Consider the following 72089-nt stretch of genomic DNA (forward strand, 5'->3'; position numbering starts at 1 on the left):
TGAAAGTTTGGATTTAAATTTATTTATAGCAGGAGAATTAGAAATAATTTCTGACTCTAAAACCAAATCAACAGAACGAAACGGTAGATTAGAATTGCTGAAACGCATAATGTATCTTAGTATGACATATGAATTCGAAGGACTGAAATGCTATTATGCGGCTGTGCTTAGAGAAATTGAACTCGGGAAGAAAAAATGGAATGATGAATTCCAGTACTTAGAAATTGCTATCTTAAACAAATTTCAAATGAAACAGTCAAGCAATATCAAAAAATCAATTTCGCCAACATTTAAAAGCAAGAAACCAGATTCTGCCACTGTCGGTAAAGAAGAGTCAAATGTGTGGTTATGTTCGCTTTACCAGAGAAACAAATGTCAACACAAAAACGATCACACAGCTGTGGTGAAAGGGAAAATGCGGTACGCCCTACATATTTGTGCCACATGTTGGCAAAAAGAGGACAAAAAGATTCAGCATCCTGAATGTTCACAGGAGTGTCCAAGTCGACTGATGTGACTAAACAATATTTCAAACAAATTTGAAAAAGACGATGTAATAATAGACAAATTTCTACCAACATATTGTTTTAAATCAGAATTAGATAATTTAAACTCCAATTTAAATAAACATCTGTGTTCACATTCAAAATCATGCAAAATATGTTCATGTACAAATAATTCTTATCATGATATGCAGGAGATGATAAGAATTCATGAACAAGTTAAAGCTTCGGCACAATATAATTTTATTGGTTGTAAAATTCCAGTAAATAATAGAATCAATACAGAATTTATGAAGACAATGCTACATGATTATAATGATAAGACAGTGTGTGAATTGTTAAAGTATGGTTTTCCTATTGGTGTAGTAGAATATAATGATAAATTAGAAAACATACTTCCAGTGTGGAAGTATTATAATCATAGAGGAGCTAATGAATATCCAGAAGCTATGTTAAATTATTTGTTGAAAGAAAAGAGTTACAATGCTGTGTTAGGTCCTTTTAAATCTAATCCTTTTAGTAGTAAGTTAAAAATCTCACCGTTAAACTCAGTGCCAAAAAAGGATGTCTCAGATAGGAGAATAATTTTAGACTTAAGTTTTCCAAAAGGTTCTGCCTTAAATGACTTTATTAACAAGTCAGAATATCTAGGGGATTCTATAAATTTAGTGTTTCCAAAAATAGATGACATGTGTGAATTGATAAAAGCAAAGGGGAATGGTTGTTTGTTGTTTAAAAAAGATCTTAAACGGGCTTATAGACAGATAAACATTTGTCCCGGTGATTATAATTTAGTGTCATTCATATACAAAAAGCACATATTTTGTGATACTGTTTTATCCATGTGATTAAGGTCAGCAGCTTACATTTGTCAAAGAGTAACAAATGCTGTAGCATATATATTACTTACACTTGGTGTAATTGTTTTAAATTATTTAGATGAGTTTGCAGGTGCTGAAAAAGTACAGTATGCTGAGTTTGCTTATTTATGTTTAGAAAATATTTTACAAAAATGTGGTTTGGAAGAATCTACAGATAAATCGGTAAAACCAACTACAAGAATGATTTTCTTAGGTGTTATGTTTGATACTATAAAAATGACTATGGAAATATCACCAGATAGGTTGATTGAAATATTGTTATTAGTGGAGAATTGGTTAAGTAAGGAAGTCGCTTCGTTGAAAGAGATTCAACAATTACTAGGCAAGCTGAACTTTGTTGGAGCATGTGTTAAAGCCAGCCGTATATTTATCAACAGACTATTGAACTGGCTTAGGTAGGTATATGCATTGAACTGTGAACATGATAGTCATGCAATACCAGATGAAGTGAAGTTGGATTTAAAGTGGTGGAAAACTTTTTTGCCATTATACAATGGTATTTCAGTGATTTCGGTAGAAGAATGGTCTTCTCCAGATGAAATCTTCTCGTGTGATTCTTGTTTAAGTGGTTGTGGGGGGTTCTTTCAAGGACATTATTTTCATGCAACTTTCCCCACATTCATACAAGAATTAGACTTACATATAAGTGCACTAGAATTGTTGACCATTGTAGTGTGTGTACATCTATGGCATATGACATTTAAAAGTAAAAAAATTGTAGTGCAATGTGATAACATGGCTGTGTGTATTGCTTTAAATTCAGGAAAAGCAAAGTGTAAATTTATGCAAAAATGTTTGAGAGAGATAATATTTTTTGCAGCTTTAAATGAATTTGAAATTAAGGCAGTACACATATCTGGTGTTGATAACAGGATAGCGGATCATTTGTCTAGGTGGCATTTAAATGAAAGTCATAGAAAGACATTTGAAAACATTACAAAAGAAGTTACTTTGTATAATAGTGTTGTACAAGAAAAGGATTTTACATTTATTAATCCTTGGTAGTGTATCATGTTGTTTCAGACAGACAGATGGGTCAACTTGGTGAGGAATTGAGAGCTTCAAATAGACGAGCTTATGCTGAGGGATCCAGGAAAAGTTTGAAGATCCAGTGGGAATCATTTCTGTTGTTTTGCTTACATTTTGGGTTAGTTTTTCTTCCTGCTTCAACCCTTACTTTACAATTATATGTACAGTTTCTTAGTAGATCATTTAAATCAGTTGATTCAATTCGTAATTATGTAAGTGGAGTTCGAACCATGCATCAAATCCTTGGGTTTTCTTAAGATAAAGTAAATAATTTCATACTGAATCTAACCTTTAAAGGCGTTTCTAGAATGCTATGTCATCGAGTTAAACAAGCTTTGCCCATATCTCCAGAACTTTTGCTAAAAATGTATGCGGTACTAGATAATTCTGACATAAACTCGTCAGTTTTCTGGTGTTTATTTCTTTTCGCATTTTTTTTATTAGCTAGAAAATCTAATTTAGTCCCAACAACATTACAAGACCTAAAAGATCCTAAATTCTTATTGAGGGGTGATGTGTCTATTGAGAAGCATAAGTTATTGGTTAAAATGAAATGGACTAAAACTATACAATTTGGACAACGTGTATTAAGCAGTCCATTAGTAGTTGTTAAAAATTCAACATTATGTCCCGTGGCAGCATTTAATGATATGATAAGTAAAATTCCTGCTGGACCTGGATCTCCTCTATTTGTATTGAAGTCAGGAAAACCAGTCACATATAACATTTATTTAAAAAAGCTTCGTGAAATTTTATCAAAATGTGAAGTAGATCCAAATTCTTATTCTACTCACTCTTTTAGAAGGGGCATGGCTTCCTTTGCATTCAGATTAAACGTATCCGCTGATAAAATTCAGCTTTTAGGTGACTGGTCTTCAGACGCTTATTAGAAATATCTGCATATGTATTTAGAAGATAAAGTTGAAATTGCTGAATTCATATCTGGACATATATAATAACATGTGTTGAATAGTGTATATATGTAAATAATTTTAATTTTTTTCCACAGAAATCAGAATAGACTGATTCATTGTGCAGTCATGTAAAGGCAGTAGGTAAGAAACTGCATGTTGTCGTTAGATGTTTATATATGATCAGTTCTATAGGTTGTCTGTCATTGCTGCTTTAGTTTGCACGCTTTATATTATTTCAGTAATTGAATGGACACGCTTATTATGTGCTATTGTTTGATTGTGTTGCTTTTATTGTATTGTTTGTTTGTGTGTGTTTGGCATTATGTTGGCTTTTGCATGAATATTCTATGAATTATTACATGTGACTTATAATTGTCTTAAATGAAATTGTATGTATGATCAAATTATCTATTTGATTTACATTACTTCTTTTTCGAATTGGAAATTCGATAATGATAATATTTGAATTAATTTCGCTGTGTTACAAGGACAATAAACATTTAACTATTATTGAATTTGTCATTCATTGTAGTTATAACTTTATATAAATTCTCACTGAGGAAAACTTAATTGGCTAATTGTAATCTTGAATTAAAATGTTTAATTTATGACGCAAGTTAATTCTGTTTACAAGTTCTCACTATACCTTTCTAAAAATAATGTTGAGCGATGTTCACTTTCAACTTTTTTATGATTGGTCGAATTGCTAACTCGAGCGCACGGGTTTTCGAAAAATAGTTCATACTTGTTTTTGTAAGCGTGGAACACACAGCGTTAAAAAATTTGAATTTCCCAGTCCCACCCTCCCAAATTAAGTAGTTTAATGAAAATCATTTTATATGCATGTAATAGGTCATTGTGAGATAAGATAATTGATAATTTGTTAATGCTTATTAACTTGCTTTGTGTCTATGTTTGTATAGTGCTTTGCAATTATAAAATTAATTGTTTATTTACATATTTAATATTTGTTTTCAGCTTGAATTGTTATTAACATATTGTATAATGCTTGTATTATGCTTTGAATGCTTTTGCATGAATATTCTATGAATTATTACATGTGACTTATAATTGTCTTAAATGAAATTGTATGTATGATCAAATTATCTATTTGATTTACATTACTTCTTGTTCGAATTGGAAATTCGATAATGATAATATTTGAATTAATTTCGCTGTGTTACAAGGACAATAAACATTTAACTATTATTGAATTTGTCATTCATTGTAGTTATAACTTTATATAAATTCTCACTGAGGAAAACTTAAGGAAAGAAATTCGGCATGTAAACAATAGATTCTTTTAATTGTAGAGACATTTGATTAATGCTATACTGCTTCGTAAACTAAGGAGAAACGTTTCGATGTAAAATTTAGAGGATGTTTTGTATCATGACAGTTTTTAATTTATTGTAATTTACATGTAATTACAATATATTCACATTTCAGTTAAAATGATATGCATCCAATGTTTTAGTCTGGGAACCAGACTACCAATGTTTACCAGGGCTCGACACTAACGGTGGTCCGTTGGGGTGCTAGAGGTTTCGGTAAATGACAAGTTCGGTAAATTGATTTATATAGTAAATGGCGTGGAGGGTTCGGTAAATTGGTTTTTATAGAGGTGGTATACCTACATCGATGTGTTAATGACACCTATTATTGGCTTACAATAACATCAGGGGCATTTATTTGCAAACTGTGGATTAATTTTGAGTTGAGTAATTAATGCTATGCCTACGGTAAAGAATTAAGGGGAATTAATGAGCTACCTCTGAAAAACGAATTCTGTTAGGAAATTGTAGGTAAATTTACGATTTAAATAACGCAATACTGTTTTGTTTTTTTAATAATTGGTGCTTTTATTAAAATAACCTAATAGTAATAATAAATAATGATTTATGGCGGAATCAATGTAAGATCTTCAATAAAGTTTAATGCTTTTTAAAAAAGTTTTTGTAAAATATTGTAGACATGATTTAATAAAAATAATTTCAGTTTAAATATAAAGCGCAATAGTATTATAAACCACCGATAAACACTCAATTTCTCAATATATAAACATGAGGTAGTTTGCCAACATAATGAATATGTTGCCCAGCTCTTGCCACGTGGAGGCCGCCTCTTGTAAGAGCCAAATGTTGAATTTTATATTACATGTTTTATTATTTCTTTCTGGTTGAGAAAAACAAGAAAAAAACAACATATAAAATCTAATACGTGTACGTTATAAATAAAAAGTAATATAATGATACGCGTTATGTTTTATAATTTTGTTAAGTGCGCGTGCCATTGAACGTTGAGTTAAGCGAAGAGATACACATAATTGAAAACTGATAAAAATGTCACCTAACACAACGCCAGCAGAATGAATACACTGTGTAATAGCAAGCTGCTGTGATGGTCACTATCTTATCAGCTTAATACACAGGCACCTGGCTTCTGTACTGGAACAATGGGTTTTACGGGCAAAATAACTGATATCTTTTTTTGCCTGAACAAATCCGTTGAATAAAAAAATAATAACTGAATGACTTTGTAATCCGTTTTATTAACCATATATTATAAATAAGCAACAAGTAAACCATGGATACAATATGTATATATATATATATATATATATATAGTTATATAAGTAAAATGTAATAATCCAGATTGTGAATATTATATAATAAAAGTAAAAACACGTGTCTGGGATTTTAAATATATATTGATTTAGCCAACGCGTTTCGCATAGCTCATCAGGTTAGCTTTAAAAGCCGACTTCACAAATAGATTACTTTTAACTTCGGGGGCATTGAAGTAAGCAATCGCACTGTCCGTCTTGACGGACAGTGCGATTGCTTACTTCAAAGCCCCCGAAGTTAAAAGTAATCTATTTGTGAAGTCGGCTTTTAAAGCTGAGGTAATATATTGTATTATGCCCTGATGAGCTATGCGAAACGCGTTGGCTAAATCAATATATATTTAAAATCCCAGACACGTGTTTTTACTTTTATTATATATATATATATATATATATATATATATATATATATATATATATTTATTTATTTATATATATATATATAAAAAATGAGGGCGTAGTCACATATTAATAAGATACATTTATGACACAGTACAATATTAATACGACACATTAGTATCATTCAGAGTTTCATACGTGATTACGGCGTCGTCGGCGGGGATTTCGTCGTTTAGCTCAAGGTCAGGGAGAGACTTGTCTACCACGGGTGTTGGTCGTTCGTACTGTTGAGTTAGATCCAATGACACATCTGGTATGGTAGTGTTATCTCCGTGTCTTATGTCCTCTTGCGCAAGATTTCTGAGTGGCGAGACCGGGACTTCAAGTGGTGGTGGTGGTTCGTCGCCCTCTGCTGTGGTGTTCAGAGGAGGGTTCTGGCAGCCAATACATAACCACTCTATCTGTAACTCACCACTGCGAAGTTGCATGTACTGCTGATGGGTAATTTCTGAAAATAAATAAAGCAAAGTTATAACATAATATGAATTTATATTTACAACCATTATCTGTTAATGTACGTTAATTAAAATAATCATTGGCATTACTGATAATCAGTTTTAAATAAAGACATTACAGGCGACCACAAAAGAAATGCAAATTCACAATTTTAATGTATCTTCCACATGCATCACATGCAATAGCGTGCGCACGAGAAGTGACCTCAATATTGCAGAAAAAACATGGATGTTCAGCCATGATGGTATGATACAGAAAAAAAAATCACCTGCATATATACACACTTTAACATTACGGATTACGGGCTTCCGGTTAACATGGCGGACTTTTTTTTCTCTCTTACAAATAAATAAAATTAATAAATATTTCGAAGAAATCGTAAGACATTGCAATTTTTCTGCAATTAAAGTATTTGATGGAGTATATTGAATGCCCTTAGGAAGTGATGAACGTTAATCCGCAGTATATATTGACTAAAAATCGGTTTTCTTCACTGTGCAATACAACAATGGATAACGAAGAGAGATCGGAAACGGAATTTTCGCAGCGCAATCAGAATGCATGGGGAAATGGTACTTTCGAGACTGTCCGGAACAGCAAACGACAACGTGTGGTCACCGGAGACGAATCAAATTTAAAAAATTTGTGTGTTGATGATAAACTGTCACTACTACTTTCGAAAAATGTCAACAAACGAATCGAGCATGGTCGACATCGGGCGTAAAATCGACAGTGTGCTACAACTCGGCTGCAAAGTAAGTGAAATTGAAAAAAAAACGCTAGAATATCAGGACAGTAGAATAACCTTACTTGAGTACAAGTCCGTAGATGCTGAAGCAAGATCCCGTAGAAACAATCTCATTTTCGGCGGGTTCCCCGAACTCATGGGTGAAGAGTGTTGCGATACAATCAAGACATTTCTACGTGACACTATGCGGATCCGCGATCACATTGTTATTGATAGGGCCCATAGACTCGGAATGTTCAAACGGAACCAACAGCGACGCATAATAGTCCGATTTCGTGATTATACCGACACTGAACAGATTCTGTCCAATGCAACACAACTGAAAAACACTCATTTTAGTGTCAACCGTGATTATCCACAAGAAATATCCAATGCACGCAAATCCCTGTTGCCCGAATATAAAACACTAAAAAGCCAGAACCCAGAAAGTAAAGTACGAATCGTCTTTCCAGCCAAACTCATGATTGGGAAAAGAGTTATCCGTGATTATTTCCCAAATTGGAACACTGTTATGAAAGGAAGCCGTCATAATACTACAACTATACCTCAAAATCCACCCACACAAAATTTCAACAATACTACCGGATCAGTACCACGAGTTCCGCGTGCAAATATGAGTGACGCGACAGAGATTGGCTGCACAGGGGGTGCTCCGAATCACGACAATGAACAAACGTGCCGACCTTCCCTCGTCAGCGTCACAGAGCAAAACTATTCCGGTGGTCCAATAAGCAGTGACCACTCGCGATTTCCAGATACGGTGATGTCCCCAAGACCTCCCATTGAGCCAGTTCGACGGAGTAGCCCGAGCCCCCGCCGCCAACGCAGAGGACGATCACACAGTCGATCGCGTGTCCCAATAGGCCGACGGGCTAACGCACAATCTCCACAGGATCGGACCCGCATTAAGGCAACTAATCAATCACCCGCACAGGCGCTTAGTCAGTTTACCAGGCCATGGGACGAGCGCGATCCAACCACGGCCGGAAATGACCGCACACCCAACTAGGAAAATGTGAGGTACGCTACTCCGGACATAATAGCAGATTGTGCCAGTAAGCTAAAAAACGCTTCCCTTAATGTTCGGGGCCTTAAACACAGACTCAAATTTCCAGAATTTATTGACTTTATTTATAGTTATGATATAATTTGTATTACTGAGACACACTTGGATAACACTGATATTATAGATGTTCCTAACTATACATTTATAGCCAAAAACAGAACTCAAACCTACCTGAGGAAATCTGGTGGAATAGGTGTTTTCGTAAAAAATGACATTCTACATGGGACAGAAACTAAAAAAATCTAATAGTGAATATGTTTTATGGCTTAAGATTTCCAAAATTTTAACTAGCACAGACGATGACATTATGTTAGGTGTGCTTTATGTTCCCCCAGAAAAATCTAAATTCCTCAATGATGATGATTTTCTACAATTAGACCACGAACTAAGCATTACGTGTAGCGAATTTAAACACACAATTCTTTTAGGAGACATGAATGCCAGAACAGCCACCCTCCCCGATTTTACATGTATTGATGATTTCTGTGCAGATATACAGGGTATCGATCCCGACACCCTAAGTACACTTAACAAGTCCCATATCTTAAATAAATGTAATGTAAACTGTCCAGAAAATCTGTGGATAAAAAAACCAATATTAACGGATTATCACTGGTCGATATTTGTCGTTATAACAATCTGTTTATCCTAAACGGTCGAATGGGCACGGATAAAGACACTGGTCAATTTACTTACCGGAATAGCTCAGTTATCGACTATGCAATTGCCACTGCTGAATGTTTTGTGTTTTTAACCGAGTTCGGGATAATCGAGACGGATTCGCTGTTTTCCGATGGTCACGCTATAATTAAATTTACCGTATCGAGCAATATTAAAGTAACACCGCCACACAAGCAGAAATTGCATAAAGATAACACAAGCGCAAAATGGAAACAAAATTTAGCGAGCAGTTTTATTAATAATATTAACGAAGAGAATATTGACCACATTAAATATCTGTGTGATGTTTGCCCTTGTGCACCATCATCGATTGATGAAATAACTAACACTATTACCGTAATGTTCCAAAATGCCGCTGCCGAAACTTTCCCCAAACAATGTTCATACAATCATGCATTTAAAAGGCCATGGTTTGGTATTAAATGTAAACAAGCACAAACTTGCTATTATGAAGCCAAAAACATATATAAATGTGAGCGGTCGTTATCAAATAAGACTTTGTTACAAAATGCTAGTAAGAATTACAAGAGAACTATGAATTATTTTAATAACCAATATAAATTTTAAAATGCACAAACATTACGTACAATGCATTCGAAGAGCCCCAAAGAATATTGGAAATATATACATAGAATTGGCGCTAAAAAATCTAAGAAATCACCGAGTTTGGATTCGCTCTATAATCATTTTAAAAACATACATCGTAATGATAGCACCGAAAACAATGAGTTAAACTTAGATACAAGTGAACCGGTACCGTACGACACGCTGGAATTAAACAGGCCTATCACCGAGACCGAAATTGAAGCGAATATTCAACGCCTTAAAAATTCAAAAGCAGCTGGGCCTAGTGATAACATACTTAATGAATACTGGTATATAAAAAATACTAAACACATGTTTCTTGCTATTTATGTAAAGTTGTTCAACATGATACTTGATACTGGTCATATGCCTAATAGCTGGCTTGAATGCACAATTTATGCTATCTACAAAAATAAAGGTGACCGCAGCGACCCTAATAACTATAGGCCCATAACATTATTAAGTTGTTTTGGAAAACTCTTCACGTCAATTTTAAATGAGAGACTTAACAAATTTTTGGAATCGAATGAAATTTTAAACGAAAATCAGGCAGGTTTTAGAAAAAATCACTCTTGTTTGGACCACATATTTGTTCTTCAATCTTTAATTGAAACCCTGCGCAAAAATAAAAAGAAGTTGTACTGTGCCTTTATAGATTTCTCTCAGGCTTTCGACAAAGTGTGGAGAAATAAACTCTGGTTAAAGCTGCTATCAAGCTCCGTTACAGGAAAAATATTTAATGTTATTTATAACATGTACCAAAATATCAAATCTTGTGTTTCCCTAGACCATAGCTCGTCTCCGTTCTTCCAATGCGAAAACGGCGTTCGGCAAGGTGAAAATCTTTCACCGATCCTTTTTTCTATATTTTTAAATGACCTTGAGAGCCATATTATTATACGCGAAGGTAAAGGTGTTGAAATACCTGATCCATCTAGTGCTTATCTCTGGCTGAAGCTACTTGTTTTGTTATACGCCGACGACACTATAATTCTGTCAGACGATGAAAAAGATTTTCAAAGAAGTTTAAATGCATTTGATGAATACTGCACGCAATGGAAACTCAATGCAAACACTAATAAAACAAAAATAATCATATTTGGGGCTAGAAACATCGCGCCCTATAAATTTTACATTGGCAGAAATGAAATCGAAATTGTTAAGCAATACAAATACCTTGGTGTCATATTTTCGGCTAACGGTTCATTTCTAAGCGCACGCCAACAAAATATCGAACAAGCTAAAAATGCAATGCATTTACTTTATATCCGTGCAAATAATTCAGATCTGCCACTAGATTTAACATTAAAACTTTTTGATCATACTATTGTACCAATACTGACATATGGCTGTGAAATATGGGGTTACGAAAATTTAGACATTATAGAACGAGTACATAGAGAATTCCTAAGAAAAATTACTATGTCACGTAAAAGTACTCCGTCATATATGCTATACGGTGAACTTGGTAGATATCTGCTATATGTCACTATTTACAGCAAAATGATAGGCTTTTGGAGTAGAACTCTTTTAGGAAATGACAATAAATATTCTAAAAAAATGTATATTAACCTTATCAAAAACAACTCGCGTAACTTTAAATGGATATCTAAAATTAAACAAATATTGGATACGACAGGCAAATCGATCCTGTGGCATGAACAAAACTCGCCCAGTATGAAATCACTATCATTACAAGTTAAACGTGTACTCATTGATCAATACATTCAGCAGTGGCATGCAGACTTGAACCAATCAAACAAAGGACAATTTTATAATTCATTTAAAAACAATTTTGAATTTGAAAATTACCTTAAGCTTCTTCCCAAATCTAAGTATGTACCTATATTAAAGCTACGCACCGCTAATCATCATTTCCCAATCGAAACTGGCGGATGGAACGGCACACCCGAACTAAATAGACTGTGCACTTTATGTAATGAAGGCTATATCGGCAATGAAGAACATTACATTTTAAACTGCACCCACTCTACTACCGCTAGAATCGATATAAATATGTTCTCAAGACCTGTTCCTACTGTTAATAAACTCAAATATATAATGACCACAGAAAATTTTGATTACCTACATAGATTTAGTAAATTCGCTAACACCCTTTTAAAGGGGCCTTTTCACAGATTTTGGCATTTTTTAACTAATTCATTAAATGCTTTATATTGATAAATGTAAACATTGGATCGTAAAAGCTCCAGTAAAAAATCAAGAATAAAATTAAAAAAAGGAAAAGAACATTGCCCGGAGCAGGTTTCGAACCTGTGACCCCTGGAGTCCTGCCAGAGTCCTGAAGTAAAAACGCTTTAGCCTACTGAGCTATTCCGCCGAGTACACATACTTGACGTATTTTATACCTTATATAGGCAATCTTCGTAGTTTCACAAAATTTAACGACAAAAACAGAACTCTCCAAATTATTCAATCGTTTCGCGTTGCAACGCTTTATAATTTTTAGGTTTTAAAATCGCCAAAAAATGCATATAATGGCTATATTAGACCATGGTAAATGTTCAGTATTACTGTTTCCTCACAAATATCAGAACTAAAACGAAAATGTGCGAATCTGAAACAACTTTTTTCAATTTTGTCAATTTACCAAAGCGTGAAAAGATCCCTTTAAGAAATATCAAATAATTCGCCGTTTATCCTAGTTGTGTGTGTCCAAACATATATAAAATTGAAGTGTAAATTGTATTGTGAATTGTTTTGTGAATTGTATTGTGAATTGTATTGTGAATTGTGTTGTAAATTTTATAGATGTTTGTAATACTTCCCATCATTTATACGAGTAAGAACATACACCGCTATTTTGTTCCTTGCATTATCCCACTAACCATTGTTTTTCTGTTTGTTTTTTGCTGTTGTTATTTTCTGTCTATTTGTTTTTGTCTCTTGTACCTGTATTTTGACGGTACGCCGTTAACCGCGAAGCACATGTGCATTGAAATATTGTATAACTTCACATATATTGTTCCTCTTACTGCATACTTGTATGCCTGAGATGTAAATAAAGTTGTGTTCTGTTCTGTTCTGTTCAACAATTGAGCAGCAACACTTACCTTAATTACTCGATAACCCGTGAAAACCTTCTCTTCATCCTCTCTTTGATTTCTTATTTGAAAATGACCACGACAATTTCATAATTACCCAATTACATAATAATTTTATTTTTACCACAAATAAACATCCTTTGATGTCACCACCAGTATTTTTTTGTAAGCATAATTAAAGAAGGAAAAGATTTGTTTATTTCGCAGTTTGAAAGTTACTGGTCGTGTATGTAAAAACTCGGCCACCAGTGTTAAAGGATGTTTACGATCTAAACATACATATCTAGATTATTTTAAGAATAATACCTCATGTGCTGACCTGATTGTAGGAAAAAGAAGCGAGAAATTTATTTATATAAGAAACAAACATATTTGATATTAGTATTTTATACCACCGAAAATTTCTCATTATATAAACATGAGATAGTTTGCTAACATAATGAATATGTTGCCCAGCTCTTGCCACGTGAGGCCACCTCTTGTAAGAGCCACATTATTATTTTTTTTATCTGATACGCTTTAATTAAGGTTTTTTCAACTAATTGTTTAAAACATATATAAAAAACAAAACAATCATGACCTGAAGATAAAATTTTAATATATAATTGACCTCCCGTGATTAGAATATTAATAGGTTGCAAGCCTGGATAATTAATATTAACACTTTGCAAACATCTCTAAATTGATAAAATCAACTCCGTACATTTAAACAGATAATTTAATTAGTGCCAAACAACTCAATTAATGTACACGCTTATCGACAAAGGTGCGATAATCCCTATTGATACCACTTTACCGAAACCTCCGCGGCATTAACTATATAAATCAATTTACCGAATTTGTCCTTTACCGAAACCCCCATAACTCGGTCCGTTGACCCGGGGTCAGTAAAAAATAGGGAGGACCAGTGAAACCAGATATTTGGTATGTCCGTCGGACCAGTTAAAAAACCTGGCCAGCTTGGAAAGCCGTTTTCAGCAATAAAGCATTTTTATATGTTCACAATAAACCGATAATTTCGTATTATTTACGGGCCGACTCGAGACCGGGATAAAATAGCAACATATTGGAAATTCCAATTTTTCTAGATGCCCGGATGACAAAAACCTTTTGTCGGATCAAAAAATCGAATTTCGTTCCGCAAATGTCTCCTATCTTCGCCGAGATCGATACACAAATTAACATACAATTCGAAGCGTTTGGATCGAGAAATGAATAAAGTTTTTCGCGATATGGAAATTCATTCCGGAGGTGGTTGAACCACCACCGAAAAAAACTCAAACCAATGATGAAAAGCTCGAAGTCCAAAGAAAATATGACAAGGACAAGAGAGAGCGAAAATTTCTTGATTCTTCGGTTAATGAATTCGATTGGGTGGATTACAATGTAACAAAAACACATGACAAGTAAAATGTGTGTCAAGTACAGTGGTGCCGAGGCCCGTATTGATGAAGAAGGGCATTCCTATGTATCAGGCTGTGTCAATTTTAGGAGGCCTTCCCATTAAGCACATTAGAATTCTGACACTCACAAACAAAGAAAACGCTCAAAAAAGCAAGAAAGATGCTATGCCTCCTAAGGTATTTAAAATGCTGAATGTTGATGCTTTCACAAAAATGACTTTTTGGTTTAAAAATGCACATGACCTGGCAAAAGCTGGGCGACCATATTCTGACTTTAAGTCATTATGCCTTTTGGACAAATCTAAAGGCATTGACATAGGCGACTGACAAATATTGCCAAACATTCATCAAGGCTATCGCAAACACAGAGCAGGTCAAACAAGATGACATCATTTGTTCTAGCCCATTCATATCAATAATCAGTGATGGATCTACAGACACCTCCTGCAAAGAGGCAGAGGGTGTACTGCTAAAATCATCTTTTCAGTGCAAGGTAATTATTAATTTAAGCAAAACATATTATAGTACTGTTCCCATGTCAATATATAACATGCAATAATCTGAAAAAGTGGCTTATTTCAAAGCACTTATCGCATCCAAAAATACAATAGAAACACAGTTAAATTGTGTGTCAGTTCATCATTGGGCAATAAAAAGTTCAATCCCCACTCGCACTCTTAGCATCGGCTTAAGCGGTATGTCATTATTCTATTATAAAAAATTGACTTGTCGAATATTGATAAAAATTCAAGCTCCTATGAGGCAATTATTTACATGTACATCTTTTAGGTTAACACCCATTTTATGGGGATAAAAAACGTGACAAAGGCAGATGGGGAAAATATCACTAAAGGTATCACGGACTGTTTAACAAAGCGATTTGGTGAAGAGTGGAAGGGGAAGGTTGTAGCCATGGGAACGGATGGCGCCTCTGTGATGACTGGGAACAAGTCAGGGGTTGTCGAGCGTGTAAGACAATACACAAACCGGCCTTTCATTTTCACAATCCATTGTTCAGCTCACAGGTTAGTTAAGAAATACTAAATATGTCTGCTATATTTTACCAGTTGTAGGAATATACATTTACATATAGTGATTGTCACAGGTCATGTTAGAATAAAATATTACTATGATAATATCTATTATTTTCCATCTGCTGAAAGTATTATTTCATTCAACAAGAGTGATATTCATAATCATACATACAATTTGGCTAGCCTATATTCCTACTTGTTATTATATATTGCAGACAGGGGCATCTTCATGGACTCTTAAAGTTTGTTGTTTTTTCTGTAGTACTAGACTAGAGCTTGCTTATAAGGATGGGCTTAAGGACATTAAAGCCATAACCCCACAGAAGTGTGACGCCTAACTGCTCAATTTGTATCTTTTTTACAAGTAAGTACTTCTTGTGTAATTCTTCTTGCTGAGTTCTACATTAGTATGGATGATTGAATTTGCTTTACTCTTATTATGTTAAAAAAGGCATACATTTTTTTCGTAGCAGTCCTTAACCTATTTTGACAACACCTTGACAGTCATATCAACAACCTATTCCAAGTGTAAATAGTTTTTTGCAGGGTGTAAAATATAAGCTTGAATTTGAATTTCGGTACAGTTCACTCAACAGAGCAAATTTGAAAGCATTTTTCCAGACCTTGGATCTAAAGATGAAAATTCCAACCAGAGTCGGAGGGACGAGGTGACTTCCTCACACGAAGAAGGCCATCGACCATGTTTTGTATGGGTACAATGCCATCATTCAGCATCTAGAACAGGTTAGATCGTATAGAGGGCTAGTTGTAGTTGTTAGCTTACATGTATGCTTTGCTTGTTTGATCGTTAGCTTCCTGTGCATTATACTAACAAGTATTATTTTCACTGCCTGATACTCTTGCCACTTGCTTTTTTTGTTGACTGGTTACACAATTGAAATAGTATTGAAAAAATCTCATAAGTTAACTTAACAGAACAATTTCATCTCAAAACTTTGGGTGTCACTCCTTATTTATATGTTTTGTATATTCAAATTTTGACAGATACAGAATCCATCAGATGCAGCACATAGAAAAGACTCAGCTGCAAAGGAAAAAAAATTCCTTAAACTTTTAAAGAATTCAAATGTAACATTATGGTTACATGCACTCATGGACATTGTCTCAGCATTATCTCCGGTTTCAGAGGCAATTCAGGTGAAAAACATCAGCCTTGCAGAAGTCTGGAATGAAATCCAGTCCGCCATAAGCATTTTGACAAATTACAAATCAAGGTATTAATAAAGCCATACAAAATTAAAATCATTAATGACATAAAATATTTTAATGAAGTTTAAATTTTCTATATCATGTAAGTGGTAGTAAGAATAACATTCTGTAGTTCTCTGCATTCTGTCTGCTTATACCCGTTATAACATCTCTACTAATACTGATGTTAGTCTCGACATTGTCTCATTATGAATCAAGTTGAAAGTTATAAAACATAGTAGAGCTCTGTACATAGATGCATAACATGTATCTGAATTCTTTTAAACAAAACTCATTTTAATTTTGAGACAGCAAAACAAAGAAGTGGACAGTGTCTGACTAACAAATTAGAATTAGCATGCTAGCATGGTGTTAGTTAGCTTTTGCTTTGCTTTGCTTGTCTATTTTAAAAACATGCTTTATGTTATATCACTAACAATGCTAATGCTTGTGTTTTTCATGCTTTGATTTAATATTATGATAACAAAACAGTTCAGGGCCCTACTTGAGGAAGTGGTATAATTCACAAAAGACGATGCAGTGTGCAAGCTAGAGGGTACAAGGAAAGAGTTTATATCAGCAATTATTCATGCAATTGAACTTCGGTTTGCTAGTGACCTTCACCTCTTTCAGGGGAGCCACTTCATGAGCTTTAAGAACTGGCCAACATGTATCAATAACGAACCAGTTAGTCTGTTGCAGTTTATTTCTTATGAGCATCACCTGTGGGCGAGGTTCAATATATCTATATGAACTGTATTAATGTGCATTATAGAACCCAACAAAAAGTGCTGTGTCGGTGCCTCCAAATACATTTTAATATAGTGACTTGTCAAAAAATACTTAACCCTTAACCACATAGATACGTATTTTTACGCATTTGTAAACCCTTAGAAAGTTTAATTTATGTAAACACCTTTCTTACTAGATTCAATTTTTTAAGGCTTCATTTCTAACCCTCAGATACTGATGAGCAGCAAACAGCTTAAAACCTGAACAGACTGCAAGTTACGAGCAGGCTGTTCTGGTTTTTGCACAAGGCCATATTGACTTTGCCTCTGAGTGTGAAAGAGTTAAGTTTAATCAAAATATGAAATATTATGATTAAATATATTTTCCAGACTTTGGAGATGAAGCAGTTGCGGAAATTGCTAGGATCTGTGAACCCGCACTGATTGCACAGAATGAGGAAATCGACATAGCATCAATAGAAATTGAATGGATGCCATTCAAGATAGAAATTTATAACAGGTAAGCTTTAGATAAACGAATGGAAATGTTATTGTTTCTGTATTATATGAAAACACATATTCTTCTCCACTTTTACACTTTACTTGCCTTTAAAACTGCTGGCCATCTGATATGATATGTATTAAATATATATTTTTTTCAGGAAGCACTGTGATGAATATGTTAGAAAGATGTCTTGGTGTGAGCAGTTGGAGAAGCATGAGAAATACCCAGGTCTATTCAGTCTAGTCAATCTTCTACTGTCACACCCCTCTAGCTCGGTGGATGATGAACGAGGATTTTCTATGTATAAATTAATGTTTAATTTATAAATGATAAAAACTTTTCACCACAGACACTTAAGTTAATATTAGAAATCCAGTTATTGTATAGATTTAATTTTGTCCTACTTTTAATTTCTTTTCGTCAGAATGAAGCTGGTTAAGAATGACTGGAGGTCTTGTCTAGGTGAGAGCTCTTTAAGTGACCTGATGCTCATCTACTCAGAGTCTGAAAGTGTGGGGAAGTATGATCCAACAGATGCAGTGAATTGGTGGAACTCATCTGGGAAAAGGTCACAAAGACCATTCTACAATGATCCATAAAAGGTATCTTATTGTCTTTATTACATTGACTTACCACTCAAAAATGGAACCGAATCAACCATTTCATTTCCTGAGCGCAAACTGTGCTTACAAAGGATCCACTCCTCAGATTATCTTATTGATTATATTACAGAGAAAAGACATCAAATTAATTAAAGGGATCTTTTCACGGTTTGGTAAATTGACAAAATTGAAAAAAGTTGTTTCAGATTCGCAAATTTTCGTTTTAGTTATGATATTTGTGAGGAAACAGTATTACTGAACATTTACCATAGTCAAATATAGCCAGTATATGTTTCTTTTGACGATTTGAAAACCTAAAAATTATAAAGCGTTGCAACGCTAAACGATTGAATAATTTGGAGAGTTCTGTTGTTATCGTTTAAATTTACGAAACTACGAAGATTGCTTATATAAGGTATAAAATACTTCACATATGTATACCTGGCGGAATAGCCGAGAGGGCTAATGCGTTTTTACTTCAGACTAACTCCAGGACTCCGGGGGTCACTGGTTCGAGCCCTGGTACCGGCTACTTTTTTTCCTTTTTTTTAATTTTATTCTTGATTTTTTACTGGAGCTTTTAAGATCCAATGTTTACATTTATCAATATAAAGCATTTAATGACAAACTTCAAAATATGCCAAAATCTGTGAAAAGGCCCCTTTAATATGAGCATTATAAGTCTAAGAGCCTGAAGCTTAACTCAATGTTTACAAGGTCATTCGCCTTGCAAATTGCATGATGCCGATCTTTCAGTTGTTTGTTTTTCTAATATTTAATTTAATTTTTCATAGCCTGCAGTAATTCATGAGTACGTGTGTGACGCTGCAAAAGAGGATGTCTTTTGGTTGCTGAAATTCTTCAGGATGATGAAATGCAACATGAGCAGGAACCCAGTGTAGAGGACTCCGAGCCGTAAGATTATGACTGTGACTTTTACGGACAGGATTTTACATTGTTACAAAACAGAGCATATAAGCTGATGATGGACTTGGTTGATCATGATTAAAATCTGAAAAAAGTTTTACAATAGAAAGATTTGATTCTGTTGCAAACTTAAGATGGAATTACTGATAGTTAATTAAAGATTAAAGTATACAAAGTGTTTCTGGTTGAATGAAATGGTGTTTAATATAAAATAAATACAGTATAGTTTTTTTTTGAAATGCAAAATACATTGTGGATTGTCCGGAAAGTAAGTTGAAATTTAGGTAAAATAACATAGAAATTGTCGGACCACTTGAAATCTTGGAGGACCAGTAATTTCTGAAAGCTGGTGGTCCTTTGGGTCAGTAGGTAAAAAATGTTAGTGTCAAGCCCTGTTTACGGTGATTTTTGAATTATTAGCCAATGCACAATTCGGGTTTATTCATTTCGGACCTATCATGAATCAAGGTCATCTAAGGTCAAACGTGACGTTAAACAGCTAAGCCGAAGAAACGATGTATACCGCAAGTCTTAAACGTAATCAGTATTTTTGTTTGAATCGGTAAGTATAACTTTTGGTTTTAAATGCAGACAGAAAATTATCAATGCCAAGGCAGGGACCTATACAAACAAACTATGTTTGTATAGGTCCCTGGCCAAGGTTATTATGCCCCTCTTCGAAGAAGAGTGGGTATATTGTTTTGCTCTTGTCGGTCCGTCGGTATGTCGGTCGGTACGTCGGTCCGTTCACCAGATGGTTTCCGGATGATAACTCAAGAACGTTTAGGCCTAGGATCATGAAACTTCATAGGTACATTGATCATGACTGGCAGATGATCCGTATTGATTTTCAGGTCACTAGGCCAAAGGTCAATGTCACGGTGACTCGAAATAGTAAAATGGTTTCCGGATAACTCAATAATGCTTATACCTAGGATCATGAAACTTCATATGTACATTGATCATGCCTGGCAGATGACCCCTATTGATTTTCAGGTCACTAGGTCAAAGTCACAGTGACTCGAAACAGTAAAATGGTGTCCGGATGATAACTCAAGAATGCTTACGCCTAAGATCATGAAACTTCATAAGAACATTGATCGTGACTGGTTAAATTAAGAAATAATCGACGGGTAACCGTTGGTTATTGCGGTAATAACCAACGGTATGGAGTTCCGATGCGTATGAATTAAACCACGAGGGCATAGCCCGCGTGGTTTGATAACAAGCATCGGAACGACATACCGTTGGTTACCCGTCGATTATTTCGATTCTAACACGATTTCATTAATAAGTTATCCGCGATATAAAGGTTATAAACGAGAATTATATTAACCGAAACGTCCTCCACTTTTCCGCGAAAACATGACGTCACCACAACAATGAAAATCTTCATTCATAAACAGTGCGCGGAAAATCAAAGTGACGTCATACTTACAACCGTTGGTATATCGGGGTAATAACCCACGGTAAACTCCCTTCTCATTTTAATGTGCATGCGTGTGCGACTGTGGTAGAATGTCATTAATATGTCAAGGTCAAGTTTTGTTTAAGGTCCGTGGGTTAAATATCTCATGTTAGGAGAGGATAAGGTCAAGACAGACATAATGGAGCATCAATTGTATAATATTAAATAGGTATACCATACCAAAATGTATATTGCATTTATTGTAGACATTTATTTAATAAGAATTTTTCAGATCATTGATAAGACGAGCAATTACGTTAATGGGTGTCATTTAAATAATAATTTAAACTATAACTCAAGGAATGAAATGTATAGCAACTGTTTCAATCATATAATACACAAAGATAGATGCTTAAATAAATAGAGATAATAGGGTATGTAATGGAAAAGTTTCCAAGGGTTAATGTGGTGTTAAAAGCTCGATAGAATTTATTTTTTTAGAGGTCACAGTGACCTTGACCTTTGACATAGTGACCCAAAAATGGGTGTGGCGTGTAGAACTCATCAAGGTGCATCTACACATGAAGTTTCAAAGTTGTAGGTGGAAGGACTTTGATTGTAGAGCCAATGTTAAAAACCTTTACAAACCTTGACATGAACGGCGGACAGCGACATGGCTATGACAATACCTCGGGTTTTCTCCGAAAACAGCCGAGCTAAAATCCCAATATTATCATTTTTGGTTTTGAAGAGCCTCTAGTAGTTGATAGCATCTGTTATCATAATGCATAAAATATTTTCATGTATTAACGTGAGAGATGTCGATAATAATCTTGACACTTAACAATATACTGTACGTCTAGATGTAATAAGTGTTATGTATACAATATTGTAATGCATTTCAACTTCAAAGATTTTAACCAACACTGCCAGCATTATAATTGACGCGAAAGCCGCTTTCTTGGAAAATGGAAAAAATGTAAATTGTCTTTCTGAATTGATTTTTTCTACATACTCGGTAATTTCCAAAAACTAAATGAACTAAATATCGTGCGCGATTGTGTGAGAATGTTCCAACATTAAAAGTATAAGATTTGAGTAAAGTACAATTATAAACAATGACTTTAAAAAGTCATTCAAACTGTGATTTGTGAAGGGAAGCCAGTGATCTGTGACGGGAAGCCAGTTAAATTGTAAAGCTTGAATATTAATTTTCAACGACACACATATCAACATTTTTTGCGAGGTAGTTCACAATTATAAAATATTGTTAGTTTAATTGGATTTATCACACAGTTTTATGATTTAATATTTATTGTTGAGTTGAAAATAATATATTGTTTAAATTTGACCTATATTTTATGTAATTTGGATTGCGCAATAATCTGGTTATTTTTGTTGTTGGAATGCTAACTACGTTACGTGTCAATTGCGATTTGAGGCAATTTACAGTTATTCAAATGGTCAGTGGTTCGAGCGCAGGTTGGGATAACTTTTATTCTGTCTTTTTTTCTTGTTTTCTAATGGAGATCTTTAGTTCCGATGTAAACATTTATCAATTTAAAAGATTTTAGGAAAAACCTTTAAACACGCAAAAATCTGTGAACAAGCCTCTTCAATGAAGCACTTTACTTTATATGAGCCTTGTTCTGAGAAAACTGGGCTTAATGCATGTGCGTAAAGTGTCATCCCAGATTAGCCTTTGCAGTCCGCACAGGCTAATCAGGGACGACACTTTCCGCTTTTATGGTATTTTTAGTTTGGATGAAGTCCCTCCTTACCGAAAATCAAGTTTAGGCGGAAAGTGTCGTCCATGATTAGCCTGTGCGGACTGCAAGGCTATTCTGGGACGACACTTTACGCACATGCATTATGCCCAGTTTTCACAGACCGCGACTCATATGGTAAATATAGAATGAAAACTAAAAATAACTATTATATACATAGTTAAATAGCTTGAATAATGTAAGAGGTTCGTGAGACATGTTATTCAATTAATAAAATGGTTACTATCTTTCAAGAAAGATATTTATTTTATACCTAATGATAAAATATGACATTTCTGCAGTGAAATTGTTATTTTTACCGGTGAAAAGAACACATTTTCGGAAGATTATCATAAATAATTACATATATATTTTCTATGATCACGAGTGAATTAAAATCGACATTCCACCGAATCCAACACATTTTCTTTTTATTTTATGCTTTTTCACCGTTTATTTACATCGATAAAGAGTTTACCTGGAAAATTTCGCTGGTATAATGACGTCATTTCATCACACTAATGACGTCATTTTGCGTTTTGAAAAGTATTTAGGCACGCCACGGGATAAACTGGTTCCCCGTTGAATATAACCGTTGACTGTAATATATAAGTATGCGACCAATGATTTCAGAACATAAAACAGTAACAAAACGCCACATGCGTACTATACTAATGTTTTATACATATACTTAAATTGACTAAAGTGTAACAGCAGCATGCATGTAATGTTCAACGTATCTTATCAATGCTTTAATAAAATATTATGGCATTGACATTGATTACGATATGATTTTATAAATACAGTCATCATTCACAACAAAAATGGCTTATATTTTCGGATAAACATTATAATTGCTTCATATATGGAATAAATTGCTCATACGTTTCAAATATGAAGCAATTTGACCTATTACCAAGCAATAAGGAGATTTTACAAGTTAACAAGTTTATTGCAAATAACTCTCGAAATTATTGTGGGAAACGGAGAATTTGCTCAACATGAGTATTTTCTCATTTACCCACAATGACTTCCTCCATATCAAAGTTATTTCTTGATATTCAATAACAATTCATATAGTCGGTAAATATGAGATCTTAACAACTGTAATGTGATAAAGAGTTAAAGGAAATAAAACTAAAATATTTCAACTTGTTAACATTTTCAACTGTACAAACACCTGCCACCATTAACATTGAAGACATTGACACAAAGGGAGGGTTTGTTCAAAATGAACATTTTGTGTTTCATTCATCACTTTTCACTTTAAGAAGGAAATGGGGAAGGCACTTAATTCATTTAACAATAACTTTTTTGAAATGTCATATACAGATGCTTTAAACATGGACGAGTCTACAGTTTGTTGTTAGGGATGGTAATTGGTTAATTAATTTAGGAAACGTTGTTATATTTAAAAGAATCACTAGCTGTAAGCAAAATCAACTCCAAAAGTTAACTTTATTTCTTTTATAGCCTACATACAAGAGGTTGGGAGAGGTGGTCGTGATGGGAAAGCTGCAGTGGCAACCTTGTTCTACAACCGAAGTGATATTTCTCAAGCTGTGAAAGGCATGACTAAAGATATAAGAGAATATTGTGATTTAAAATCATGTAGACGGCAATCTTTATGTGAACATTTCGGATTCAACGTTGAAACCTCATTTAAATTTGACCATCAGTGTTGTGATATTTGTGAGAAAAAGTGCTCTTGTGACTTATGTTTAATGGTTCATGATGAAGAGATCTTTACTGAAGACTTGGAACCTGAATTGGACTCCTCCCAAAACAAACAAACTGGAGAAATCATTGAGCATTTGCTTGAAACGTACTTTGACGAGGAAAATTCAACACTTCAAAAACCCCATGAAACTTTTCATACTGGATTATCAAGCAGACTTGCTGCAGAAATAAGTAGATCTTATAGCAAGTATAATGACTTAAGTTGTTTGAAGAAATCATTTCCTAGTATTTCTGAACAGGTTCTACACAACATCAGCGACATAATCAATGCAGTTTGTCAGCAATATGCCTGATTGTAGTAGATACTTTAATTAGACAGTCGAAAATGTGTAAAGGGTTAATTGTTGTTATATATTATCAGAAAAGGAAATTGTAAAGAGATATAAGCATTTAAAAGCTCTATTATTTAGTTAAGCAGTTTACTGACATTGGATATTGGATTTACAATGTAAAAACTATTGCTTGTATAACTGGTTGGTAAATTCAATGTACATTACAAATTCAGATATTCAACCTCATCTCTCCCTCTTTTTTAAGTTCAAGAAAAAACAATACTTTGGTATTAATGACAAACATATTACAAAACAAGATATAGGCAATGCCCTAAAATGCTATATTTCAAACATGTATCAATAACACGTGTTTATGCATGCACACACTAACAGTAAGTTTAGTTTACACACCCAAGTGATTTTATGTGACTTTTCCACCCATTTTCATTCACTATGCACAAGCATGACTTCTCTCTAAAATGACAAAGAGTATGAGCCGTGTCATGGGGAAATAGGTCTTACACCATGTGCAACCAGAGTAGTCAGAAGCTACTTGTCCGCTGAAACAACACGTCAAGTATTGTGGTCTTATTACCGGACATGATATCCCCTGATCAGAGTGTTAAATTTGCAGATTGGTCTGAAGATGCACTATTTATGGCATCAGACCCATTTTCACAAGGACACTGTTCATTTGATGTTTTATGTCCGTTTATGCAATTGCTGATTAGGACACATCTTTTAACATGTATTTGTTCTTCAAGAGTATATTGCTTTTGCATACATAACTGATAACTATTTAATTCCCGAGATCAGTTGCATACTTATACTTTTGTGTTTCAATCCAAGTATGGTACTTTTTCTCATCCAAGTCACAAGTCATTTGCTTTGGTACATTTGGAAATGATAAGTGTTTTCGTCCTGCTTTGTAAACAAATGGTTGAATTTGATGAATATCCTTTATAATTTCTGCTTCATCATGCAGAGAGGAAGTTCTAGTATGTCTCTTTGACCTGATGATCACACCGGTAACGTCATCAAATGCCTCTGAGACTGCTTTAATAACAGGCAATGCACTGCTTCTTGTAGTTATATTTTGGACTGTTTTGTTTGAAAACATGTGCTTGATATTGGACTTTATGTCTTTCACTATGTGCTTCATTTTCAAATCACATGGAATGTGTGCATTTTCTTTTCCTGTAGTATTGACAAACATTCCAAAAAACTCTTCACAGGCTTCCTTTTCAGATAATATACAGAACTGGTGAACTAGAAGACGGGCTATTTCATATGCATATTTTGAGCATTCATTGTTTGCCTTAAAATGTAACATGGTTGTTTTAAGCAATGCTCATCCTCTGTTTCCGTTTCGACTATGGCATAAACTTATTAAAGTTTTAAACTGCAATCCTAGTTCAAGAACAAGATGGCTGTACTGTTTGACATAATCGGGTAACTTTGGCTCAGATGTCTTCTTCTTCAGAAATAGGTTAACTTTCCTTCCATTTCCTAGTTGTACCTCAACAACAGTTCCATCACCTGAAATTAAACAGTATAAGTACATGTTTTTAATATGAAAATAGCAGAAATTGATCAAAATGTTTTCAAAGGATAAAAAAATGCATTGTATATCAGCTTTTCATGAAAGCATTTCATGAAAACATTTTTACATACTTAAAAATAATTGTTTTAAATTAATTTTGTTTTTCCATGTATATATTTCTCATATTTCAATGGTTTAATTATATTTTGACCTGATGAATGGTATTTTTTAATTTTCATCTGTGTACATTGTCTTCTTAAGTCAATGTTATAAATAGTATTACTGTTTACTAAAGAAAAGTTTTCATTATATCATTATCAGGATATATTTATCAATATTTTGGCCATTAAATATAGACTTTTTAAACAGATTTATGTATTTGCAATATAATAATTTATACTGCAATTATTGTGTGTAACTATATTTTGCCTAGTTAAATAATTGTGCATATTTTCCCTGTACATAGCACCATCTCTGTTTACATTTGACTGACATCTGCATGTGTAGGTCAACTGTCAGCTGATTGAACAGCTGTTTTCATACATATATAGGTCATGATTTTTTGCATTTTCCCACGCACCTGGTAAACACTGTTTACTCTGGTGGAAAGTGTAGGTCAGTAATGTTAATTGCTGGTATAGTCAAGGGTGTGCTATAGTAGGGATGTTATTTAAATTTTTGTGTTCCATATTTAAAATGTCAGGAGCCATTTTTTCCAACAGAGGGAGTATGTAACAATGCATTGTATTGTTAATTGTAATATACATGTATTTGCCTGATTATTGTGTATTTCAATGAAATATCTATTTAATATTGTTATTTAATTTGTTATTCATTATTGTTTTTCTTAATTTCAGGCCATCATTTTTATTATTATCAACATAAATATAATAAATAATATGTACAACCAATCCACTTCTGTTATGAATACACAATCGTGCTACATATGAAATATTAATTTTTATCTTTCACATACATTCAACTCCAGACTCTTGGAATAGAGATTTTTTTCGTCTTTAGCCCACACATAATTTTTGACAATTTCACAGAATTCCATCATGACCCAGGACTGTTTTTCAGCTTTGGTTTGTGTCTGAGAGAGAGGGCAATGTCTAGCTGGTGAGCTTAGTGGGTCATCCATTCCAAAATAATCCATAACTGCTTCTACAATGTAGGCATCAACGTATGAAACTATAAAGTCTTTATCTGCATCATAGTTTTCATTCACATTCTCATTTACTGAGGTTCTAAATATTCGTGTTGCTTCACACTTCATTGTCCCAAGTTCACCTGTACTATTTACATTGTAGACTTGTTTAAAAATCAACTTCACATAGTTCATTAGCAGATGAAACATTTCAAAAGTAATTGGAGACAGGCGCTCAAAACATTCCTTAGCACTTAGTCCACCTGCTCGTAGTCGTTTTGCACCAGAAAACCTTTCTCTGGTCAATGGATCGCCACCAATATGTGTTTTTATGGTACCTCTATCCACACCAGCTGAATTGTAGCATTCTGTGAGGAAATCCTCATAAAAGTCCAGAATATCTACAACTTCATCATATTTCTGTTCATTTCTGTGTAGTACAGGCAAGGGAATTACATGATTCTTTTGGTTTAACCCAGCAGGCGTTAATTCATTCCAAACATTTTCTGGAACCACATCTTGATAGTTTTTAAAGAAGGGAATATGATTAGCTGCCACTTTTATCAATGAAATTGCAGTCTTTTTGCATGTTGTCATACTCTTGATTTGTTGGTAAAAAGTTCCTGGAATTAAGATGTTGGATGGGAATCTGTGGTTTAATGTCTGGCAAATGCTCAAAAGAAGTATTCTGGATTATAACTGCGGATCCGAATGCATGGTGCATCTCTCCAAGGTGATCTTTCCTTTCGTCATGCACACTTGTTCTCCAATTGAAATTGTCACCAACCAATCTCAATCTTTTCCCTTTTCTCAATGCATCAATGACTTCTTTATTGAAATATCCAGCATATTTTTCTATTAACTGGATTCCTCAACTATATGATAAGCAGACCCCAAGAGGCTGTAGTCTGTCAAAGACCTAGGAGAAATTTAAAATGAAACAGATCAGTTGCTTAAATTCAATTAAAAAGTACACAAGAGATCAAAGTCTTTGAAATTTTAAAACTGTCTTAACCTGTTACCAAAAAATAGCATAATGTGTATATGTCTTCTTCTGACAGTTTGAAACAATTGTAGGAAAAGGTGAGGTGTTTTTAATGATTAAATTTTTCTTTTTTTTATAATGATGACTACTTCATCAGAGATATACTGTTAAATAAAAACAAAACATTAGACCATTATATACCTGCTTAACCCAATGCCTGGATATTTCAAGGTGTTCGAGACAACTCTATAAATTATATAGATACAAGTTGAAATTGCTCATCTCGAGCATGGAAGTTCTATTTTTACCAAAATGCTTTATACATACATATATATATATATATATATATATATATATATATATATATATATATATATATATATATATATATTTAACTTCAAAACTAATATCAAAACAAATTGTTGTTTAAACAATCTTTGATTTTAAAAAGGTTCAAAATGTGTTGCCTTGATAAAGAGTTATCACATAATTAACAACAGACAACTTGACTTCAGTTCTTGTACAACATCAATTCATTTAAAAATCTTGAGGTCTTTATAGTCTTTAGACATAAGCACACTAACGTTTCCATGCTTCCTGTTTTTTAAAAAGTCACAATCATTTTATATTTGCTTAATCACTGCATTTTCTATGCAGCTTTTCATGCCATCATGACTTTATAGACACTGAACTAACTGATGTCTTGACCGTAAAGGTAGCTGGCTCATTAATTCATTAAATTCGTTGTTGTTCATGAAGTCATCATTTTTTTTTAAAGTCATTGCTGAAACTTTGGAGTATATGAGATTCTTCTTGGTATTTCTTATATTTCTTAGATCTCGATCTGATGTTTGTTTGTCTTTTTTCAGTTTCTTTGCAATAATCATGCTCTTGTAAAATACAAGACTCACTCTTTTTTGAAAAAGAAATAGGGGAAAGATATTGTAAATCAATGTTCTTCTTGACAATTGGTGCTGATGTTGTAATATATGTATCTACAGAAATTCCGGAGTCTGCAAAGGAAGAACTATCTTGGAACACTGGGGAAAGTTCAGGAAATTGAGACATCGGTTTTGAACATGATAAAGGAAAAGAACCTGTGTTTTCTCCTGAAACCGAAAATAAGGATTTTTTCAAATGTTTTCTATTCTCACCCGTGTCGAAGGAATCACTTGAACCACGTTTTGAATATAATATATGTAAATCTGTTTTACACGCTCTCCGGAAGTCTGGCACACTCTTATCGAGGTGAATTACTCTCTTTTCACAAGCGCGACAAATCAAGCCATCAACAATATCAATTTCACCATATTTCAACAACAAACCAGATAGATTTTTCTTATTGCCGGATGCCGAATTCAACCGCCTGCCATTTCCGTTTTTAATTTTATCCTTACACACAGCACAGATCTCACGTTTATTAACTTTCCTTGGCGTTACTACACTATGTCTATCCATCGACTACTATCTATAAATCTTATTTAACTAGAACGAGCTTTAATTCTTACCTGTCAGTTGTCAAAAAGTTCGGGAAATGTTTTGTTTCCGGTTTGGAAATGGTACACGGATTACTTCCCCTGAACCTCGTATAATCTCGCGATATGTTAACCGATCCAAATTTGGACCGGTAAAATTAGCTTGTACCGATCCCTATAGGTTACAATATACTAAATCTTTTTGGAGTGCAATGCTATACTCTCTAAAAACATGAACATCATTTATTTGAAGACACGATTCTCTGTAGGATCACTTGCCATGACTTTAATTTAGTATATTTATGTGTGCATGTGGCAGGGAAAACATTGTTGTTTACTAGAAATTCACTCTTTTATCTGAAGATTGGAGACTACATAAGACTTTGACAGATGGCGGGAAACCCTCATGAACTGGATAGAAGCCGGTAAATAGATGGCCGTAAAACAGTGACTTTTGATTCGTGGCGAGTTCTTTCTTACATGTCGCGTGACCTATCTTTTTATTGCTTAAATCAATTCGGCTTGGAATGCTCTTCGAGAAAAGGTATGGTTATGAGGGTCTCTATGCGCAAAAGTTTGACTTTATTTTTCGTTAAAGTTATTGCATTTACATTGAATTTGTGTAGGAAATCTTTTACTATATTGTAACCTAAACTAGCTTAAGGTAAAAAAAGTAATATCATCTGCAAGTGCAAAATATGACTGGGAAAGCTGATTTTTGGTCATTTCTTAGCAAAAGAGAAGAAAAGTAGTGCATTAAATGCATGAATTCAGATTATTTGACCTGGAATAGTTGTTTTTCAAGTTGACCCCCACCCTTGTATAGCCAAATAAGGGCTTAATTGCTTTCCGACTTAAATTCAAAGGCATTTTGGTTGACCGTGTAGCGTTATTGTGCTACATGCAGTCAAAATTCAACGCCAAGGACTCCGCAATCCAGTAACGCAACAATAGCTTGTGCGTAAAGCATGAACATTCAAACAGAGCCCCATTTCACCTACATGGAATGGCGTACATTTTTACAGTTTTGACAGTGCAACAGATGCTTAACTGAGCCAGCTATCATATTTAGTACAATCATGCATATAACTAGCTTTATCACCTCATATTATTCATAGAAATACACTTAAAATACATAAATGCATGTTTTTTCTTCATTTTATATCTATTTCTATTGGGTATTTTGACTTGTTTAGGTAGAAGAATGTCTGCGACTAAGCCGAGGGCCACTTGATAAGGGTTGTTGATGGTAAAACAGGTAATAATACTAATTTATTATCATGTACACAGGCAAATAAGCATATGTATGATGCTTAAGGTGTGAACTACTGTCCTAATCAGTTTTGTGGTCACTCAAACTCTTGCCGTCGTGCAATTCCCATGCAGTTTGTATCGATTATTCCGCGTCCTGACACGTAAAGCTCCTGCTCTGTTGGCAGCAGAAGTTGGCACTCAATATGTTTATCCTTGTTCCTGAGCATGTATGCAGCACAGCTGAGTTGATTTGCTACTTGTTACCATACAATTAGCTTGTGTTTGGTACAGTTTTCTCACAATATGCTTACAGTCATGGTTCCGGCTTGAGAAGATGTCGCGTCCGACTTAAACATAGGATTGTTGTAGCGAGTGTCCCCTTCATCGTTTACATTAGAGGGATCTTTTTGACAAAACTTGGCACTTTCAGCAACCAGTTTTGTTTTTTATTTGGTAAATGCTTCTCTCATTCAGTGATTTAAGGGCAGTATTGACTTTATTCCCTTGTCTTTGCATACAGAGGTGACATGGATCAATGATGTTTGATGTGTTGAGAATTCTGCGGGAAGCTGTGTCCCCAAAAGAAGTTCTAGAAACCCCTTTCAGGAAGCCTGCATTGATCTGAGCTGCCTTTCTGCCCCTGTTACTACATGGAACCTCATTTCTAAGCTAAGCTTAAAATGCTTGCCTACATATATGTATCTTGTTCATTTTAACCTTTCCGTCCATTATATACCCCCAAAATGAGCATTTTGTCTTTTGCTTGGTTCTGAATCCCCATTTTTTACCCAGATTGCCACCATAAAAATAGTCAAAAGTACTTATTTTGTGCCCAAAATATGAAATTTTGTATTCTCTTGAACCTCTAAATGAGAGCTGGCAATGCATATTGACCATCTGCTGCAGTTTAAAGGCACCCATGACATTATATGCTAGGATATATCATTGGCCTCTGGCAAATAAATGGGCTCCGAGCGACAAGGCGCGTTTCAAGATTTCACACTTTTATTGGTGCTAAACAACAAGTTATTGGAAGCTTATTGATTTCTTCTCTTCAAAGTATCTTTGATCTCTCATTTGTACTAATTTGTTTATTGTCTTGGATGAAATTGGATTTTCTTTGCTTTGAAATTGACTTTTTGGGGTGATTTAAAAAAAAAACACACAAAAAAGACATAATCAAAATTGCTTAGAGTGAAAATATCTAACAAATTCATTCTTTCACCACCCCGCATAAGCCCCACGTGCATGTCCATTTGGTTTGTTTTGGTATTTTGTTGCAGATATTGAACTTAGCACATTTAAACCTTAAAGGGACATTTAAGCTTTAACAGGCCTAAAATGGCCTTCTTTGGACCGAAAACACCTGCGTGTGAAAATATGAAAAAAATGGCCAAACGGACAGATAATCCAGCCAAACTTATTACATGTGTGCAATATGAATAGGAAGATAAGAATATGCAAGAAAAACACATTTTAATCAGAAAATATTTTTCCTTTAGGTTACAATATACTAAATCTTTTTGGAGTGCAATGCTATACTCTCTAAAAACATGAACATCATTTATTTGAAGACACGGTTCTCTGTAGGGTCACTTGCCATGACTTTATTTTAGTATATTTCTGTGTGCATGTGGCAGGGAAAACATTGTTGTTTACTAGAAATTCACTCTTTTATCTGAAGATTGGAGACTACATAAGACTTTGACAGATGGCGGGAAACCCTCATGAACTGGATAGAAGCCGGTAAATAGATGGCCGTAAAACAGTGACTTTTGATTCGTGGCGAGTTCTTGCTTACATGTCGCGTGACCTATCTTTTTTATTGCTTAAATCAATTCGGCTTGGAATGCTCTTCGAGAAAAGGTATGGTTATGAGAGTCTCTATGCGCCAAAGTTTGACTTTATTTTTCGTTAAAGTTATTGCATTTACATTGAATTTGTGTAGGAAATCTTTTACTATATTGTAACCTAAACTAGCTTTAGGTAAAAAATGTAATATCATCTGCAAGTGCAAAATATGACTGGGAAAGCTGATTTTTGGTCATTTCTTAGCAAAAGAGAAGAAAATTAGTGCATTAAATGCATGAATTCAGATTATTTGACCTGGAATAGTTGTTTTTCAAGTTGACCCCCCACCCTTGTATAGCCAAATAAGGGCTTAATTGCTTTCCGACTTAAATTCAAAGGCATTTTGGTTGACCGTGTAGCGTTATTGTGCTACATGCAGTCAGAATTCAACGCCAAGGACTCCGCAATCCAGTAACGCAACAATAGCTTGTGCGTAAAGCATGAACATTCAAACAGAGCCCCATTTCACCTACATGGAATGGCGGACATTTTTACAGTTTTGACAGTGCAACAGATGCTTAACTGAGCCAGCTATCATATTTAGTACAATCATGCATATAACAAGCTTTATCACCTCATATTATTCATAGAAATACACTTAAAATACATAAATGCATGTTTTTTTCTTCATTTTATATCTATTTCTATTGGGTATTTTGACTTGTTTAGGTAGAAGAATGTCTGCGACTAAGCCGAGGGCCACTTGATAAGGGTTGTTGATGGTAAAACAGGTAATAATACTAATTTATTATCATGTACACAGGCAAATAAGCATATTTATGATGCTTAAGGTGTGAACTACTGTCCTAATCAGTTTTGTGGTCACTCAAACTCTTGCCGTCGTGCAATTCCCATGCAGTTTGTATCGATTATTCCGCGTCCTGACACGTAAAGCTCCTGCTCTGTTGGCAGCAGAAGTTGGCACTCAACATGTTTATCCTTGTTCCTGAGCATGTATGCAGCACAGCTGAGTTGATTTGCTACTTGTTACCCTACAATTAGCTTGTGTTTGGTACTGTTTTCTCACAATATGCTTACAGTCATGGTTCCGGCTTGAAAAGATGTCGCGTCCGACTTAAACATAGGATTGTTGTAGCGAGTGTCCCCTTCATCGTTTACATTAGAGGGATCTTTTTGACAAAATTTGGCACTTTCAGCAACCAGTTTTGTTTTTTATTTGGTAAATGCTTCTCTCATTCAGTGATTTAAGGGCAGTATTGACTTTATTCGCTTGTCTTTGCATACAGAGGTGACATGGATCAATGATGTTTGATGTGTTAAGAATTCTGCGGGAAGCTGTGTCCCCAAAAGAAGTACTAGAAACCCCTTTCAGGAAGCCTGCATTGATCTGAGCTGCCTTTCTGCCCCTGTTACTACATGGAACCTCATTTCTAAGCTAAGCTTAAAATGCTTGCCTACATATATGTATCTTGTTCATTTTAACCTTTCCGTCCATTATATACCCCCAAAATGAGCATTTTTTCTTTTGCTTGGTTCTGAATCCCCATTTTTTACCCAGATTGCCACCATAAAAATAGTCAAAAGTACTTATTTTTTGCCCAAAATATGAAATTTTGTATTCTCTTGAACCTCTAAATGAGAGCTGGCAATGCATATTGACCATCTGCTGCAGTTTAAAGGCACCCATGACATTATATGCTAGGATATATCATTGGCCTCTGGCAAATAAATGGGCTCCGAGCGACAAGGCGCGTTTCAAGATTTCACACTTTTATTGGTGCTAAACAACAAGTTATTGGAAGCTTATTGATTTATTCTCTTCAAAGTATCTTTGATCTCTCATTTGTACTAATTTGTTTATTGTCTTGGATGAAATTGGATTTTCTTTGCTTTGAAATTGACATTTTTGGGGTGATTTAAAAAAAAAAAAACACAAAAAAGACATTATCAAAATTGCTTAGAGTGAAAATATGTAACAAATTCATTCTTTCACCACCCCGCATAAGCCCCACGTGCATCTCCATTTGGTTTGTTTTGGTATTTTGTTGCAGATATTGAACTTAGCACATTTAAACCTTAAAGGGACATTTAAGCTTTAACAGGCCTAAAATGGCCTTCTTTGGACCGAAAACACCTGCGTGTGAAAATATGAAAAAAATGGCCAAACGGACAGATAATCCAGCCAAACTTATAACATGTATGCAATATGAATAGGGAGATAAAAATATGCAAGAAAAACACATTTTAATCAGAAGATATTTTTCCTTTAGGTTACAATATACTAAATCTTTTTGGAGTGCAATGCTATACTCTCTAAAAACATGAACATCATTTATTTGAAGACACGGTTCTCTGTAGGGTCACTTGCCATGACTTTATTTTAGTATATTTCTGTGTGCATGTGGCAGGGAAAACATTGTTGTTTACTAGAAATTCACTCTTTTATCTGAAGATTGGAGACTACATAAGACTTTGACAGATGGCGGGAAACCCTCATGAACTGGATAGAAGCCGGTAAATAGATGGCCGTAAAACAGTGATTTTTTATTCGTGGCGAGTTCTTTCTTACATGTCGCGTGACCTATCTTTTTTATTGCTTAAATCAATTCGGCTTGGAATGCTTTTCGAGAAAAGGTATGGTTATGAGAGTCTCTATGCGCAAAAGTTTGACTTTATTTTTCGTTAAAGTTATTGCATTTACATTGAATTTGTGTAGGAAATCTTTTACTATATTGTAACCTAAACTAGCTTTAGGTAAAAAATGTAATATCATCTGCAAGTGCAAAATATGACTGGGAAAGCTGATTTTTGGTCATTTCTTAGCAAAAGAGAAGAAAATTAGTGCATTAAATGCATGAATTCAGATTATTTGACCTGGAATAGTTGTTTTTCAAGTTGACCCCCCACCCTTGTATAGCCAAATAAGGGCTTATTTGCTTTCCGACTTAAATTCAAAGGCATTTTGGTTGACCGTGTAGCGTTATTGTGCTACATGCAGTCATAATTCAATGCCAAGGACTCCGCAATCCAGTAACGCAACAATAGCTTGTGCGTAAAGCATGAACATTCAAACAGAGCCCCATTTCACCTACATGGAATGGCGGACATTTTTACAGTTTTGACAGTGCAACAGATGCTTAACTGAGCCAGCTATCATATTTAGTACAATCATGCATATAACAAGCTTTATCACCTCATATTATTCATAGAAATACACTTAAAATACATACATGCATGTTTTTTTCTTCATTTTATATCTATTTCTATTGGGTATTTTGACTTGTTTAGGTAGAAGAATGTCTGCGATTAAGCCGAGGGCCACTTGAAAAGGGTTGTTGATGGTAAAACAGGTAATAATACTAATTTATTATCATGTACACAGGCAAATAAGCATATTTATGATGCTTAAGGTGTGAACTACTGTCCTAATCAGTTTTGTGGTCACTCAAACTCTTGCCGTCGTGCAATTCCCATGCAGTTTGTATCGATTATTCCGCGTCCTGACACGTAAAGCTCCTGCTCTGTTGGCAGCAGAAGTTGGCACTCAACATGTTTAGCTTGTTCCTGAGCATGTATGCAGCACAGCTGAGTTGATTTGCTACTTGTTACCCTACAATTAGCTTGTGTTTGGTACTGTTTTCTCACAATATGCTTACAGTCATGGTTCCGGCTTGAGAAGATGTCGCGTCCGACTTAAACATAGGATTGTTGTAGCGAGTGTCCCCTTCATCGTTTACATTAGAGGGATCTTTTTGACAAAATTTGGCACTTTCAGCAACCAGTTTTGTTTTTTATTTGGTAAATGCTTCTCTCATTCAGTGATTTAAGGGCAGTATTGACTTTATTCGCTTGTCTTTGCATAAAGAGGTGACATGGATCAATGATGTTTGATGTGTTGAGAATTCTGCGGGAAGCTGTGTCCCCAAAAGAAGTACTAGAAATCCCTTTCAGGAAGCCTGCATTGATCTGAGCTGCCTTTCTGCCCCTGTTACTACATGGAACCTCATTTCTAAGCTAAGCTTAAAATGCTTGCCTACATATATGTATCTTGTTCATTTTAACCCTTCCGTCCATTCTATACCCCCAAAATGAGCATTTTTTCTTTCGCTTGGTTCTGAATCCCCATTTTTTACCCAGATTGCCACCATAAAAATAGTCAAAAGTACTTATTTTGTGCCCAAAATATGAAATTTTGTATTCTCTTGAACCTCTAAACGAGAGCTGGCAATGCATATTGACCATCTGCTGCAGTTTAAAGGCACCCATGACATTATATGCTAGGATATATCATTGGCCTCTGGCAAATAAATGGGCTCCGAGCGACAAGGCGCGTTTCAAGATTTCACACTTTTATTGGTGCTAAACAACAAGTTATTGGAAGCTTATTGATTTCTTCTCTTCAAAGTATCTTTGATCTCTCATTTGTACTTATTTGTTTATTGTCTTGGATGAACTTGGATTTTCTTTGCTTTGAAATTGACACTTTTGGGGTGATTAAAAAAAAAACACACAAAGAAGACATTATCAAAATTGCTTAGAGTGAAAATATCTAACAAATTCATTCTTTCACCACCCCGCATAAGCCCCACGTGCATGTCCATTTGGTTTGTTTTGGTATTTTGTTGCAGATATTGAACTTAGCACATTTAAACCTTAAAGGGACATTTAAGCTTTAACAGGCCTAAAATGGCCTTCTTTGGACCGAAAACACCTGCGTGTGAAAATATGAAAAAAAATGGCCAAACGGACAGATAATCCAGCCAAACTTATTACATGTGTACAATATGAATAGGAAGATAAGAATATGCAAGAAAAACACATTTTAATCAGAAGATATTTTTCCTTTAGGTTACAATATACTAAATCTTTTTGGAGTGCAATGCTATACTCTCTAAAAACATGAACATCATTTATTTGAAGACACGGTTCTATGTAGGGTCACTTGCCATGACTTTATTTAAGTATATTTCTGTGTGCATGTGGCAGGGAAAACATTGTTGTTTACTAGAAATTCACTCTTTTATCTGAAGATTGGAGACTACATAAGACTTTGACAGATGGCGGGAAACCCTCATGAACTGGATGGAAGCCGGTAAATAGATGGCCGTAAAACAGTGACTTTTGATTCGTGGCGAGTTCTTTCTTACATGTCGCGTGACCTATCTTTTTTATTGCTTAAATCAATTCGGCTTGGAATGCTCTTCGAGAAAAGGTATGGTTATGAGGGTCTCTATGCGCAAAAGTTTGACTTTATTTTTCGTTAAAGTTATTGCATTTACATTGAATTTGTGTAGGAAATCTTTTACTATATTGTAACCTAAACTAGCTTTAGGTAAAACATGTAATATCATCTGCAAGTGCAAAATATGACTGCGAAAGCTGATTTTTGGTCATTTCTTAGCAAAAGAGAAGAAAATTAGTGCACTAAATGCATGAATTCAGATTATTTGACCTGGAATAGTTGTTTTTCAAGTTGACCCCCCACCCTTGTATAGCCAAATAAGGGCTTAATTGCTTTCCGACTTAAATTCAAAGGCATTTTGGTTGACCGTGTAGCGTTATTGTGCTACATGCAGTCAGAATTCAACGCCAAGGACTCCGCAATCCAGTAACGCAACAATAGCTTGTGCGTAAAGCATGAACATTCAAACAGAGCCCCATTTCACCTACATGGAATGGCGGACATTTTTACAGTTTTGACAGTGCAACAGATGCTTAACTGAGCCAGCTTTCATATTTAGTACAATCATGCATATAACAAGCTTTATCACCTCATATTATTCATGGAAATACACTTAAAATACATAAATGCATGTTTGTTTCTTCATTTTTTTATCTATTTCTATTGGGTAATTTGACTTTTTCAGGTAGAAGAATGTCTGCGACTAAGCCGAGGGCCACTTGATAAGGGTTGTTGATGGTAAAACAGGTAATAATACTTATTTATTATCATGTACACAGGCAAATAAGCATATTTATGATGCTTACGGTGTGAAATACTGTCCTAATCAGTTTTGTGGTCACTCAAACTCTTGCCGTCGTGCAATTCCCATGCAGTTTGTATCGATTATTCCGCGTCCTGACACGTAAAGCTCCTGCTCTGTTGGCAGCAGAAGTTGGCCCCCAACATGTTTAGCTTGTTCCTGAGCATGTATGCAGCACAGCTGAGTTAATTTGCTACTTGTTACCCTACAATTAGCTTGTGTTTGGTACTGTTTTCTCACAATATGCTTACAGTCATGGTTCCGGCTTGAGAAGATGTCGCGTCCAACTTAAACATAGGATTGTTGTAGCGAGTGTCCCCTTCATCCTTTACAGTAGAGGGATCGTTTTGACAAAATTTGGCACTTTCAGCAACCAGTTTTGTTTTTTATTTGGTAAATGCTTCTCTCATTCAGTGATTTAAGGGCAGTATTGACTTTATTCGCTTGTCTTTGCATACAGAGGTGACATGGATCAATGATGTTTGATGTGTTGAGAATTCTGCGGGAAGCTGTGTCCCCAAAAGAAGTACTAGAAACCCCTTTCAGGAAGCCTGCATTGATCTGAGCTGCCTTTCTGCCCCTGTTACTACATGGAACCTCATTTCTAAGCTAAGCTTAAAATGCTTGCCTACATATATGTATCTTGTTCATTTTAACCTTTCCGTCCATTCTATATCCCCAAAATGAGCATTTTTTCTTTCGCTTTGTTCTGAATCCCCATTTTTTACCCAGATTGCCACCATAAAAATAGTCAAAAGTACTTATTTTGTGCCCAAAATATGAAATTTTGTATTCTCTTGAACCTCTAAATGAGAGCTGGCAATGCATATTGACCATCTGCTGCAGTTTAAAGGCACCCATGACATTATATGCTAGGATATATCATTGGCCTCTGGCAAATAAATGGGCTCCGAGCGACAAGGCGCGTTTCAAGATTTCACACTTTTATTGGTGCTAAACAACAAGTTATTGGAAGCTTATTGATTTCTTCTCTTCAAAGTATCTTTGATCTCTTATTTGTACTAATTTGTTTATTGTCTTGGATGAACTTGGATTTTCTTTGCTTTGAAATTGACATTTTTGGGGTGATTAAAAAAAAAAACACACAAAAAAGACATTATCAAAATTGCTTAGAGTGAAAATATCTAACAAATTCATTCTTTCACCTACCCGCATAAGCCCCACGTGCATGTCCATTTGGTTTGTTTTGGTATTTTGTTGCAGATATTGAACTTAGCACATTTAAACCTTAAAGGAAAATTTAAGCTTTAACAGGCCTAAAATGGCCTTCTTTGGACCGAAAACACCTGCGTGTGAAAATATGAAAAAAAATGGCCAAACGGACAGATAATCCAGCCAAACTTATTACATGTGTACAATATGAATAGGAAGATAAGAATATGCAAGAAAAACACATTTTAATCAGAAGATATTTTTCCTTAAGGTTACAATATACTAAATTTTTTTGGAGTGCAATGCTATACTCTCTAAAAACATGAACATCATTTATTTGAAGACACGGTTCTCTGTAGGGTCACTTGCCATGACTTTATTTTAGTATATTTCTGTGTGCATGTGGCAGGGAAAACATTGTTGTTTACTAGAAATTCACTCTTTTATCTGAAGATTGGAGACTACATAAGACTTTGACAGATGGCGGGAAACCCTCATGAACTGGATGGAAGCCGGTAAATAGATGGCCGTAAAACAGTGACTTTTGATTCGTGGCGAGTTCTTTCTTACATGTCGCGTTACCTATCTTTTTTATTGCTTAAATCAATTCGGCTTGGAATGCTCTTCGAGAAAAGGTATGGTTATGAGGGTCTCTATGCGCAAAAGTTTTACTTTATTTTTCGTTAAAGTTATTGCATGTACATTGAATTTGTGTAGGAAATCTTTTACTATATTGTAACCTATATAGAGAGTAACGATAGATAAAGGGAGGTAACCAATCCAGCCACGGGAGAAACTCCGAGAAAGGGTAACTGTTCAGCAAAATGGAAACAGCTGTTAATTATTTTCTTGAAAAGGGGGCATAGAAGAAACACTCTGCGCCACTCGTGAAAATATATTTACTATGATCACTGGTGAAATAACGATCTTACACTGACACGAACAAATATCCTCTATAAGGTAACAATATTATATGTTGACCTATATCGAGCATTTATGGGGGACCCATGTGAGGAAGAAAACATGGATATGTATTACACAGTACTTTACACAATTATATACATTGCAATTGTAAAAAAAAAACTGACCGTTTGTTTTGCTTAGTTTTGGCGCTGCACATATTGTCTGGCATATTTAGCTTCCATATTAGTTAAATATAAACTAGCCAATATGTGAATGTCCCTTTACAGAGCATATGGGACCCGTATGGTGCTTAAAAAATTGCTAGACATGGACTTATAACATTTTTGTTTTGTTTTACTTGAACAGCACAGTAAAGCCGACACCTTGCTGGACTTGTTCATCTCGGCATTACTTAAGTTATCTTTATGAACTAACCATCACATTTATTTATTTTACTTTATAGATCTTTTCATTTTATAAATAATACATCTTGGTTTATTAATAGACTCAAACCAGTTTTGATTTAAGTAATTAAATTTATAGTAGTAGGATATGTTCTATTTATAATATGTATTGACGAACGTGGTAGATCTATATTAAACAATGATCTGGTCAATTCTAATTATCTCAATGTTTACCATGAATGAAGTAGAACTTTTATAATATACTTAATTCCAAATTGTGATGCACTTTTCTTTATATATTTTAACCAAAACAATCTATAATTTCGTTAATTTCCCCTTTTTAAATTAATCTCTCTGCTTAAACGGCTATTGCATTTTTACCATGAAAGCTAAATACGGTCAAGTGACATTTATACAATTGAAAATGATGATCCTTTGTAGAAATATGCATTTGGTACACCTTCAGTTGTATTTCTTCATACATTATAAACTGGCTTAAGGTAAATAACGTTATTCTTATTGAATAAATTAAATTTGACCTACACATGTCGATAACTTTGATTTTTTTATCTTGATCAGAACTTTGTTTGAAAGTATTTTACTTGGAAATTTATTTGGATAAACCTTTTTCTGTCATTTGCAATTTGGTTATTAATATTCAAACTGAAACAACATACTTCAATACAATTATCAGAAGGGACACGTACGCTTCATTGAAAGTTAATTCTTTGTCGAATGATGCATCTGAACCAATCTATACAGTTTATTGCATCATGCTCCAAAAATATTGTAATAAATAGGCAATTTCAAATAGTGACACGTACGCTTCATTGAAAGTTAATTCTTTGTCGAATGATGCATCTGAACCAATCTATACAGTTTATTGCATCATGCTCCAAAAATATTGTAATAAATAGGCAATTTCAAATAGTGATCTCTGCCTTTTTAAACCTTAACTGATACATCTTTCCGCATAAAACCCTTTTAGCAGTTGATTGATGACATATGACACCTAATAATGCCCATCTTTAAGACATCAGAATGTCAACTTTCCGTCCTCACTATTATTTAACTTCGCGCATTCTCCTTCAAGAATATGGAAGAAGAATTCGTGCGTACATATTCCTCGAGGGTCGTAATAAAAGACGAAATTAAGTATTACACTAATATTGAGGTTTCAATCTATATATACATTTTGTTTGTTTTGGTTGTGAAATTTGAATGATATTGAATAGCTTTTAGTACAATTAGCAGTACCGTAAATATCATCCATTCTCTTTTATTTTCGCCACATCATAGCTAGAAATAATTTATTTTTTATGTAAATGCAAATTGACCTTAATCAACTTGCCTATTTCAGATGCACGCAGATGGTGGTGGTGCTTGAAACGCACTTAAAACCAAGCAGTGTTCAGAACAATATAAAGAGCAAGTTCTACTCCAAGAAAAAAATGTCTCATCAAAACCATCATATCGATTCAGTCAGATCTTCCGTAAAATCATTCATCCAGACTTTGATTAGAAGCCTGGGAACAGACATAGCGCCACTATCAACTCACTGTACGCATGATTGAAAAGATTCGAAGTTCGAAGATAAAAGAACGTTACTGAAGAACGACGTATTTTGAAGGAAATTTAATGTCAATGAAAAACGTACGTCGCGTTTATAGCATAGTTCTTGGGGAATTTTGACCATTTTAGCTCACCTGAGCACAAGGTGCTCATGGTGAGCTTTTGTGATCACCTTTTGTCCATCGTCCGTCGTGCGTCGTCCGTCGTGCGTTGTTCGGCTTCAACATTTGCCTTGTTAACACTCTAGAGGCCACATTTATTGTCCAATCTTCATAAAATTTGGTAAGAAGATTGGTCTCATTAATATCTTCGAAAATGGTAACGTTTGCTTGAAAAACACGGCTGCCAAGGGGCGGGGCATTTTTCCTTATATGGCTATATATGGCTATAATAAAATCTTGTTAACACTTACAGGGCCTCATTTATTTCCGATCCTTATGAAACTTGGTCAGAAGTTTCATCCCAATAATATCTTGAACAAGTGCGAAAATGGGTTTGGTTGCTTGAAAAACATGGCCACCAGGGGGCGGGGCATTTTCCTTATACGACTATAAATGGCTTTAGCTAAACCTTGTTAACACTCTAGAGGCCACATTTATTGTCCAATCTTCATGAAATTTGGTCAGAAGATTGGTCTTAATGATATCTTGGATGAATTCGAAAATGATAACGTTTGCTTGAAAAACATGGCTGCAAAGGGGCGGGGCATTTTTCCTTATATGGCTATATATGGCTATAGTAAAATCTTTTTAACACTCTAGAGGCCACATTTATTGTCCGATCTTCATGAAACTAGGTCAGAAGATTTATCCCAATAATATCTTGCACGAGTTTGAAAATGGTTATGGTTGCTTGAAAAACATGGCCGCCAGGGGGCGGGGAATGTGTCCTTATATGGCTATATATGGCTTTAGCTAAACCTTGTTAACACTCTAGAGGCCACATTTATTGTCCAATCTTCATGAAATTTTGTCAGAAGATTGGTCTTAATAATATCTTGGATGATATCGAAAATGGTAACGTTTGCTTGAAAAACCTGGCTGCCAAGGGGCGGGGTATTTTTTCTTATATGGTTATAGTAAAATCATTAACATTCTAGAGGCCACATTTATGGTCCGATCTTCATGAAACTTGGTCAGAAGTTTCATCCTAATAATATCTTGGACGAGTTTAAAATGATACCAGTTGGTTGAAAAACATGGCCGCCAGAAGGCGGGGCATTTTTCATTATATGACTATAGTAAAACCTTGTTAACACTCTAGAGGCCACATTTATTTTCCGATCTTCATGAAACTTGGTCAAAAGATTTGTCCAAATGATATCTTCAATGAGTTCAAAAATGGTTTCCGTTGCTTTAAAAACATTGCCACCAGGGCGCGGGGCTTTTTTCCTTATATGGCTATAATATGGCTTTAGTAAAACCTTGTTAACACTCTAAAGGCCACATTTATTGTCCAATCTTCATGAAATTCGGTCAGAAGATTGGTCAAAATGATATCTTGGATGACTTTGAAAATAATTATGTTTGTTTGGAAAACAGGGCTTCCAAGGGGCGGGGCATTTTTCCTTATATGGCTATAGTAAAATTTTGTTAACACTCTAGAGGCCACATTATTAGTCCGATCTTCATGAAACTAGGTCAGAAGATTTATCCCGATAATATCTTGGAAGGGTTAAAAATGATGCCGGTTGGTTGAAAAACATGGCTGCTAGGGGCGGGGCATGTTTCCTTATATGGCTATAGAAAAACCTTGTTAACACTCTAGGCCACATTTATTTTCCGATCTTCATGAAACTTGGTCAGAAGATTTGTACCAATACTATCTTGTTTTCTCAGGTGTGCGACTTTGGGCCTTTCAGGGTCTCTTGTTTTTCAAGTACGTGTGGGTGTCTTTGTTTCATGCTGTTTACCATAACAAGATATAACATTTAATGAGTTTACCGAGCAGGCATACGGACAAATGTCGATCCAACAAATATCCTCTAAATATTAAAATTGCTTTTGTTTTTTTTGTTAAGGAATAACATATTACAGCATCTTTCTATAAACGTATCCAGTTTATTGTACTTAGTTTTAAATTGTTGTTCTACATCTTTATCCAAGTTCAATATAAATTAAATGAAGCTTCGTGTGTAACTCGTACTCTTAAATTGCATATATATAATTCTCATTCATTTTTGTAGCATAAATTTGCTGTTGGTAAGATGAGTGTGCGGATGCCAATGTTTGACCCAGACCATAGTCGCACGTGGATCAGACTATCAAAGCATATCGTATGGTTTCCAAAAGAATAAATTCACTTTGTAAAGACGCACTAACCCACCAATTAATGTACGCGTGTTTACTATATGCTAGTTTTATGTGCGATTGGTTACGAAGTACGAATATTTGGAAACGACTGCAAAATACCTATGCAGGGAAAACAATTGCCTTACCATTCCCGTTATTACATTGTATGATACTAAAACTATTTTAGCAAACATAAAACTCTTATCCAAAATACATAAATACTAAGATACGTTTGTGCAAGTTTTGTTGTTACATTATTCACTTTTGTTCAATCAGTGTATCTTTATTCATTGTCAATGTAAATATAACACATTGAGAATACATGTTTATTGTTGAATATAAAATAAGTTTATTTAGGAGAGGTTCGTGCCGAGCTAAATAAATATATCTGTAGTCGACACTTACCTCGTATTAAATATAACAAATAATTTCCGCATGTTTCCAGATTTACTACGAAAGTGGAAAGAAGAAACAAAGATGAAAAACAACGCTAAAATACAGAGGGAGTAATCACAAGATGGCGACGACCATGCCGAGACAGTATTTTTTCAGTAAAAAGGTGATAAGCGTTTATTTCGTATTTAAATTCGCTTTATATCTCGACTTTACTCCCCGCAAATTGTCTTAGTGGAGCACTAATTAGGTCATCTCGCTAAGAAATTTCGCAGCGAGTAAAGTCGAGATATAGAGCGAATATTACTATGAATTAAACGCCAGTAACTTTCTTGCTAATATGGCTGGAAAGTGAGCGGAATTAAAAAAATAATAATAAAAGTAATAAAGGGTATAAAACGTCGAAAAATACCTGCCTCGGCATTGGCGCCGCAATCTTGATAATAACGTGATTACCCTCGCTGAAATATCCGCCTCTACTGTACACACATTGACGTTGTTATTGGTGTCGCTCTGGAGAGCGGCGACTGGTATGTAATGCATTTTTTTCCGCTTATGGGAGGAGAAGTTATTTTACGGATCAATGTATATATTTTTGTTTTAAGAATATCTTGCATAGTGGTGATTTTTTGTGTACATTAGTGTAAATAAGTACTGCATTTGTGACAATTACATTTATTACAACATTTATTGCCAATAATGCAAAGCTAATTGTTTTAATTAATAACAGATCCACAACTGATCACAGGGACTGGGCAAATACGCGAAACTTTCTGGTTTTGTATAAAAACAAAACATAATCAAAATATATTTATTTTGTGGTTTTTCTAATTTGCTTATTTAGTGGAGAATCAATGTAATACGATATTTGACGACCTATCGCGCAAGCAAGTTTATTGGAAGGCGTAGTGGTACGAAAACGTACAATGTATTAGTTGATTGATAGACATATAATAAAGATCGCTATACATAACTTCACCAAATAGCAGTACATAAATGATGTCAGCCGGAATAGCTCAGTTGGGAGAGCGTTAGACTGAAGTTGTTTACGCAACAATCATCTAAAGGCCCCCGGTTCAGTTCGGCGGCTGACAATTTTTTTTCAGTCAGGTTAATACCGGTAAATATAATAAAGCTTTATTTTAAAATCCATTTTACTACAATTGGACATTTTTATTAAAATTAATGGATGCCGCGTGGTGACAACGTTAATTAAAATTTCTTACATCACTTAAATATCTTATAAAAAAATACACGTGTTTTTATATTAACAAATAAATGCAAACAACACATCTATTATCCATGTATTTTTATGGTTGTCTATCATAGGCCCTAAGTACTATCCCTACCACATATAGAAGCGCGACACGTATTATTGATTGTAACAATGAGTTGCGATAAAGGAAGCAGCCGCTTATCAAGGAGGAGCTGTGTCCCAGCAACCCGTTTCCCTAGAGTCAAGCACTCCTCGGAGTTTTTTTTAAGAACCACATATAGAGCGCGAAGGCGGTATGGCCCCTTTAGCATTATCCGACCATTACGTCCATCGTTATCTTCCTTAGAATTTGAGAAATTATGAAATCGTTGTTCGAAGTCCAAAATTTTCATCCGATTGTTCCCAAACTTGCACAGGTTTTTTTATCAATGAGGACCCAACCCAAACTCTATATGAGCAATATCGGACCATAAGTCCAGAATTATGTACCTTTGAATTTAAAAATAAAAGTGAAAAACTGCTTGGTTAGGTGATTATGTCAACATTTTTTATCAGATTCTTTCCAAACTTACAGTGTTTTCATATCAATGAGCATTTTTGCCTCATTTAAAATGAGAAACATCGGGACAATAAGTCCAGAATTTTTTTTATACTAAATTTGACAAAATAAACAATTTTCACTTGTTTAAAAGATTCACAACTTTCGTCTGAATCTTTCCAAACTTGTGTTTTTATATCAGTATTACTCGAACCCTCTTGTAAATGATGAATATCGGAGCAATAAATCTATTATGATCTTTTACTGAATTTCAAAGTATTGTGAAATGCAGCTACTTTATGCAATTTACAGTTTTCATTCTTTTTTTTCCAAACTTTTACAGTGTTTTTATATCAATGAGTACTCAACCCCTATCGTAAATGAGCAACGTAAGAATAAGTTAAGAATCATCTCCCCTTGAAGTTGAGAAAAATATGAAATTACGTTTACAAGATGAAGCAGATTTTTTAAAACCTACACAGTTCTGTTCCATTAATGAAAACTGCAAACGGATGCCAATAAAAGGAAACCAATGTAAATAAAATGAACTATGAAATATTTGGGGGTTACAACACAAAATCATAGATAATGGTTATTTGGGGGTTATAACACAACATCATAAATAATGGTTATTTTGGGGTTATAACACAAAATTATACCAATATCTTTTTTCTATTTTGTTTAAAATAATCGGCCAATATATTAATATTTACAGTAGAAAAAAAATCGTTCCATGTTACTTCATTGAGTGCCTTTTACACTGAAATTCCCGACGCCCTTTGATGCTTTGCATCAATACTTATCTTGTACATCGGGTGTTATTAAATGAATGAATGAATGAGGATGGGATAAAACAAATTATGTAACAAGTAGCCATTTCTTATCGATAAGCACAAAATCCCAACATAATGAAGCTTTATCTACGATCAAAATGCACACTTGACCCATAAAATCTGACGGGTCTACTCACAGCAACTATGGCGTTTACGGCAAAGTTTTCAGGGTAGTGTTGTCGAACTTGCCATTAAGCCACAGGTTGAACAGACGCTCTGAAAAGAGACAAACACTGCATTGATTTGACATGTTAAGCGTTCAATTTGACTAAAAGATAAAACGAAGCTCGTTTTGTGAGTTAAGGTGTATGATATTAATAAAGTTTATTCAGTTTATTAAGTACCTTAGCAATTAAACAAAAACTCCACTAGGATGAAGGGACACTTAATTGTACACACTCAAATTAATTTACTTGACTTCTACGAGCAGATCAGAATTTCATACAGTTACGTGACTTAAAAATACACGTTAGTTTAATGGACTTGCTTGCAAATTGGAAAATTTTCAAAAATAGTTGTAAAAAAAACATTTTTTTTAATCCGTATCTCGAAAGAGCAAATGATTACACACATCAAAATTTCATAAAGTTTACGTGACTTAGAAATACACGTTAGTTAAATGGAATTGCTTGCAAATTAGAAAATTTCCAAAAATATTTGTCAAACATTCATTTATTAAAATCCGTATCTCGAAAGAGCAAATGAGCACATGAGCACACACATACAAACAGATTGGTTAGTTTATGGATAATCCTAAATAAAATTTGATGAAATAATGAATCGCATGGAAAAAACGTTAATTATTTAATAGTTTTACAACAACCTGTTATGTTTTAAAGTCTTCATGAGCTAGAAGTAGGGTTTAAATATTGCTCCCAATAATGCCGGGTACCAAACCCTTAAACATAAATGTTTTTCTTGGTATTCAACTTTTCTTCGTAATTTTATTATTTATGTTAGCTTGTTCCACATATTATAGTTTACTTACAATGGGTTTTGGTTAAAAAACACGAAACTATATGAACAAGAACACTTAAACTGCCCAAAAGACACACTCTCACCTCTTTTATAATAGATAAAATCATTTATGGATATAACACAATTTATTTCCAAAACAGTTTTCTCTACTTTTATTTCATTCAAATAATAACGACATTAATGCCGTATCTAAAAAGTGTCGAAATGAACCAGTTAAAGCTGGACTCTATGGATGTTTTGGACTGTCAATCTGAACAGGTAACGCATTTTTATACGTATCATTTTAAATAATTTCGTTTTATTTATCAGGCATCGACAGTTAGACATAATTGTGTGTTTATCTACGAAACATTATTGGAAATTCGTTGGAATAAAATCAATTGTTTTGACCTATCACTCGATATTGTAAATCGTGTTTCTGTCAGAATGTAAGCATACGAATTCAAATTACGTTTGGCCACTGGGTTAAAAAAAGAAAATTATGAACAGAAAAGAAAACATCATTTGACATGCGTAGTGTCGGAATCCATTGTTAGACGTATTGGATTAAAGCGGAGGTAACCATTTCACTCGTTCAACTCTCCTGACTTTTTGAGCGAGGGTCAATATGGTCACTACGTGCGTATTGCAATTGATCATATCTTATAGGTATATAACTTCTGTTTGAATTTAACGGTGAATCAGTTATGAATTTAAGTTTTTTTTTCAGTCGATAATGCGAACTCGGATTCTAATAAAATTTCGAAACTTCTTCCGCGACCAAATTAATTATATTGGCCCATCTGTTTCCTGTAAGTTGTTTAATGAACGAATGTGTGTCTAGTAATATTAGATCTTCATGTGAAACTTCGGTTTGGTATATGGTATACGACTTATGACACGGAAATCCGGAGTTCGATGCCAGTACTTATAGCATTTCTCAAAATCTTTGAATAGGCTTAAACTTGTTATTCCTAAAACACGGACTCAATTTCACGTCTCAATGCGCCGTTGGTTATCTATTAAATGAAATATAAATTTATTTATGAATAGTTATACTTTTGATGCTCTTGCAATCGCCGTAGTTACAGGCTTCGTCTCCGCAGCAGACATCGCAGAGCGCGCTTTCATGTAGGCAATCTATTGTAGAACTACCCTCACAATGAAGCATATCTTCGAACACCCTCCTCATCAATAATTTACATATCTGAAACCGAGTTTGAAATAATCTTGAAGCTTTGCTAATGATTCCATATTGACAGTTAAACGTTATATTGCGTTTGATGTTCTGTTTGAGTCATCCGTTTTATTTTTCGATGTCTTGCACTTTTTGTGTTGCAATAGGAGTTGTGCCTGGCTGTGGTTTCTGGACTTTTACCTTGCTGATATGAGCCTCGCTCTGAGAAAAGGGGGTTTAATGCATTTGCGTAAAGTGGCGTCCCAGATTAGCACCTGCAGTCAGCACAGAATGATCAGGGGCGACACTTTCCGCTTGTTTGATATTTTTCGTCTAAAGAATGTCTCTTCTTATAAAAAATTCGGTTTGGGCGGACAGTATCGTCCCTGATTAGCCTGTGTTGACTGAACAGGCTTATCTGAGACGACACTTTACGCACATGTTCTAAACGACGTTTCATAGGACGAGGCTTATATGAAAATGAGTGCGTCAATACATGTACCTTTTCTAGTACTGGGTCTGTGGTTACAATAGTATTTTTAATATTATAGAACGAATATTACTTTCGATGAAACGAAATAGCTTGATTACACCCAATGTCAGCATAACTTTATTACGTTTAGTATAAACGCTCTTTCATAGAATTCTCTGAATAAGATAACAACGATCTCATCATTACGCCATTACTCCTCTTCTTTTTGAACGAATTACCTTTTACGTATATACTAATATTCACGTATAAGCATAAGCAGAGTACACTGACTAAGCGTTTAAATTATTCAATTTGTGTATATCAGCAAACGCGATTGTCATTGTATACGAATGTTCCTCTATTATGCATTCATTTAACTGGACAAACATGTATAATGACAAAGGTAGGTAACAGAAACGGTTTCAGAGGCTTGTGTGATTGATTTGGCACGGCACGTTTATGTTATTCTTATAGCATTACATTCTCAGAAGCGATTGCGCTATTTGCATGCATGACCATTAACTGTATCACGACTCACGTATTTGTTCTGACACCCGTATTTGAACGTCGGAGCCAATCCTGGATGGTACTCATTGTGGGCAAAGCAAACCTGATAATACAAACTCGCATGCAAAAGTAATTATAAAATGTGTTACACAGAATTACACATAACAAAACATAACTTTTTGAACTCTCTGATATACGAATATGCAGGGACACTAGAGACATGTTCAAGCAAAAATTAGTGCAAACGTTACTAACATGTTTGGAAGTTTGAACATTACACTGGAAAAATACAGTATTTAATGTATTGTGTTCTGTTAAATCATGAACATGGCTCGGCTGAATGCATTGCTTGTTTTTTATAATGTAACATTAGTAAATTGGTTACGGTTTCATGTATCCTCTAAAGCATTGATGTCCGGTTCACATCCATTTAATTTATATAGATGTAAGTTTTATTCTTTTATTTGGATCACAATTCTTATTTTCCATCGTGGTTTCTAATGATGATAAGCAGTCGTGCTGAACTCAAAAAGGGGTTCCATACATAAAAAGATACCTGGTCAGGGTCACACGTAGTGAGAGTGATACAATCCGAAGGGTTTGAGACTGATGCCTGATCAGACTTGGATGAGTCGCAGAAGTAGCATAGAAATCCGTTCGTATTGTCTAAAAGCACGTGTATATAATTATATTAATCATGAACTTGCTTTGCACACCAGCGTATGGTACCTACGGAGAAATTTATAATATTTGTACATCTATTGAACAACAAATTTTAAGCTGTGACTAGTAATTAAAATAATCTTATTATTTGTTTTTTTTCATCATATAATTATTATGATTAATCATATGAATCATGACACTATTTGGTTTTCGAGGAATGCAACTAGGCATTATTAGAAGCGTTCAAGTATGAATTGTTGTGGACGTTTTTTTCAGACGGCATCACGATAATCACGCGGAACCGACAGTCGTGGGTATATTTAGATGCAAGTTTTATAATGTATCTTTTCCCGTTAAAATCCGCTTAGTTGGCATGTATTTATGAAAAGCTAAATATTGTATGTGTACTTATATACAATTATACAACAATGGTTGGTATAGAGTCTCAATTCGCCGCGGCATTACTGCCCCATATGAGGAGTCTTTGTATTCGTTTCATAGAGTTAAAAGACGTTTTTGGTGAAATGTGTTTAGTGAATGGACATAATAAAATAATAAAATGCATTTTTGAAAATTATTTGCTGTATTCAGAATTTAGGTGAAAGCTGGTTTTAATAGAATATATAAATACATATGACTTCGACAAAACATGATTGTCTGTACAGCAGTTTGCTGGAGTGAAAGAATTATGCGTGTTTTATGAAAAGAATTATGCGTTATTTATGCCAAGAATTATGCGTGTTTTATGCAAAGTATTGTGCGTGTCTTATGCAAAGAATTATGCGTGTTGTATGCCAAATACACTGTCAGGAAAATACTAAGTATGTTTCACATCTTGTTGGGAGTATTTCCTACAATACTTAAACTTATTTTGAACATGCTTAAGATCCTTGCTTGATGGGTTGTCAATATATTGAAAGATAAGCACAAAAGAGCACAGATGCGCAAAAAACCTTGTTCAAACATTAGAACTACGAGTTGTTTAAAAAACGTCATTGGTGACGTGATATGGGTTAAATTTAAAATTGAAAACGAGGTGAGTCAAAAGGCAACGGTCCGTAAAAGTAAATAATGTAATTTTGCAATATTATTTAAATATCAATGTTTCGTTCTTCAGTTTGCTAGACTTAATGGAAAATTCGTAAATACAAAGCTATGCAAGACTAAAGTTCTTAAACGAACTCAATACATATTGCAAAAAAGAGGACACGGTGCATTTATGCCAATGTCATATTTCTGCATGACAATACGTCATCGCACAAGGAGCGTATATTTTTAGTTTAGTTTTTGTTAATGAATGAAAAGGTTGGAGTGCTTCCTTAACCTCTGAATAAAGCTACACCTGCCCCTTGTGACTTCTTTTTATTCCAGGAAAAAGCTTAAAGGCAACACATTTCATATGTCCAGTGCAAATACGTCGTTTATCCATTGTCAAGGTGTCATCATATAAGAATATATCGTAGCATATCAATAAAAAATTATAATGCCTTGAACCGTTTGATCAGAAGTCAGAATGTTTACATATTTTTTAAGGGTAAATACTGCAATGGTGCTCATTAAGTGTTATCGAAATCTTTCAATGAAACATTGTAATGTGCATATATATTTTCAAATTTAAACGCACCTTGGTTACTTCCGCAGGGATTGGAGCAAGGTTTTTAGGGATTAATAAATATATTTAAAAGCAGGAGGCAAATGACTCCGCGCTTGAAATTTTTATTGGTGAAATAAAATGTTTAGGGTTGGAAATACTGAAATACATAGTTATTGTCTTTCTGCATATTTGTTAAATGCTCTGAAATTTTTCAAGTAAAAAACTGAGATAAATACTATGAAAAATCTCAATTTGTGTAATTTATACTTTATTATAGAATTATCTTACTGGTGATATTATATGATAAATGATGCAATGCAGATAATTCACACAAGTGAGTAAATCTCAAAATGCTGGCATCTAAATCAAGTATTCTGTACATGTATGAGAAACATGTGTTGGCAACTTAAAAACAAATACCAATTTGATTATCATATATATGAATATATAAAAGTAATTACCCTGTCTAATTCCACACAAAAGTTTGTTACAGGCGTCTTGGTTTGAACAGCATCTGATAACATGGAAAAGTGTGTATATTAACATTAAAGCCTCATAAACACTGAAAGTCTACGAATATTTCGTAAAATATTACGATATCCAAACATTTACGAGTGAACGCGAGATTTGCTTCGAGCAGCGCATGAGAACTACATCGTGCTTCTGATGCTGCCTTAAGCCAATCAACGTTCGCTCATAAATGTTTGGATATCGTCGCGAGAAATTCACATGGAATATATTGTCACACAAAAAATTAAAACGAACATTTTTTATCTCGTTAAATATATGGTTTCAAACCACATATAACTTTGAACTTTTGGGCTATTGCTATAAAGTACACTGTATTTGTTTTATTTTTTACCTGAAATAATTTTGAAATTTGTCTTTAATATAATTTTTTATATAGGATATACAATTGGATCCTAAATAATGAAAGTAATTTCAGACGCACACGGTTGAAGGAATAATAAATCTTAATACCAATTGAGGTTTAAGTTGACATTTTGTATCAAGAGCAAAATGCAAAAACTCAACAAAGACATGCTTTTGTGCATGTATAAATATATTAACAAATATAAAAACATATATAATCCGGAGATTCATATATAAACGTTATCAACACAAATTTGCATTAATAGTTCTACTTGATTTCGTTTTAATATAAAGAAATGAAACGGTGCGTTGTTGACTCAAATATATTGTCGACATCAGCGAAATATAGCTGGTTTCGAACGCTTGGTATACCTAAAAACAGACTCGATCGAGGGGATTGTATGTGCGTGTAAAGTTTTAAATGGGTGTAAAGACATGACCTGTAACATTGTATGCCTTCTTGGAACTTGAAAAGACTCGTATTCTAAAATGGATGAACATTCAACAGATATTTATTAGATAGCATTCGTTCTCGATGTGGTATATGCGTCAACCTGCCTATCATACAAGTTCTGAGAAACTATAAACAAATACATATTAATCAAAAGGTCCCTTGGTATTTACTCGTTTACACTGAAATCAAATAGATTTCATTTTTATGTCCCCCAGTATATACTGGGGGAAATATTGTTTTGCCATGACTGTTGATTTGTTTGTTGGCTTGTTGGTTTGCGTCAAACTTTTCCATTACTTTTGCAATATTGAAGATAGCAACTTAATATTTGGCATGCATGTGTATCCCATAGAGCTGCACATTTTGAGCGGTGAAAGGTCAAGGTCAGTGATATTCTTCACGGTCAGAGGTAAACAAGAGATGTGTTTGTCAGAAACACAATGCCCCCTAATACACCGCTTTTTTACCTTTGACCTTGAAGGATGACCTTGACCTTTCACCATTCAAAATGTGCAGCTCCACCAGATACACATGTGTTAAATATTAAAACAGTTATGAAAATTTATGTTTTTTATATTTTGACCTTTGACCTTGAAGGTTTACCCTGACCTTTCACCACTCAAAATGTGCAGCTCCACGAGAAGTAAATAAGAGATTGATATATTTTTTTTAAATTTTTGACCTTTGACCTTGAGTGATGACCTTGACCTTTCACCACTCATAATGTGAAGCTCCACGAGATACACATGCATGCCAAATATGAAGATGCTGAGTTCAATATTAAAAAGTTATGATAAAACTTTAACGCAGGTTAAAAAATACAATGATATTTGACCTTTGACCTTGAAGGATGACCTTGACCTTTACCTTTCACTACTCAAAATGAGTAGCTCTATGAGATACACGTGCATGGTAAATATCAAGTTGTTATGTCCAATATTGCAAAAGTAATTAAACTTTAACCAAGGTCAAAGTTTTGGACAGACAGACAGGACAAAAACAATATACCCCCGATCTTTCGATCCGGGGGCATGAAAATATGGGTCAAAATCGTCAAACTTTAACCTTTGCAATAACATTTGCATCATATTTGGCATACATGTGTATCTCATGGAGCTGCACATTTTGATCAAGGTCAAGATGAGGTCAACCTTGAAGGTCAAAGGTCAAAAATAGGGGGGACATAGTGTTTCACAAACACATCTTTTTGCTCTTGTAGTGTTGCTTCTGATTTTCTTAATCAAAATGTTGATCAATTATAATTTAATATCTAGGAATGACGTTATTTATAAGAAACATTAAGTAATAACTGATACATAATTAGAAATGTAACTGTTACGTTAGAAGTGCGGATTTATTGCAGGTGTATGGCGAATACAATTACCGTAAAGCGTATGGGATTTAGTGGGTGGCAGAGGACTTACTGTGAGCAGCTGACGAGCTCATCCCGCTTTCCTATTGCACCAGCTGTACCCCCTTTGCATTGCTAAAAGTACCACAACAGCAAAGAATATAACACAACAATTTTACTTTGTTTGACTGATCATTTGAAAATAAAGCATCTACAACATGTAATCCATGTAATTAATTCTGCATATTTCAAATTTATAAGCATTTATATTGAAATTAGCCGTGTTAAACAAACTTGTTTGCTTAATAATTGTTCTTTAAAATAATAAGTATTATAATACATATTTTGCATGTATACATATAACTGAACAAATACATTCAATTCAATGTTTTATTTAAGTGGTTAGTCTCATCCATTTCATGTACATACTTATTACAGAGCATGAAAACATTCATAAAAACATAAAAAAATGGCCATTCTATGTAAGAATTACAAGAGACTTTGAGGAGTAAAATATTTCCTAGTTTTCACATACTTGTTCTTTATATACATATTTAAATTAAAAGCTGGGTTACCATTGCTCATCCATAATTAAATACTGCCATAAGATATAATGAACTAAAATACTGACACTGTAAACAAAAGTGGCAATAACGCGCATAGTATAAAATGGTTTAAGAAATCGATTATCAACTCTGACCAGGTCGGAAATGAACTGATAAGCAATGGTTACCTAAGCTTAGATACAAACTAACAGACCCTGTTGACTAATACTATAGTGACATTGATTACATTTTAAAACAATATACATTTAAACCCGAACGGTGACGCCAGACTGATTTCAGAGAGACATATTTAGCAGAACAGACATCCAGCACATACTTATTCCAAAGGAATAAGCAACCCTACCCAGTTTGCCATAAATTCTGTGTGACTTTATACAGGATTTGGTCTCCTCAGTCTGGGTGCACACCATTCAAGTGAGTTATTTTGCACTAACAAGCATGTTACAACTGTGCATATAATAATGATCAAAGTACTGACAGTACTGGTGTGACGATGCTTTTGAACAGGATTGATATAAAAGCATCTATTTAAGTGTTTCTACATCACCCCAATTGTGTATGTGGGTACACAAATTTTTGGTAGGAAAAAAATGGGTACGAAAATTTTGGGAACAACAATTATGCCAAAAAAAAATAAGTACGTAAAAAGATTTGGTTACGGAAAAAATTGGGTAGGAAAAAAATTGGGTACGAAAAAAAATTGGTTACGAGCAAAAATTTGGGTACGAAAAAAAAATTGGGTACGAAAACAATTGGGTACGAAAAATGTAGGGTACGAAAAAAAATTTGGGGGTACGGGGAAGTAGTTCCCGTGGGGAACTTGATCCTTGCAGCGAAACTGGGAGGCGGGTTACATTCTCGATCAAATATAACAAGAAATATCTTTAAAAAGGTGTTCGACGTGTATTTTCTGTACCACTTGTCTGTTACAGTAAAACGTTTGTGGGTTATAACATTACGTTTCAGCATATAAATTCAAAACTTGACATGCTCTTTTATTTCACCATTCTCTTTAATTTCACATGTATATCATACCAAACTTTATATTTCGTTGTTTCCTTTCCTAAGTTAATGATGCTATGTGTACGGACGTGATTTCACAATCCCATGTGCATGAACATATACTTTTTCTCTTTTGATTATTGTTCTTTTTCTCTAATTCAATAAGCTTAGGCATGTTTGTTCCTTAAGTACGGCAATAATTTCATGATGATTCCCGATCGAAAGTGGGTATGAGCACATAGTCGTAAGAGCACTTGAATACGTGAGTTCGCCCATGAACACACGGTAAGGTTAACTAAATCTCCGTGATATGACCTAACATGTGTTTAAAACAGCAAACAATTTCCAACGAACGAATGAATTGTCAAACATAGTTTGTGCACTGATGTGGCTCTGTAATTTATGTTTGAAAAGTTTATAAAATATGCAAAATGAGAAAGCACGCAGAAGAGTGAGTATCACAGATATGATACGGCTGTTATGCTGTTTATATACCATAGTCGCTACAACGTTTACAAATGACAGGTTCAAAATAATTCATTTTCTTTACACTCATGATAGCATTGAAAGTTAATTACAGTGGAAACCCTCTAAACCGGATCCTCTTTATACCGGAATCCTCTCTAAACCGGAAAAATTGTCCGATCCCATTTTTCCCCTATAATACCATGCGTAAAATATCTCCTCGAGACCGGAATCCCCTCAATTCCGAATACCGGTCATTCTTTGGATCAAAATTGGGTCATTCCATACGTAATTGTACCCCTCTAAACCATTCAGGGCCAGTTTATCGCACCTCAGACCTAGTATCGAAAATTGTGAATAGCGGATTAAAGACGCGTGAAATTAATAAAGGTGGTCGAAAATTTGTTCACTGTAAAAATCGCAAACCAATTTAAAGATACTTGCCCTGTGATGTATATATCGATCAATAGAGGTGATAATACTGATTATAATTACTAATAACAAACATAGAGTTCTTTAGTGTGTTTTGTTGTTGATGTAGGAAGCTGTGTTAAATTTTAATAATCTTAATGCTATTTTATTTTGTGTAGTTTATTACAAATTCTAATTTAATGTCATATAAAATGGTGATTTGCAGAGTTCTTGAAGCAGTTGCATTTATATATTCATTTAGACTTTCAAATTGGTAATTAAGATAACTAAGACTAAAAATGTCAAAACCTCCTTCTAAGCGAAGGCCCGTGGAATTGTCTCTAGAAGACCAAATCAAATTGATAAAATAATCAGAGATGTTCCCTAAACCTACATTAAGGATTCTGTCAGAGAAATATAGGGTAGGAAAGTCGACGATCGGGGATATCGTGCGAAAATAGTCTGCGTACATATCTCATTGGGAAAACTCTTCACCAAACAAAAGTCGGTTTAACAATGAAATGAAATTTAGAAACATCAACGAACTTGTTTGGGACTGGTTCTGTATTGTAAGGGCTAAGTCATTGCCGATCTCTGGTCCGATCAAACAGGAAAAGGCACGGCACTTTGCTAAGGAACTAGGAATTAGTGACTTTAAAGCGTCTCATGGGCGGCTGTGTCGTTGGAAGATGTTTTTCAGTGTAAAAAGGAACTAAATTCACCTAAAAAATGCATACATGTGTAAAATTGTTTGTTTTTCAGGTTGCACTGTTTGTTTTATGTTGTGAATGATATTGCTTTCGAATCAATTGATAAAGTGACATGCGTTGTTCTTATGTGATGCAGTATCAATAAATGTTATATGTAAATAAACTATTAAATTTTGCTAAAAGTGTTTTTTTCCATATCAGCTATGTTATTGAGCTTCTGAAAGTAAAATAGACAATGTCCCCTCTTAACCGGAATACTCTCTAAACCGGAATTTCCTCTTGGTCCCGGGGATGTCCGGTTTTGAGGCGTTCCACTGTATACACGTTTTAATTCGCAATTTATTTACTGAATCACGACAAATGTCAAATACAAAACAGAAAATGCATAGTTGTTTCATTGATCTATAAACATATAATGGATTGAGTACAACTGATTTAAAATTAACGTTTTCAAACTATTATTAAATCTTTTCCCAGAATATGCTGTCCTATTTATAGCTGAGCTTCTTATACCTTTATCAATGATAATCAGCGAGGTATGCCGATAAGAAAAATCGAGCTATCTCAATCGGACTGGCTCGGTCTTTTACATAGGTTGCCATTGTGAAGAATTTTTTCATGATATGATAACTTAGACGATGCTTCGCAGCATCGTCAAAAAGGAAAAATACTCCAAAGAAGGTTTCATAAACGTTTTTGACCTATTTTGAGTAGATGTATTTTTTCCTTTCATGAAGAATAGAATAGCAGGTTTGGGCTGAATACATAACATTCTTTGTAGTCAATATATATCTCAATTTTTCACAATCTGACATGGCATGATTATCAGGATTTACACTTATATTATCCATTAGCATTTTCCTTGCATCAACATACAACGGACAGTGAAAGAGTACATGTATTTCATCCTCAATCTTATCTGTACAATAGAAACAAGTCCTATTACATAGCTCTATATTTTCATACTGACCGGTCTTTAAACTAAGCGGCGCCACACCACACCTAAACTTAGTTAAATCACTTTTATAATTGAATGGTATTTTACCGTTAAAATATGTTTCAGTACCAAAATTTACTTTAAATAGTTTATAAGTCCTTAATTTATTACGTCCTATGCCCTTTTGTCCAGATTTTCTATTAACAAAATTTCTCCATTTAACAGTTTCCTTTGCTAATAACTTATATCACTCTATATCAATTATAACATGTTTATTAATATCTAATGGTATATCTACAATATAAGACATATTAAGATAATTTAAACACACCTTTAATCTTGTGTACACATTTCGAACAGATATTGTATTTGTCAAATTATACATTTTCTTGTAAAGTCTAGATTCATCCATATTCACATTTCTAAAATGCTTTCTACAAACAGATCCTTATTGTTTAACTATTGGTGGTGTCCAGCCATTTCACCCCAAACAGCCGCATTTGGCGTGTATTTACCAACACCAAGATAGTACCGCATGGCTCTATTCTGAACAACGTTATTGAATGAATAGGATTTATCTCCCCATATTGACGCACTATAATTAATTATGGGCAATATCATGGACTAAAACAGTTTTGTAAAGGTTGAAAACCCCAAGCCTCCAAAAGCTTTACATTTAGAAATTACTAAACCCAGTGCTCTAGATGCAGACTTAGCTACACTTTTTTGCTATTTCATGGTAGTCTAAGTACTCATTTAAGATAACATCAACGTATTTTTAAGTTCATTCCAGCAATTTTAAACACATGTTCAGTTTTTTAAACACTTTTTGGTCTAAAATGAACAATCTTTGATTTATCACAGTTAACTTGCATTTAATTTCATGAACACCAGGCAGAAAAAGAATCTAATAACAGTTGGAGGTCATCAGCATTTTTTGCGAGCAGAACTACATCATCAGCAAAAAGGAGAATACATACTTGTTGATTATCTATGTCAATACCTACTCATAAGTTACTCAAAAAGGATATCAAATCATTTATGTAGATATTGAATAGCACAGGGAACAAAGGACTGCCTGCTTCAAGCCGCATTTGACGTCGAACCACTCTGAATCTAACCAATTTACTCTCACACAACATTTCACATCACTGTATAAAGACTTCACGGCTTTAAGCAGACGGCCCTGTAGTCCCTCATGCCTTAATTTCACAAACAAAATATATGTTAATAAATCGCATTACTGCAAGAGTAAGTCCTTGCTTATTTATAATATCTAAATTATTGTTTGTCACGGCATCACAATAAAGATCGTGGATATAAAGAGAGAGAAAATTAACGAGTTTCACATATGTATGCTAATACATAAACATCGATTCTAACCAAGCATCGAAATATACACTCTGCAAAAAGGCATGTTAATGTTTTCAGAAACTTACCTAATTTCTGTAAATAATGTTTTATATTAAGAAAATAATTAAACAACCCAGCACATAATTGCGTGGCAGCAGTTCAAGCAACGCACTTACTTCTCTTCTTCGGCAACCTCCTCGGTACACAGTATTGAACGTTTCCGTCACAACCTGGTCCATGTAGCATTCCTGTGAACGGAACACAACATCTGTCAATTAAAAGTGTCAATTTAACGACATCGTGGTTCGTCTTATAAAGTTTGATTTTTAACATCATTAATTAAATATGTTGTCAATATTCTTAAGTAGACTCTCGTACTAAGGACAGTGATGGGCTATTATTCAGAGGTTATTGGCAACCTGGTGTTTGATTATCATTGCTATTATGAGTCAAATATATCCTCCAAGTTTTCGGCCCACCGGCCATTATTGACGTGTTGGGGTGATAATCAACAAGGTTGCCAATAACCTCTGAATAATTGTAAAATCACTGTCTTTAATACGAGAATCTACTTAAGAAGACTCTGATCACTAATGTCTTAAACACGTTTGTTTTCATATACAGAGCAATGTTATTAAGATCGCACCCCGTATTTTAGTATACTTTTATACTATACTGTATATTTTAGTTTAAAAAAATAAGTCGCAAAGTAATTGACCCTTTGTTCTAGTATAACTATTTGTGACCCATGAATATTTCTATTAAACTAGTTACATGAGAATAACGCAATACAGTATTGTGTGACGAAAATGTGAATTGTTGTTACAAAAAAAACATGAAATATAAAGTAATTATGTTTTTACATTAAACACAATCATTTACGACGTTACTTTCAACATGATCATGAATTTATATAAGGTCAAACTTTAAACGTTAGAAAACATGTCGTTTTGTTGATTTATGTCTTAACTGGGCAATGCTGACACATGTCTAAGTACTGCATAGTAAGTTTAATGTTGGATAAAATAAGAATGTAAAAACCTGTATCATATGTTTCCAGGAGATCTGATCAATATTAACATTTATTCTTAATCGAAGTTCCTACGTAAGCATGTTGTCTTAGCAACATGACATGGATCGAGCACATCTTCGAGATTAAACTGGGTAGCTAGATTTACATCTTAAAATAAATTCTTCAACTTTTTATAAAGGAAGGGTAGAACGATGAAAACATTTAACGTTTTTCAGAGATGTAGATAAGACATTGGCAGCTCCTTCTTCCGATATATCCCGACTTTATCATATCTCGCGCGTCACGGGATTTGCAAGGCCTGAAGAAAAAGCGGGTAAAATCAACAAACGTAAGAGCGAGTACCATGTTGAATTTGTCTTTATGATTTGTCAATTGCTGTGTAGTGTTATCACCAGACCAGTTCAGTAACCAAGCAACATAATGGGAGGTTACGGTAAGAATCGTAACAAACATTGCTGCATTTTTACGCTATTTTCTGAAGCGACACGTTTGGCTTCAATGTCAGTAAACTTGTGACAACTAAAACGAATAAAAGTATGCTCTGCATATTATTGAATTTGACATTTTTTAAAGTGCTGATTCAGTTTAATGGCTACCTACAATTTCATATTGATATTCTTTTAAATCATGTAATTTTACTAGATTGTATTTACCCCATTTTACAGATGCATGCCAAAGCGAATTAGATTTTCCATCTAAACTCTTAATAAGTAAAGCGACTACAACTTCGAATATAAACTATGGATCACATCATATGTGGTATCACGCTCAAGTGCAGATTGAGTTTTATGGCTGCCCATATTTGATTGTGATATACCTTTAAATGACATTTTGCAAGTTTTAATTTACCCCAGTTGTCACATACTTGCTTTCAGCCATTTTGGTTTTCCATCAAGACGTGCATATTTCGGGTGATATAAACTACAAATGGGTGCATTTCATCATATCATAACTAATATTTTTGTACAGTGCTGATGTTATTGTATTTTTGTCCTTAGTTTAATAGTTATATCTTTTACATAAGAAATTACACCAGATTTTATTTACGCCATTTTGTGGGTGCATTCTTTAAGCCAAAATGTGTTTCCCTCAAATTTTTCATAGTTTTAGAGACTAAAATTGAAAAAATATACTATGAATCATATCATAAATGGTTCAATATATCCAGTTTTTAAGATATTTTCTTTCAGCAATTTGGATTTTCCGCAATAACCTTGCATATTTTGAGTGACCAAAGCTAAGAAGGGTGCATTGCATCATATCATAACTTATATTTGTATACATTGCATATTGCACTTTATGTATTTTTACAGTTTCATAGTGATATTCCTTTGGTAAAGAAAATTACACCAGTTTTTATACACCCCATTTTGCAGGTACATGTTTAAAGCCAAAAAAAAAGTTTCCATCCAAATTCGTCATAGTTGTAGCGACTGAAATTATATACTATGTTATGAATACTGTATCATAAATGGTGTTATTTTAAAGTGAAAATTGAGTTTAATAGCTGCTCATATGTTAATTGTGCTAGATCTTCAAATAATAAAATCATGCAAGTTTTTAATTTTTCCAGTTGTTCAGATATTTGCAATCAGCCATTTTGATTTTACGCAAAAACCTTGCATATTTTGAGTGACCAAAGCTATAAAGGGTTGCATTGCATCAAATAATAACTGATATTTTTATAAATTGCTGTTTGTACTTTATTTAACCGCACATGTCATATTGATATTCCTTTGCATAAGAAAATTACGCCAGATTTTATTTACCCAATTTTGTAGGTGCATGATTAAATTTTGTTTTCCATCAAACACCTCGTTGTTGTAGCGACAAAAACAGAAAACATATACCGGTACAATGGACTATATCATTATTAGAGGATATTTGTTGGATTCGATGGAATATTGATTTTATTTCACGAGTGACCATATACAATAATATTTTCACGCGTGGCGGAGCCACGAGTGAAAATATGAATTGATTATGATCACGAGTGGATTAAAATCGATATTCCATCGATTCCAACAAATTTTCTTTTTATTTTATGTTTTTTTTCACTGTTTATTTAATTGTAAAAGAGTTTAACTGGATAATATATCGCTGGATTTATGACGTCATTTCGTCGAAAAAATGACGTCATTTCACAGTAAAACCGTGAAAAATATCGTTATTTTTCACTGTTATTTTTCACTGTTTGAAACAGTGAAATACCAGTTTTATTTCACTGATATTTTTCTATTAACCACCGGAAAGCATAAAATAAATAATATTATTTTAAAGTGCTGATTGAGTTTTATGGTATCCCTCAATTTCATAAATATGTTACATGAAGCAATCAAAGTATACAAGTTTGAAATCACCTTTATTACATTCGAGCCACACTGGATCCACTAGTAGGCACCACAGGTGGAAGTAACGTTCCCAGGATAGTATTTTGTTTTAATTTATTAATTTTTTTTTAGGAGCCCAATATATTCAAATAAATATATAAAATCATGTTTAATGAGAAAAAAAATGACAAAGAGCCATGAAAAAAACACCCTCCGATATTGAAATCAACCAATATCAGAGGGTGGGGATTTTTTGTTCATGGCTTTTTGTCAATTTTTTCTCATCAAACATGATTCTATGTATTGATTTGAATATATTAGGCTCCTTAAAAAATACTATCCAGGGTACGTAACTTCCACCTGTGGTAGGCATTACCGTTGTTATTTTAATACGACTCAGATAGACAATAAGGATGGAAAACTTACTTATTGCCATTAGGAATCGCATTTGTAATGTGTAAGTCCTCCATGATTTCGAATAAGTTTTGCTTTCGGCGCCCATTGTAGCTTGAAAATATTCAAAGTTGTTATTTATGTACATACTAATGTGAAAATACTGAGCTCAGGCCGGGAATTTTGAACCCACGACCTCCAGAGTGGTAGTCAGATACTTTAACCACGTCGCTAAAGAGCTAGCCCAACAGCAAGGCTGTTGGAAGTGACCTTATTATACTACACTCCTCCCCCTTTTAATGTTTCAAGGCCCAGACACGCCCGCTACAGCATGTCTTGCATCCGAATGGCCCTCCCAGAAACCATTAAACAGCTCAGACCCATTCCCGCATTCACAGTTCTTTTTTGCCTCGTCGCCGTTAATGTGAAAATACTGAGCTCAGGCCGGGGATTGAACCCACGACCTCCAGAGTGGTAGTCAGACAATTTAACCAAGTCGCTAAAGAGCTAGCCCAACAGCAAGGCTGTTGGAAGTGACCTTATTTCACTACAATACATAGTGTAACACCGGTATGACTGACAAGAACGTAGTGACGTCACCATCTATGTATAGAATGATGTACATATGCTCAAATATTGAACCTTACTGTTGTGGTTACACTGCACTATTGTTATTGTCGAAAAAGTGAGCTGTATATATCAGGGACTGAGTGCTTTAAGTACTTTAAGGATATCCGAAAAGGGTTTATTGCTTTCGGGCGGATAAATTCTTTTCGGAATTTTCCGAAACGAAGAGGTTCGCCCCTTACGTCATTTAAAGGAAGCGTCCTGATTGGCTGCGAGCAACCCGAGTACCGGTCCAAGTATCACAGCGCGGGAGAGTATTCAAATGACGACACAGCGGGAACGCTAGCTTTTAACATAGGAACTTTCGGCCAACAACATCTAAATTCATAACACATCTACTATCACTTGGAACCCATTTAACAATAACATTTCAACGACAAGAAGAAGGCGGACTGGAGGATGGAAACGTAAATAACTGAATCTTAATATAAATCGGGAACATTTAATCCCGGGTGTATGACAGTCTCCTCGTATCACGTCACCCTTCACCGGTCATGTGACTGTGACGTCAGTTAACCAGTGATCAGCTGATGAAGAAGATATGGTATCTTCGAAAATTCAAAAGTAAATTAACCGGCTATGAGTCCAAGAACTTACTCAATCATTGCTGAATATGTTTTGCCAGGTGTATTGGTATTTGTTAATGAATTATGAAGTTATATAGAAATGCCATTCAACTGTAAAAACTATGTTCAAGTATTATTGTATTGAATGGACTAAAATTGTTACTATGAAGGTTATTACGAGACCGTATGATCACACATGGTTTCATAGGCTCGAGTCGGGCCATATATCAGATAGTATAGCATTATGCACATAAGAGGGCGTACCTTTCAAGTTTAGTTTATGCTTCTATACAACATCCCCTCGATATCTAAATATGCCTTTCATTACCTTTTAACATTCTGGAGTCTCATACACAACTGACAGATGGCCTGCACAAATTCACTATCACAGTGTTCATCATAATCGCTATACCTAGAAGTAAATCCAGATTTAAATCCTCGTCATCACATGACACAAAATCCGTCTAAGACATGGTGAAGATACACAAAAAAGCGACTACATTACTGTATCGAGATGCTAAATATCGGATAATGGCACAGTGTACTGGTCTGACGATTTCTATATACATACTCTAGCTGGTAATGTTCTAATTGGTAAAATCGTGCATTGAATCTAGCGGTTATTAAAGAGAACAAAGAACACAAACATTCAATTAGATCAGACCAAGAATAAATGCTCAAATTTGTTCACAGCTTAGTTTAAATTATATCCCAGGTAACTGGCATTCGGAAAAATCAAATTAAAATGAAAAACAAACATCTAATTAAAACAAACATTATTAGTTGTTTGTCGTAAGATTCTGATCGCTCCTTTATTTGAATATTTTATCGTATTTTAAACGCATCCTTAAATACCGGTAATCATTGTTTTTTTTTCAAACTGGAGCCGGATATAATCGCTAAATTATACAATTTGGCATATGATTTATTTTTATTGACACATTACAATTGTATGATAATACCGCATACATTCTCATTTTGATAATACGTAAAAGTTAATTTGTTTCCAATCACAAAACCTGGAACGCGGAATCGTGTTTCAGAAATGTTGATAAGCGTGTTAACTACCGTGGCAACCGACAAACAGGTGCGCGCTTAGAATTATCTCGCCGAAACCACGCGAGGTGCGAGAGTTTGCCGATATCGCTCGAGCTGCCTATCTCTGTTATCTACTTCTCTGTTTTTTGTAACAATGAGACTTCGTGTTTGTTTCGGTCTTAGTGCTCTTGATAGTTATTTCGTCAATATTCAATAGCGACTGTAGACGCCGTCTTGAAAAAAAGTGTAACGTATTTGCCTATAAGGCATAATTGCCGAGATGTCGGTGTCAAAACACACCGGATTATTGGGGTAAGCGTTCCATACATGTACCAACCTCTTGTGATATGTCTATAGTAATACTATAATATTATTACTACCAGTTTATTACTTAATACATAATTTGCGCTATGCATTTACACGCACGTCAATTACAACAATGACAATTGCTAAGGCTGACAATTGAACGCTTCATAAGATACAGCAAGAATAATAGTCGGTCAAATATGCCATAATCAAGTAAAGAGATGAAAAAATTTGTTTATTTTTCAAACAAAATCTACCCTTTTTTGTTGTGCCAACCCTAAACTTTGTTTGATGATATACATGCTGAGATTTTCATTATTTTTGCAAAATTTACTGAGATAAATATTGAGTCTGAGATCCTGTTTTGCTAAATTCAATTAAATTGAATTAATTTTAATGTAACTAAACTTTCCTAACGATAGAATGTTCAACCGACTTAAAGAATGTCTGAATTTCATTGCATGTTGTTATTAAATTGGAAAACAAAATCACAATTTAACTGTAAACAAATGTCACCAAACCTATTAAACCTATGTTTTTGACGATAGCAAATAACTTTTCGATTAGTAATTTATTTTAAGTTGATTACGGCATACATTTTTCGATACTTAAAACTCACTTTTCGTCGAATCCATTTTTATGAATTTTCAGTCGAAAAGACTAAAGCAAATCAGTGTGTTTTATCGAATAGAGATTGCTGTGCAGTGTTTTATGAAATTCATGTGTTGATGTATGTTACTCTGTAAACAAAGCCTTACTTGACCTTATATTTTTTACGTAGTTTGGGGTCAACAATTGATTTGAAATAACCTTTTGCAATTCATAAATCTGCAAACTTTATTAAGAAAATAAAAAGCCAAGATTGGCTATCACTGCTTCACATTTGTGCTCTTACAAAAAGTTTACCTGATCATTGTTTTACGTGCAATACCTACACCGTGTGAAGTCAATTTATTTCTATGCAATAGAATGCCCACAATTCTGATGAGTTCCTAGTTATATTAACTCACACCATGACCTTCCTACAAGAGGTATGACTATGCGCATATGTTGTATTGCATTCTTTTAGAAAGAAACGCATTATAGTTTTGTGCATATGACCAATTCAATAACTGCGATTATTTTACGATTTGATCAATAATGACAAATCACGTTATAATACCTCAGTCCTGTTGTCGCATACCGCCTGCTTCGTGCAATCTCTAAGCTCCAATGCATTGTTGCATAATCGACACCTCAGTTGATCCGCGTCCGGGATTTTCTGGCCAAACACTATATTGAAAATATTTACATGATATTTAGAAATCGCCACCGTGTATGGCATTACTTTCATGTATTTGGAAATCGACTTTCGTATGATCATCAATAAGCCTTATACAACCAATTGGAAGGAAGTGGTTTTCAACAAAGAAAAAATCAACCACATGTAATATTATTAGCATGGTCCTTAAATTAAATATAATATAAACCATGAACATTAATTCATTAATTACCGACATATAACGTTCGTCAACCAGAACAATTAGATATTTATGATAATAAGTTGAATCTGAGAAAAATGGTACAATAACATCGATCGTACAAAAGTCATTTGACTGCATTTGTTTTCATAATATACTTGATATTTACGAGCAGTGAAAGCATGGATATTTAACGCAAAATTGACAAGCTCAAATACGCAATCAAATTTGTTTTAAACAAAAAAACAACAACATAACTTACCACCAATCAAGAAGAAGACCCCAATAACAAGTCTCGTGCATGTTTCTAAAATCATACATTTATCAAACCAAACACGAATTATTATTTATATCATATTTAATTGAACGCGTTGGACATATCCTTAACAAATGCAATACATAATGACAATGTCAGAGCTTAAATGATTTCTAAATATACGTAGAAATAGACTAATAACGTTAAATTTATCAAACCCCGAATAATCCTATATTTCTCTGTGAACGACGGATTTTTTGCTATTTAATACTTAAAATTGTTTAAACATACAAACAAATAGCACGCAAAACATCACGTTACGAGGTCATGACCTGTCGGTAACAAGGCGGGCTTCTTGAATAGTCGCGCGGTATTGCTGTTAAGAATTGCTTAAAATATTTTGCTTGTGATGAAAATTGAAATACCCGCGAATATAACAACCATGTTAACAATCGAAAGTAAGGAAACAGAAACATAAAATGGACAATGTAATTGAGGGAGTGTTTAATTTAGTTATGTCGTGTATATACCTACTCATTTTAGCACATTTATCATATACCACGCCAATGAGAGATTATGGCGTAGAAAAAGGATCAGACTTGTAACAGAGACCGATCTCAAAGACTTGAAGCTATGAAAGTAACAATGGCAGATGAACCAGCAAAGCATGACAATACTACATCTGTCATCAAGGATCAATGATCACATAGTTCGAGAGGCAGGTAAGTCATTTCACAATCTTGTAAGTGCCTCAGGCGACATATACATAACAGCACACGTTGACATGTCTGTCATGGAACCTAGACAAATGCTAACTATAAAAGCAGTACACATGTTTGCGACACATGTACAACCCATTTTTCTAGACGAAAAGACTTAATTTGGCCGCAAAAAATAAAAGACAAGTATACGTGCTCTGCGGAAGTGGCGACCGGGAGAACAATCAATAATGCCTTCAGAACGTCTGAGGACCACCCTTTACTCTTAATCTACGTAAAAGAATGGCGGGGGGGGGGGGCTGCCAGCATGCGAATCCTTTACCAGCTCCTCAGCACCGGCATGATCAAACGCACCGATGTCGAGTTCTACCTAGCTTACATTACAAAAATCGTTGACTTCACAAGGAATAACGAACTCAATATTGAGCATGGGTTTCGTTTGGTATTCTTTCCACACATACGGAACTTCAAATTCTAATCAAAACGTAACGTCACGCGACAAAAAAGAATTTTAGCATCGATGCAACCATGAGTAAAGTGTCGTATCATCATGGAATTCTTTTTAATGCCCCTTTGAAACTAAGTATCGGTACCGTCACAAAGAAGCCTGGATACCCGCCAAGATGGACCAGTTAAGATTTACCCGATCTATAAGCCTGAACTTTTAAGCATTGAAGCAGGATTTACCTTTGGATGCTTGTGTTCGCGACTTCACTCTCAATGGAATAAAGCTTGGTCTTAACATCGTCTACCCGAAAAAATATCGGAAAGTGATGAAATTAATAATTAATCAATGCTGATGCCCGCGCGTGTTGTGAATCCCAAATTTTACCAGTGATTAAAATGGGCATTGTGAAGATTTCGATGAGACACCAAGTATTATTTCAGCTCTAGGTGCGATACTTTAGAATGGGTCATCTAAGGTCATACTGATAAAACTGTAGCAGAACAAGCGGTTAAGTGCTAAACGATTACATAAGGACGGAACCCTTTAGATAACAAACGTTAAGATGCCGTGGGATACATATCAAATCAACCTAGCGTAATCGGACATTTTCTGGAGACTCTCATAAAATATTTATTATCAATTAACGCCTTCCGTTTGATGCATCTTTGTCGCCAAAGTATTTCATCGTATAACACAAACCGCGAGTGCAATTATGGCTAGAAAGGGTTTCAAGTACATTATTTGTTATTTAGACGAATTATTATAATCGCTAAACCGTGCGACCAAACAAAAATGAATTACATGAATTCAGACGTCTGTTCCAGGAAATAAGATGACAAATAAATTATAACAAATTAGAAAAGCCGTTCCAAAGATTATTATTCATTGGAAATACAGTAGGTTCCGAAAGTGATACCATTATAGACGAAAACACATCTGAAATACGTTAGGATTTAAAGCAAACACTTAATAGTAAAACGATTATACAGCGCCAATCCCAAAGTGTAATTGGGAAGTTAAAATGGCTTAAACAGTGTATTCATTGTAATCGTACGTTTTTCAGAAGGCTGATTTATCGGTGTAATAAATAAGAGTAATCTTGACACCGAACTCGCATTACATATTAGAAAGTTAATCAATACGAAAGTGCATCTCCGAAGTGCCACTTACACGCATGACAGACAGTCGTTAATGTCCAGACCAGCTAGACACAGCTTGGAATTGAATAAATGTACCCACTATGCTAGCCCCGCTTTGTCTTTCACAAATAAGGTACTTGCAAGCCTCTTCGCGGAGACGTTTGTATTAATCATGTGAAATATTGTCTATGTGAACCGACAATGACCCC

The 72089-nt window shown here is 34.5% G+C and overlaps 1 protein-coding gene and 1 long non-coding RNA gene across 2 annotated transcripts; one reads left to right on the forward strand and one right to left on the reverse strand.

The window, feature by feature from the left end:
* Nucleotides 1-24681: 24681 nt before the first annotated feature.
* On the reverse strand, nucleotides 24682-27837 carry LOC127839605 (uncharacterized). Its single transcript, XM_052367993.1, has 2 exons — nucleotides 27070-27837; nucleotides 24682-26089 (listed from the first exon to the last, which is right to left on the reverse strand). Exons 1-2 carry the CDS (start codon nucleotides 27835-27837, stop codon nucleotides 26060-26062), a joined length of 798 nt encoding a protein of 265 aa, XP_052223953.1. The 3' UTR covers nucleotides 24682-26059.
* A 2224-nt stretch (nucleotides 27838-30061) lies between these two features.
* On the forward strand, nucleotides 30062-38698 carry LOC127839424 (uncharacterized). Its single transcript, XR_008030340.1, has 4 exons — nucleotides 30062-30125; nucleotides 30897-30958; nucleotides 33475-33536; nucleotides 38634-38698. It is a non-coding gene; the product is annotated as an uncharacterized LOC127839424 (long non-coding RNA).
* Nucleotides 38699-72089: the final 33391 nt, after the last annotated feature.

Source organism: Dreissena polymorpha, chromosome 7 (genome assembly GCF_020536995.1).
Source record: "Dreissena polymorpha isolate Duluth1 chromosome 7, UMN_Dpol_1.0, whole genome shotgun sequence".
Taxonomy (NCBI): domain Eukaryota; kingdom Metazoa; phylum Mollusca; class Bivalvia; order Myida; family Dreissenidae; genus Dreissena; species Dreissena polymorpha.

Coding starts and splice junctions, on each gene's coding strand:
- LOC127839605 (XM_052367993.1), bottom strand. CDS start 27,837: ATGACAACATGCAAAAAGACTGCAATTTCATTGATAAAAGTGGCAGCT. Junction 26,090..27,069: donor CCAAGAGTCTGGAGTTGAAT/GTATGTGAAAGA, acceptor GTTTAATTTCAG/GTGATGGAACTGTTGTTGAG.